Source organism: Neopsephotus bourkii, unplaced genomic scaffold (genome assembly GCF_033783945.1).
Source record: "Neopsephotus bourkii isolate Nb327-2 ecotype Australia unplaced genomic scaffold, CSIRO-AGI_Nbou_v1 NB_318, whole genome shotgun sequence".
Classification (NCBI taxonomy): Eukaryota; Metazoa; Chordata; class Aves; order Psittaciformes; family Psittacidae; genus Neopsephotus; species Neopsephotus bourkii.
Window position 1 is genome coordinate 20577 of NW_026900826.1, and position 72089 is coordinate 92665.

At 37.8% G+C, this 72089-nt stretch overlaps 1 long non-coding RNA gene across 1 annotated transcript; it reads right to left on the reverse strand.

Annotated features, from left to right (window-relative positions):
• Window positions 1-31668: 31668 nt before the first annotated feature.
• Window positions 31669-53506, reverse strand: LOC133208977 (uncharacterized). The gene is made up of 4 exons (XR_009724538.1): window positions 53268-53506; window positions 52922-53006; window positions 33307-33540; window positions 31669-31872 (listed from the first exon to the last, which is right to left on the reverse strand). It is a non-coding gene; the product is annotated as an uncharacterized LOC133208977 (long non-coding RNA).
• Between the last annotated feature and the right edge of the window lie 18583 nt (window positions 53507-72089).

The following is a 72089-nucleotide window of genomic DNA, read 5'->3' on the forward strand; positions in this document are numbered from 1 at the left end:
TCCTTTGCACAGTTTGACTTCTACCCCTTCAAAGCCCCTCAGTAGGAATTGTCATCAGGCAGATGCTAGCATAAGGTTCTTACCTTTCTATCCTTAAGTTATTTCTCCCATATATAACAAATTTAGAAACGTGCTGTTCAATCCCAATAATACAAATTCCTGTAAAGCAAAATATTATTTAGCATAAAGTTTTATTCTTCTACTGTTAACTCTTACTAGAAGTTAACATTAACAGAAAACTTTTCTATACACTCTTCAAATTACTTCCACCAGAATTGCTGTGTATTTATACTGCTTTTAATTTACAGCTGTCTTCTTTCACTCAAGTCCAGCCTCTGCCTTGCTTGCTATCTATATGCAAGTCACCTTACACAGTTCTGTAAAGCATTATCTCATTATTCTGTCTCTCACTGTTGAGCATTTTTAGACCCTCTACGTGAAACATGAGATATAAGAATAAATTGAATTGGAAGCCATGATGCTAAAACCTGAACTTAAACAGACTACACTTGCAGTGCATATGTAATTAGACAACTACAGGCTACACTTTTACGACATACATCAAAAGGATTAAGGCAAGAAAATGAAAGTTCTAACCATTCTGGGTAGTGTGACCTAGACATTAGACTCATGGCCCTGCAATCCTGGATTGTTTCTAACCAATCTGACAAAAACTGGGGTTGATTATTACAATGATTAGTAGTTACACTGTATGGCAGAGCCAACCTTCAAAGTTCAATGCTTCTGTAAGTGTTCCTGTCTTCTGTCCACCATGTCCAGGTAGCATCCAGGCAGCTGACTTCATGGACTGACTGATGGCTTGGCTTCGCGAACGAGGATTTGGGAAGGGCTTTACCCACACTTACTACAAGCAAGATGACTAAGGGCAATGTGGGATAGGCAAACACTAAAAAACACTTGTGAGTTTATAGATTTAAGTCAGGAAAAAAAAAAAAAACCAACAAAAAACCAACAAACCCAAAACCAAACCCGAAACACACCAAATAAACAAAAAAATAAAAAAGAAACAAAACAAAACACAAAGAAAACCCAGTACAACAGGATGTTTTAGAACAATTCTCAGTTGTCAAGCTATGTACTATGGAGTTTTGGGTGTCAACTTTGATAAAGTTGAACTGAAAAAGGAGAAACTGTTAGCTAAAATTTTCATTCTAAAGAGAGACATTTGTTTTTTGTAATTTGACATAAGGAAAAGAGAAGACTCCTTCTGACTTTGTGGGTCTTAAAACATCCACAGGTTTTTCTGCTTGTTGCCAATTGGTATTTCAACTCACTTAAAGTAGGGAGGACAGATATAAGAAACTTCATGAATCAACTCCTATAAATATGATTACTTGAACATTAGAAGAGCAGAAATTATTGCATCCCATATCAATGTTTACAGACTTAAGATTTAGAATTGTTTCACTTTGAGGCAAAGCAATAAAAGAATACACCATAGAATTGATAGAAGTTATTTCAATCACTCTAACTTCAGTTAACTCTTTCTGTGCAAAAACTCTGGCTTTGAAACTGCATTCTTCCATGTGGTCTTTAATCACAAAAATAAAGTAGTACCAAACTGATGATGATGATAATGAACTTTTAAAATTACAAATTAGGGAATTGTTGTGTTCTGAATCCACCTAATCCAAATTAAAACTGAAATGGTTACTGTAGATTTAATTTTTTTAAATTAAACAAAGTTAAAACTGATTAGATTTTAAACTGTGGGCATACAGGACACTCATACTCTAAGGCCTTTATGAATGTTCAGTTTCACAGTGCACCTTTTCCTGCACTGGTTGTAATAAGATTTAAACTTGCACACTTGCTTATTAGTCTGCTAAAAATTAAAACCCTGAGATCTACATTCATTCTTGAGTACAGGAAAATTAATTTCGATGCAATGAAGCTCAGAAATGTAACTGCAAGAATTTTTAAAACACTGTGGAAAAAGCAATGTTAAGAAAGCCTTTGTGTGTTCCTTTGTAGTGCCGAGGCACGTATTGTATTTCCCCAAACCAAACAGCTTTATGAGTCTAATGACATTGCACACAAGCTGGTCCATCATTTCGTGTAGATCAAAAAGCATGGCTGGGAGTTATTAGGATTTAGATTGCAAAATATTGATGTTTCTCAGGCAAAAAACCCCACCTGTTTCCCCTTTTTTTCTTACTCAACACAGTATCAGAAAGTGATGTTTTATTTTTGGTTTGTTTTTTTCTGCCTCTGGACTCCCGTAACATAACACTGGTAAAACTGTCTAATAAGGTAGGAGGAATTTAGCTAAGAGCAACAGCCTTTTGGAAGTGGATTCAATTCTTTTGTTGAATCTCCATTAAAAATAATTTAACTTGGGTAAAACTTGACATTTTACCTCAAGCCTTCATTTAAAAATTAGTTACCCACAATCTGAAATAGAATGTATGTTTTTAAAGAGAAAGAAAGGAAGGTTATGTACAGGCAGGATAGTAAAAACATTGTAGGAATATTTATTGTAATTATCAGCCATTTTATATTTTAATGATCTAGCTTCAACTTAGAAATGTAAAACACATGCTATAAAGCTGCAATTCCATTTATTCCACTAATAAGTTGCGACCTGCTTCCATTTTACAAGCGTGCTCATAAATGCATTCAGTTACCATGAATTATGTATTCATGCCTGAAAGTTCATGTACCATTCCTAATGACTTCAGGTTTTTGCAAATCTGATATCCCAAATGTAAGTTACGGATAAGTATGTATGGAAGCACCAAACTCAGCCCTGTGTCACTTTTGTCTATTTCTGCTGAAAAGTGCCAAGGAAAAGCAATTTGAAACTTCAATTCTGGTGCTGCAAATGGGTGGCCTTTTAGTTTGCCCAAGGGTTGCTCTAAGCAAGATGGGATCCTGTCTTCAGAGTCATGAGTGCCACTGAAAAGAATTGTCCTGCCTGCTGGATTTACATAACCATTTGACAGTTTCCCATAGAGAGATAAAAGAATCTGAGGACATTTAGATAAGGAAAGATAGTCTGTGGAAGGAACGCGACAGAAGAGCACTGTACTGCTTGGACAAAGTATGTTAAAATATGCTTGGGATTTGTAAATAATGAAGTAAAACCAGAATTAGTATCTAGACACAAAGCGTTACTATTATTAATATCCTTATCATCTCCCTTTCTAAAATTCAGTCTCGTTTATTTTGTAACCTGAGTGCTGAAAAGAGAAAGTTTAAGAATTTGATCTCTGAAATGAGCATTCAAGACAATTTATACTTAATTTCTGTTTTTCTATAATGCCTTGGCAGAAAACCCTAGCCGTAGATTTCCTTTGTGCTGCATACATCTTTTTCTCATCCACAGAGCTGCTTTATGTGCAGCTTGTGGATTTCAATCTGCAGCAGATGTAGATTGACAAGACATATTCACAGACAGTATAAACCAGAGGAATACTATTTAAGAACAATATTACTAACAAAAGGAAAATTAACCTAGATGATTTGGAGAAGCTGTATCTGGATGAATGCAACAAATTACTTGGATTTAAACACAATCTGAGGTCAAGGCATCCCTTCCTTGGAGTAACACCTAACCTTACGCCCTGATTCAGGAGGAAGAGGGGAAGCCCCAGCTCCCCATCTCTCCTTGAAGCCTAGAAACACTTACTGGTACTGATCAGCAATCAATTACTATTCCCATACGCAAGGCTGAAGGAGTGCAAGGGACATTTCTGTGGCTGTAAGTACTTCTGGACCTTGACATAAAGTCATTGCCCCCCTCTTTGTGCTTATGATTTCACACTGATGGGACGAATAGTGCAGTGTTTTCTCAAAGCTAAGAAACACCTACTCAAAAACAAACACCAAACACACAATTCCCATTGCAATCTTCCTTGCATTCGCAAAAGCTATGGGCATGGGGATTGTCCCACTCCTAGAACTTTGTTCTACAAGAGAGTTGTTTCCTTATGGCTTGTCCACATCTATCAACTTTTATCACTATTAAAGAAAAGGAATAACAGTACAGAATAGACTACTGGAGATACTATTGTAACCATTGTCCTTCTTTTAAAACACAAAACTCAAACTCCATCAGATATATTTTTAAAATTAAAAACAAACAAAAACCAACCAACCAAACAACAAAAGAGCCTTGATCCTAATACACAGCTTGTCACAGGCCAAAACACAAACATAAAAGAATGGTCAGGAATTTAAATTATGCAAAAATTATTTGACTGGTGTGTGGGTATGAGAAAAAGGACAACAGAAACACCCCAGACAGGCAGAATTTGAGAAAGAAAATCCAGATGCAGGCTGGACAAATGAGGGATGTGGCACTGAGAAAATCCTAGACAGAGATTTTGAGTCTGAGTACCAGCTGAAAACAATCTCCTGTTGTTTGATCCTCCTATGCTCAAGGAAAAGGTACTTGGCACATCTCTTTAAATAAACAGGATTACATGTAAGACATTTGTCTCCAACATCAAATTCTCCTTCTAACCAGAAGAAACTTGTGAGACTGAATACTTGACTTACTCAAAACTGCATATAATGCATTCTCTTTAACAACATATGTACCCTGGCAATTAGGTGACCACTGTGTTTTAGCAGTTCAAAAAATAAACTTTCAAATTACAGTTTTACCAGGAAGCTTTAAAAATACCCATTCTGAAAGTACCCATAAAGTTTGATAATCTATTACACTAAGTTACATTTCTGGGGGCTAATCCATGCTGATGACTCAAGACATACAATCTCTTTCCTAAAAAGCTGATTTCTGGCTCTGGAAATAACTGCACAGCTGTGGGATATGCTGACTCCAGTATTAAATATCAAGAACTTCTAACACAAGATCTCAGTTCTAATCAAGCAGCCACGTATGCTTAACGTCATTCAAGCACTCTAAAGTACAATCTCTCCTTTCTTTGAGAAACTTGGATGAAGAACAGATCCAGATCTATATCCTAAGGAATAACCTGTGATATATTTGAGTAACATGATGAAGGATTCAACTAGAATTAAGAATTTATTGAACGCATTACATGATAAAAGAAAGCATATTTAAGGTCATGGACTTTTCCTGAGAAGCCAGCTAACAAGCAAGATATGCTAGAAGGTGTGTTCTACTTCACAGAGAATTTCTCCAACCACCCAGTGGTTAATCACCACATACATAATCACCATAACGTGCATATGAATGAAGACAAGTTTAAGAATTAATACCAGCAATGCTTATGCCTGAGAGAAGACTTGGCTCCATGCAATTTCGGACAACACACATGGCTAAGCAGCAGCAGCAGCAATGCCGAACTTTATCAGTTTATGAGGACAAGACAGGAACTGCCTGGCTGAATAATACCAAAGGTTTACCTAATTTATTTCCAGTCTCCAACAAGGCCCATAATCAGACACTCTGGAGGAAAGGATGAGTATCCTGGCTAACTTACTTTCATGTTAAACCTCATCTGCATGTCAAGTAATAAACAAGATAAGTGTCAATGCCCATGCCATATGTACCTTCACTGCTGGGCAGCCTGTATCCTCATTATGCTTTCCAATGGATGAGCTGGACTGCGCTTCACGCAGCTGCACAGATTCCTTCCTTTTACTTAGCTTAATATTTCTATTTGATTTTGTTGACTGTATCGAAATGAAGCCAATTTTTCTGCCAGTTTTAATGGATTTCACCCTGAAATCAACAGCAAAAAGCCTATCTATAATAGCTGCTAATTTAGTTCCTAATCTGTATTATGCCAGACAGGAAGTTTCTTTGGCTCTTACTTTGAGGGAAACAGTAAGAAACACAGAAATGAAAAAGGGCAAGATTTATCTAGGAGGTGGCAGCAGCTAAACCCTTCGGCTAATGCAGCTGCTGACATTTCCAGCCATTCACTGCATTCCTCCCTAGGGAGAATAAAGCTGAAAGAAACTACTTAGTATGAAACTACTGGATGTCCATTAAAAATCATTCTAGTGGTGAAGATGAAGAGGCTCATTGGCAAAATACTCCTTGTATAAATCTAAAAACAACATTAAAAGCCATCCAAAAAGCAGGCAGTTAAATAGATTCTTTCACTGAGAACTAGCAGTACAGGAGACTAAAATTGATTCTAGGGAAAAAAAAACCAACCTACTTTTAATTCAATGCACTGATAAAGAGATTTCCCAGTCAATGTCTGTGTAATGCTAAAGAGAATGATTTTTAGCGCAAAACCCCAAAAGATGTCAGAAAATATGATTCAAAGAAGACTTTTAGAAGTAGAATTCAAGAAAGTTGTGGGAATGGCAGATCACATTGTTATATGGCCACCTGTTATATAGGATAACAGAAAGGAAAAAAAAAAAAAAACTTTATTCTGATGCAGGATGGTATTTAACGGTTCTGTATTCAAGTAGTATGGAAATTATGGAGTCGGGGATAGTAGCAACCTCTGATGCAAATTAATTTATTAAGAAATTAATGGAGCTACAGTGATTTAAACTAATCCAGAATGAAGGTTCCTCAAAATACTTGGAAAATAATTAACCCATGAAGGTAGTTTTAAATAAGGAAGCTTTGTGGGGTAGCTGCCAACAACTGTATCTTACTGCAATGAATAGGAATATACCAGACATCGTTCTGGGCATGACACTACCTGGAAGCATTTAGTAGTAATTCCATAATCCTATTCTTTTATATACAAAATACTCCTGTACAGTAACCACTAAGAATCCAAAGCCAACACTCCACTGCCCCAGGCTCTGTACAAACCAGCAACAAATCCTGTCCCCAGAACTCCAAACTTGCAAGCATACCTATGTATTTGTCTTGTTTCCAGTTTAGCTCTGGGGATGGGTAAAGACCACATGAAATAGTAATAGACAAATATCCCACAGAAGTCCTATTTTATCTTCCAAGCAGATACTTAAGTCAAGTGTATAACTGATATATTTTCTACCCTCTAGATACTACAGACACAAGCGAGGCAATGAATTCCCTCATTTAACCAGATTTTCTGAGGGCATGGTTTTATGTGGTGCTCACTGACCTCCCTTTTCACTTGAGTCTGCTGCATATAGTGAGGTTATATGAGCTTCCCTGTTAGATTTAACACTTTTGTTTCAGATTCATCTCTGTTCACCACCTCCATAGCTGGAGAGAAAGTCAAGACTTTCACTTCATTATAAAAGCTGGAAAGAAAGAGAAGTCTTTTACTTTGTTATATAAGCCTAAAGTGAAAAGCCAAAAGATAGAGACATAAAAACTACCAGGGAATCTTAGTCAACTCCTGTGAATGCCAGTTAAGAAGACTAAACAGAAATTAGATGTATGTGGAGAAGAAGGCTAAGGAAAATATTTAAATTTATTTTCAGCAAATCTGGTATTCTACTTTTCTGTTGAAATGAAAGTACAAGTGGCAACAACTCCATGCCTACGCTTGTTATTGCCTACTCAAGAATCAAGTGCTCTTTCAGTCAAGACTTGATTGTTGGAAAGAAAATAAACCGTCAACTGGTGAGGCTTGTTATCAAACTAGAAAGTGAGAAAGGGTTGCTTGCTGCTGCTACTTTTGGGATTTCATCAGAATGGCTTTTAGAAGCACATTCTTTTGCTCTAATCCTTGAAGTAGTTCTCCTGAAGGAATAGCATGCAATGAGGTTGGAGTCAAAGAGCAACCCAGGCTTGCTTTTCTTAGTGTTCTTACTTCTGTAATTGAGACAACATGGTCCTAGAGAGTAAAAAGTGGGATTCCAGAAGCTTCAGTTCTTCTCTTAGCTCTGTCAGTGCTCTGTTCTTACACCACAGGAAAGTCAATCTTTCTGTTCTTCCATCTGTAAGACATGACTGATACTCCCTTTTTAGTGACACACTAGGAGGTCTCTGATGATGTCTATTTACACAAGCTAATTTGCAATAAATTAATTTGGCATTTGATCAAACTTCATGTTCTTCATCCCCTGCAAATTACCTTCTCAGAGGTGTAACCCGCTTCCGTTCTCTGGGCAGAAGTTGCTCTCTCCATGCTTTTCACAGCACCTATCTCTAAAATATGAAAAATGAAGAGAGTTTGGTTTTTTTTTTTCACATATCACCATATATGTAGTATCACACAAACATTTCAAATGCCCCCCATTTTTCTGACACTTGGCAGCTTAAAAAGTCTGTAAGGTTTCCCTTCATGTTCAGAAAATATTGCAGAATGTAAGTGCATTATGTGGCTTGGCAGCCTTCCAAGGCTTTTCAAAAACAAATCTAAATGTGGGTATTAAATAATAGTTAGGCAAGACCCGTCCAAACCTCCAGAGGTGATGGGGGAAGGGCAATGCACACCCTAAAAGCAAAACAACAAAAATGAAGAAAAATCCCAATTTCCACACTTAAAGCACACTCTTGATCCTGCAAAGTGGGCTTGTATAAGTGGCTGTCCCCATGTTAGCAGAATTAAAGGACTAAGAAAGAAACACAAATACAGGCAGCTTCTGCAGTCACTTATGAAACTACGTGTAACAAGAGTAATTATTCTTGGTCAACATCTGAGATACCTTTTAAAAGCTGAATTTCTTCAATCACTGCAGTTTCGACTGTAACAAAACAGATCAAAGCAGCACAGAAAAAGACATCAGAACCAGTACCTTTCTGTAGCATCAGTTCAGAGCATCTACTTTCAGAGGAAATAAGTTAAAAAGAAAAGGAAATGGAAGGAAAAGGAGAAGAGAGTGAAATGGTAATAATCCCAGAATGAGGAAACATATTATACATCTTTGATGTCTGAATTAGAGCTGGTTGGGGAATTCTAACAGAACATGTTTTTGTTGGGAAGTGCCAATTTGTTGAAATAAGAGTATGCCATGGAAACTTCTATTTCAAGACAGCTCTACTGAACAGCAAGCACACACAGTGGAAGATTGCCTGATTTCCTGCCAGGCTACCTCTCTGGATGCTGCAAAGCCTTGAGTTTCCATGGTGTTAAAGTCTAGGATTGCCCTATTCTGCAAATGGTACTATATTTATAGATCTTATAGCTTTTGAGCCTAACACCAGGAAGGTGGGCATTGTGGGTGTTTCAGCTAAATATGGAATTCACTTATGCAAAACAATGATTGAATATTACCTTGATTCTTCAAGGATTCTCATGCTTTACAGACTCCTGAGTGACACAGTGCCCAAGAAGTCAGGAGAGAAAATTGTTACTTTTAAAGAAAATAAAATATTTTTATTTCATTTCTTGTGTTTTCAAGACATTGGAATCCCCATCCCCCTTAACAGGAATGTAAAGTTCTGCATATTTTAATTGATTTGTTTGCAAACAACCCATTAAATGTCACTAATGCATTTAATACACTTGTATTACTCCAGATTTGTATGAGCAATTCTCCAAAAGGAGTCACATTAGAAATAAAAACTGAAGAGGCTATTGACAGGGCTAGTTTACTTCACACCAGTGGGACTGCTAACCCATGCGTACTAAACATACATGAGAAGGGCAGATAGTCCCCAACAAATAACATTCAAAGGAAATACCACCCAAACTTTAAGCTAAACATCAGTTTGCATGCTGAATGCTAAAAGTTGACTTTAAACAAAAACTTCTTAGACTGCTAGTGACTGTCACACAGGTATGAAAATCTTGGGGCAAACTCAGATAATGCTACAGATGCATAGAGCACCCTAATGTGCTTACAACTTACTTTTGGCTCTCTTGGCAGTACTTCAGCAGGAGACTGCAAATATTGCTAATCTAAGGAAAGCAGACAAATGGAGACTGGAACAGAAACTATTTTGAGTGATGTGACTAATAACTTAAAAAAATAGTAGCAGTTCCATTGTATTTCACTTATTCGTTGCTTGTGGAACAGCCTTCAGTGAAACCTATACATAAGGATAATTATATTTAGCCCAATAGATTGGTATTTATGCATGCGATAAAACAATATTGTAAATGAAAGAAGTTAGAATTCTCAGCGTTAAATTGCATCTGGTCTACAGTGTAGATACTTAGTGCAGACCTTTATTGTGTGGTTTGGCAAGAAGAAAGCTACATGGCAGGTTATACCAAAGATTCATTCAGCCTGGTATCCTGTCTTTGATAACAGCCAAAACAGATGCTTAAGGAAAGGGTATGAACACAGGACAAGCATAGGCTATGCTCCGCCAATTCTCAGCAAACCTGCAGTTTAGAAACTTCCTGAGCTGGAGACTGGCCCTAAATCAGTATCTTTAATGGCTCTTCAGGAACTATTTTTCCAAGAGTCTATCTAATCACTTTAATAAACCATTTTATTTTGGCATCTCCAACATCCTGTAGCAATAGCTTCCTCAATTTTATTATGTGTTACCTGATCATTTCACTTGGAGTTGGTTTTATTTTTTGGTCAAGTGAGAAATAATAAATAATTATTATCTTTCCACTTTCTTCATGTCACTTCTGGAGAGACCTAAGGTTACTGAATCCTCCCTTGCAGACAAGCTGCCGCATCGCTCTGACCACATGGTCACATTGATTTTTTTTGTACCTCTGCAACTTCCATCATATTCTTGAGATGGGAAAGATGGAATTGCACAAAGAATTCAATATGAGGTTGCACCATTGATTTTATTCTAAATGTGGTAAACATTGAGAACATAATTCATAAATCTTTAATGCATTTTATAACATGCCTCAACCTCCCCCCCCATTCAACTGTCACAGTGTGTCTCTGTTCTTCATGCATTTGTCCTCAGCACAGCTCTATGCTATCATCCCTTCACTTATGCTCTGCCAACACCACATCTTTCTCATTTTCTCCAATTTCTTCTGACCTCAAATACTAGACAGCAAGTTACCTGACTCATATCTCTGCAAAACTGGAAGATTTATGGTGTCTCTCCCCCTATCCAACCTTCATGCACTTCCCAGACTTACATGCTGCATAGTATCCACTGCTGCTTTTCTTTATCCTGCTCCCCTCTGCCTTAGCTTAGCAGCTGGAGCTAGAATTTTAGCTTCAGAAAGCCTCTTTGCACATTTTTCAGATGGCCTAATGTGAGGTTTTGTGTATCACAATACCACAAGGCATTTTGCCTAAAGAAGAAAAGCTAAGCAAAACATGCTTGTGCAGGTACAATCCTAAACATAACTACATAAATTAGGCATGAAAATTGTAAGTCTAGCCATAAGCACTTCTTACAGCCACATGGACAAAGAAAAGTTACCCTCAGGAAAGTTTCAGCTCATGCAGAGGTCAAATTACCCTTTGGAGATGCTTAGATCTCATTGACTATATTGAGAATCTAGGGCACATATGATCCTAAATTAAACATCTCAGTTAAGTGAGATGACTCTGGGATTTTGCATTTCTAGGGCAAAATAACCTGGGGTTATATGAAAACAGAACAGCATTTAAGAATCCAAACCAGACTCCCTTCATGCCAATACTCTAAACCCTACAAGCAACAGATAAAGTTTTAAACGCACTTTTTGCTAGGTAGGTTTTGCACACCTAAAGACAGGCCATACAAAAATTGTAGTGGTGTCTGCCAAGCAAAATTCCCAGGGTGTTGGTTTCTTTTGCGAATAATTGCCAAATGGGGCAATTCTTTGAAACTTCAGCTATTAGGTTTCCTGATTTCCCTATAAACTTCTTCAAAAATGGTCTAATTCATATAAAAGAAATGCTTCTTCATGGCAGGTATTTGTTTTTAGCAACACACAGTTGGAGCTCCAGGAATAAGCAGCAGCAAAGCCACAGCATCTACAAGCTCTCCTTTTCTGAATGTTTTTCAGTCTTTACATTTGAATTTAGTTTCTTTTCTTGGTTTCTTAAGTCTTCTAGCGTTACTTAAATCCGGTTACCTAGCTGTTAGCAGAACACATTGCCAAACATCTCCTTGAAACAGCCTCATGCTTTAAATTGACGCAATAAAACCAAAACTCAAGACTCTCACATACAACAGTGCACAGACCAATTCGCTCTGGTTTGTGCTTGTTTCATTTTTATTCTCATTTCAACTTCATTTTTTCATCATGACTGTAAACCAAAATAAACCAAAGGGGGTTAAACCATGAACTTTTAATGTACACATAAGGCTTCAGCTGATGTCTACAAGATGCAAAAGTACTCACTTTCTCGGGGGAGCCTGATCTTTCACCCATACCTCTATAATCCAGGAGGGCAGAGAGTACATTTATCTGCAGAATTTTATTTTTGGATCTACAGTATTAGTTCTTGTATAAGGGTGAGGCTCCACAGGAAAATTAAGACAAAATGAAAAAAGGAAAATAAGACAAATCCTGCCCTGTAAACAGGGAATGACAGGAAAAGGATTAAAAAAAAAAAAAGGGGGGGGGGGGGGTAGAAAAAAAGAAGCCTAAACTGGCCAAAGCAGGAGTCATCGAGCTTAGCACTGCAGTACTCTATTTTGGAGCAAAACAGTTTTCAACAGAACTTAAAATCAATTGTATTGATCATCCAAAATGCTTCCAGGCAAATGCTATATGAGAATGTTTACTTTTCTTGTATTTTGGATTAGGATGGGCAATTAATTTCTTTCACTAGCTACTCTAGGACTACCCTTATCCATCTGCTACTTATTTAATTTGTAGATCATCTTGCCATTACCATGTGCTACACTTGATTTACTCAGAGATAACTACCATACATCCTAAACCTTAATTCAGAAAAATCTCTTAATGTTTATCCATGTTCCTTTCCCAAATGCATTTAGTTAATTTTTTACTCTACTATTGCTTTTTGCCAAAGGAAATTTCTACTCAAAAGCTGTATAGAAAAGAGGTTGAATTATTCAGTTTATGCATGGAGTAAGCAGTTGCAACGCAAGCTTACCCACTACACCAATCCTATGAAGATATTTCTTTCAGTGCTTCTTCAACTGCCCTGATTGCTGTGACAAAAATGGTGGTTCCTGTGACAGATGCAAAGGTTTACTAGAATTTAGTTCAAGCACATAACATCATGTTGCATATTAAAGAGCAAGAAAGGCAACACTGCTGGAAAGCACTACCCGAAACTAGTATGTATTTATTAACATTGCTGTGTCATCAGACATAAAAAGTTTTTCACTCATTTGAAAAGCCATTATTTGCTTTGCTAACTAAACCACTGCCACAGTGGCATTTATATTAGAATAACAAATATGATCAGAAGAGAGACATGAAAGTGTGATTCCAGATTTTCTCAACATTAGTCAGAATGGTGAACATAGAGACCAAATGGCAGAGAAACAAAGCACTACAGGCTCAAAATAAAGGCCAACTATAGGATATCACTAAGTATGTCAGTGCTTTGTTGTAAAGCTTGTGTGAGGTAATCAAACTATATATACAATCAAGCCAAAAGTGCCTCAGTACATTGGGACAGGTATCCCTGTGTCCTGTACTCAGAGATGCAGGCAATGAGAAGAACTTGCTCTGGGCATTGAGGAGATGTATGGTCCCCATTAGTAACAGCAGAGAAGCCAAGATTGTCTCTAGACAGAAGTATTTCCTGAAGTGGCTCTTCTTTTAACAGCTGAAGAAGAATACTTCACACTATAATTGTCAGCACATATTCTTCCTAAGTAATATCTGTATATGATCTCACCTCTTGGACTCTTGCCTTCACACTGAACAAGAGGGCAATGGGACTATGAAACTAAAGCGAATGGTTTGTTGCCCTTTTGTGAAGAGGTTTTTTCCCCTTCACCACTTCCCTTGATAAGTAAATAAGTAATAATAGAAGCAAAACCCCTTCATTCTTGCCTGGATGATTTGAAGACATGCCAGAGCTTCCCTAAGTTGCAAAGTGTGCTCTTTTATGGGTCTGTCTTCCTGTCCTATACCATCACTGATAGCCTCTCTATTTTAAGATATTCTTTCTCACTTAGTTGTTTGAAGCCAAAAGAACTCTTCTTCCTTGCTATTCCCTGAGTCCCCATGTCCCATTATATCCAATCTTGGGAAGATGTTTTCTTTCCCCTCAACTTTTCTTGACAGGTTGGCAATACTTTAGTCTGTTTAGCTTCTGACAAACAAAACATATTCTTCCTGTTTGCCACTTTGGAAAAGGGTGTTTATGTGAAGGAATAGTGCCAGAGATGGTATTTTATAAAATGGCTGCTCATGTAGCTGTGGTATAAATGGTTCCTTCCTTTATTTATGGACTTCCCACAATCACGGCATAACTGGCTAAACACATTTGGACATGGCTTGATAGGTCTTTGCATTAGTGCTGCTCAGCATTACGTAAGTCTCACTCCTCCCAAAACAAGCCAAGCAAAATAATTTCTCCATACATCAAGCCCTTCCTGGGAGAAAAACTACAGTGTAGGCTGAAAACACAGACTTTGACATGCAGCCTGATGTGTTGCTCTCACAAATTCAGTCATCTCTCATTACCACACATCACTAGACAAAAACTAGATTTTTGACTGAAAACAGAAATATATTTTCAACTCCCTTCACATCTACCTCATCTATACTGACTCAACTACCTAAATTTAGATCTGAAAAAGCTTCTCTTAAAGAACTAATGAAAATCATGTGACTTTTTACGTGATATATTAATTTGCTCTCTTTTTATTATGAGGCTGTTTCAAAAGTGCCTAGGGCTAAATACCAAGAAGTATAAAATCCTACACTAGAAGATACATGAGAGCACAAGACATCTTCTATAAGAATATTTATAATTGGGAAGGTAAAAGTGTCCATTTACCAAACAGACTAAGCTTTCAGATGAAAGAGCATAACTAAAACAACTGAAAATGTAAGCAGTGTGATAGAGTTTGGAGCAGAGCTTTGGACACACACTCTTTGCAATGATTACAGCCGTGGAACTGTGCCCATCATAACAATAACTGAAGTCAGATGAGGGATGCATGTAGACAGGCCTCCTCATACAGTCTGGCTCTTGCACACTGCACTAGATATTCATTCTGATCTCAGCGGGAAAGCATGTGTTTGCAGAGCTGGCTTGGGCTGCACAAAGTTAAACTCTTTATTAAATTTTCTAGTTGGCAGTAGTCAGCAACAACTTTCAAGCATGCTAAAAAAGTTTATTTTTGAAATCCAGATTTATACAGTGGAGTGCAGCACATGTTTTCTGAATCATTGTTTCCCCCTCCTTCCCTGCGGAGATCAGGGCTGCAATTTTTCCAGAGCTGTTTAAGTCTCTAACCCCACTTTCAGAAATTCCAGTTTTTAACTGGCTATGATTCCTGCAGCGTAACCATTTACTACTGTTGGCACTATTCTTAATCTAAGGTTTTGGTTTAGATCAGTTCATGGTCAAGTGATAATTTTAATTCTGGATGAAGAGGTGCTACTTCAGAAAGAAAAGGTACAAGCAAAGATTTGAGGCTAAAGCTACTGAAATACAGACTGTTAGAAATAATTATATCTACAGAAATATTAATTGCTTCACATCCCAAGTTATTTTACATCAGAAAATTATCTAACTTAATTTCATTATAAAGGGGTATTTGCATGGCAGAGACACTGAAGTTACAATGCTTGGCCCACGGACTATTGGAAACTGCTATGCTGAGCAAGGGAGTGCCTTTGTGGAAGCAGCAAGGCTGCTCTGCACAGGCACTGTCTCTCCCTGATACTTACCGATTTCTGTATCAGTTAGGTATCAATGGACTATAGCTAAGAGAAGATCTGGCTGGTAACACGTTACTGCAGCTATTTGCTTTATCAACATTATGCTTGAAAAAACTTACTCCATGAGACAGAAGACACTGAAACCCCCAGACAGTGGCTAAGAAATGAGGAGCCAGAGTGCAGGGAGGCTTCAATTCTGTCTCTTCACTCCTTCTGCTCCCTGAGGACCTGCACAGCACATAATGCCACATTTGGTATAGTTCACATGGCTTGAAGGCATGGGAACCAATCACAGCCTCAATATGTTACTTCTTCAGCTCAGATTTAGATGAATTTATTTTGTAATTTTAAAAACCATGTAAATTTAATCTTATTTGGAAACCACCAGAACTTTTACAATAATTTTGCCTAACCTGAAACAGCTCTTTTTGTAATACCTGAAGCCCATAGATTTTTGAAAGTGTAAGCTCACTCTTACAACATATAAAACCACAGAATGCGTAACTTTATAAAATACAGTGGTGACTAAACTTTTGAAAGCTCAGATTTAACTACCTATTGTCTAACTTTAGCACACTACTCATCGACAAAGCCAGTTTCAAAAGTGATGGCATGCACATACAAGTTAATATGAAAAATCTTTGGCAGCAGAGCGTTTTAAAAAACACTGCCATGTAATTTTTAAACAGGCTGAATTAAAAATAAATCTCAGAAAACTTGTCAGCACCTATAAACATAGACAAATTGACCTCTCCACCACCCCCTGCACACATCCTTGCCAAAAGAAAATTACACACAAAAATGAAACAACTTTCAAACCTGTCTGCCAAACCCACAAGGGGAATTCAGATCACTATTTCTATCTATAAAAGCCCATTTTAGCCACTAAAGCAGGAGCTCCAAATATAGAACATTTAATGCCTGTGTCAACTTTTAAAAATCAACTCCATAATTTAAAAACTCTCTTACTCCACTGCTCAATTATAAATTGCAACTAAATCCATTTTTCAGTTAAAACTCTGTGCATGATACTGACTCATATTTGCAGGTTGGGCACCGAGACATTACCACTAAAGAAAAAGCCAGGCCTGTTGATGGAGTGGAATGAAGCACCTAAAGCAAGCAGCAAATTTAGGTTCCACACTATAATTTTGTAAGACAAAATGGTTGTTTTAAAACACACAGCTTATGTTTGCATTTCAATCAATCATGAAATGACAAAATATACTGACAATATTTTCAGGAAAACACTTTTCAGAGCTGTGCCCTACTGGGCTACACAGCATTATGACACAGTGTGAAGAGCTATAAACTTTACCACCTTTTAGGCTGAATGCTTATATTGGGTGAACACCAATATACCAGAGAACAAGCAGAATTATCCCTGCTACTTGTACAATGCTAGTGTCTCCCTCTGGAACAATCAATCTCTTCCATGTCTCCCCTTTTTTCCAATCACAAGCAGTGTGATTAGCATTATATGTAATCCTGTACCTGACAAATCTCACATTCATTGTACTTCATGCCCCTTAGGCTGAGTTTATGGCTAATCTATGCAAGAGAATGCTCTTCTCTCATGTGGAAATTACTTTATGCAATAGACAGACCTTACTGATGCACTGAAAAGTAAATGAAGAGTGGGACCCTTGATAGGACACTTCATCACCCTCCCAAGCACCATGGAAAGAACAATTTACTGGTTTCTTAGTGCTGATACATTTCCTGCTCAGAATAACACAAACCAAGGGCCCAGCCTCTTACTTTCAATCAGGACATCTTTTAGTTTGCATTAAGGAAGGAAAAAAAAGAAAGGTCATGTATAAATTATGAACCATATTAAATCAGTTCACAGTTGAAATTTGTTTGTGGTTACATAAACAGTGCAAATGGGAGAAACTAGCAAGCTGCTGAGAGAGCAATTCAACAACCTTCATTTGAAGAAAAAATTACAGACTTGGAAACCTCCTCCAAATTATTCCAACTGTACACATTTTAACATTCTACATGGGAAAAAAAAAATAAATAACCAGACAAATCATTCCAAAGGAATTCTTCCAATAAGAGGAAAATTTAAAAATAAAGTACAATTAAGTATCTACTGATTCCAAATACAATTGCAGCAATAAATCAAGGGAAAGAAGAGCAAGAGGGTTTACATCCTAAAATTTGCTTGATTTAAACCAATGTAACACTCATGTACTTACAATGGAATGCTACTCCCACTGGATTTCCATTGCACTTCTGCAAACTCACATGTATAGATATACAAACTAGGAAATATTCTTGGAGAGAAAGTATAGTTTTTTCTGTTAAAGAAACTTAGTTCCTAAAATTAAAGAGCTTCAATGTAAAAGGTTTATGTAGCACGAAAACATGAAGCTGAACTTAAAATTCTGAGGACCATCCATAAATTTCAAATTTACACACCAAAAAGAATTCAGTCACTTACGGCATTTTCAATAAAAAGAGAAAGACTTGCAATAAGTACAGGGACTAAAGGAGAAGGACAAAATAGGAAGTCTTTCAAAACATGTAGCATCATTATCTTAAAATCTTTCTTGCTGCATGGGAGATGTCTGTGGGTTTAACTTTGAGGAACACCCTGAGATTCACAGCTCATTCATCTTTTTTGCCTCACATCATACTTGAGAATGAGGAATTTTTCCATTTGCAATGTCGTCGCTTGAGATCATCTGTCTGCGGATACCCCTGCAACGCAGCTCTATCCAGAAGCTGCCAGCACTGTCCACAGTCAACTCTTTTCAGATTAAGCTGATTTTTGCCTTGTAGTCTATCTCACCCTTTCAAATAATTTATCAACCTTTATGGGGAAAAAAAGCGCACAGTGCACTGTATGCAGACAGACTGCAATTAAGCCAGTGGGTGCAGATAAGGGCAATAAACAATGATACAAAGTATCCAGGCACCAGGTTCCGTATTTTCCCCTGAAAGAAGGAAGGGGAGAGGTTTAAAAGAAAACACACCTGAACCATTACTCAAACACACATTATGCCTGCACGTTTATCCTAGTATGAGTAACTCCTCAAGGAGATACAAATACAGTAATATTTAAGCAAGTTTTCTTCCATGGCACAGGTGGCTGCTGAAAACTAATCAAGTATTTAAATGTTCCAAGCTCTGCCACCATTCTGGTGGTTTAATTGTTTAATTTTTCCTTCATTTTTAATACAAAAAAAAATTAATTCAACAATTTTGAGCTAAAACACATCTACAGAACAATCTCTGCTGGCTCATAAGTAAATCACTCCAATTATCCCTGTAAAATAAGTAGTTGAATTTCTCTTTTCACCTTCGAAATAGAATAAGAACATTTTTCTCTAAGAACACACAGCTCCCTACTTCAAAGAAAGAGAGGAAGGCTGTTCTAGGAAACAGATTTTTGTTGGTTGTACATGGGGAGATGCATCAGAAGCCAAAGAGAGTCCTGAACACGGGATTTTGTCTGCTTCTTACAGAGGCACTTTTGGGATGAAGGCAAACAGAGACACAGGGCAAAAGTGTAACACACCAGCAAAGACACAGCTGATCAGAGGCACAAATCTCATTAGCAACACACCAAAGCAATTGGACTGTGAACTTTGTCTCAAGTAAATCAGTGTGACCTAGACATTTCAGAATCAGAGGTGAGTTAAGACCATTCTGGAAGCTGAACTACTTCTGAGTAGGGAAACATCGTGTTTAGGTCCAGGTACAGCACCATTGCTTGGAAAACAAGCTGTAAACTTCCTTTAAACTGTTCAAGTTTCTTCCAATTGCCGAGTTTAAGTAAGTTTTACAAGGAAAGAATTTCCAACATTGTTGCAATATTGCCTTCTTCAATGCTGAAACAGGGTGATGATGAGCAGACTATAAAATGTGAGAAAGGATTAGATAGGCCAGTCTTGCATGACTAATAACAAACCTTCCTTTAATTCAGTGCCAAAATGAAGAGAATCTGAGTATCAACACACTCGGAATATCATGAGAAAAAAACCCAAACCATTTCCAAAAGGACAATAGACCTGCTACTTGTCATTAAAAACTAGCATATACTAAAAGATGCACTACAGCATTATTTCCTAAAAGAGCACCATGTAAAAGCATGTCATTTGCTTTTACACGGTTTTCTCTCTAAGTCCTCTGGGGCTTCCAGACATATTGATAAACGAAACTGGTCTGACTACTCTGGCATCTTGGCATATAGTCATTTAAAACAGAGACACTTCCTAACTTGTGCAAAATTGAAGCATTTGTTTGAGAATAATTATTGCCTTAGCCCAACAATGCTTGGCAGACTTTTCTAATTAGTTGAGAAAAATGATTGAGGCAGGCAGGCAAGCAAGCAGACTTTGTCAGGCATTCTGTGAAAATAATTTGGACCACACACTTGGCTGCTGAGCCAGATAACTTATGTCATTCTTTGCTATCTTAACAGGTAGGATTAGAAAAAATGCAACAAGAACAAGAAAAAACCATCTGGCACATGAAAAGTGAACTGAGAGGACTTTTCACATCTCCTGCTTCAGCTCTCCTGTGTTCTCTGTGCGAGCCACAGTGATCAAGTCATACTGTGTTAGGCCCCAGCAAATTACTTATTTTCTTTTGTATTTCCTATTGTATAGTCAGAACCAGAGCTGAAAATACTCATTGTGAGTCAGAGCCTGTGCAGGTCCCAGAACAATATTTGTAGAGTATTCATGCTGGGATAGCCAACTGTGCTTTCCTTCTCCAGGGATGTTTTAACGCACAGAGCATGTTCAAGACAAACGGGGATCAGGAGAATATCAAATCACCACATGCTTTAGTAGGCTGTACAACTTCCAAACTTGTTTCCTTTCTGTGGTCTTTCCAGAAATTAGCATACTAACACATGAAGACAAAAATCAAGGTGCCATGTAACTTAACTAGACTAAGTTTCACAGAATTAATTCAATAAATAAACCACAACTATTTGCTATTTCAAGTCAAGCACTCACACATCAATGAAACTAAATTAGGTACATGATAAAATTAAAAGTTTTTTTATACCCAGGCATTTTAAGAACTTCTCATCTGTGTATTTTACATTATTTCAGTTTAGGGAGCAAACAAGAAAGTAAATTTCAAGTTTTAACATGAATCTATAAAGCAAATCAGCTGGTCAAACCATTAGATGCAAATGGATATGTCGCAATATATAAACTTAGATTTATGAAATAATTACATTTGCTAGCAACATTTACATATTTCCCATGTCTGCAGCCTTTAAGTGGTAGCTATTTGGCCTATTATGCTTAGATAACCACCTGGAACTCCTTCCTGGGAAAGTTCCCAAGTCTAGACACTAAAACTCATATGTTTCCAATTATAAGAAACTATTACTATAAGGCCAACGTAAATCTCCTACATCAACAACCAGTTGCCAATTATATCACATTCCACAATAAGCCTTCTTACGATAACTAATTTATGAAATGTTTGGCTTAGAAAAAAATCAATAAAATTAAGAGAAATGAGAGGTAAAAATATCAGACCTTGACATCAGAGTGAACATTTGAACCCAAACATTAGTTTGGTGAGACAAAAAAGCCACAATGAACTGGATCAACAGAACTATTAATTGTACAACATAAAAAGCTTCACTGTGCAAACAATGATGTCTCTGTTATCCACAGTATTCATCACACTCATTCCTGCATCATGCATAAAAGATTCTGTGAAAACAAAGGTATTAGTAAGTGTTTTTTTCTCTTGCTATGCTACACATCCACTACACAAGAGTGTACTGTTGCCAAAACTGCAATGAGGCTTTTTCAGCAATGCAACAAAATCCAGTGGGATGTGTTCCACTTTCTGTCGATCACTTTTTAATGTTTTTGCCATATGGTTGGAAACAGCTACTATCTAAAAATCAGCTGATTTTTAGTAAATTCTAGAAAACAAATATGATTAAAAATTAGATTAGTGGTAAAACAGCCTTTATCAAAAACATCTATCATACAGGAAAAAACACACTTAAAAAGACTACTGAAAACACTTGAAAGTCACCTAAACTAGTAAACCATTTATCCTTTGCCTTTCCCACTGAGTAGGCTGATTGTGTTCATCTGCTTTCTATAACAGATCAGTGTTAGCTTAATGCTTATGGATATCACTATATTAAACACAACAGAATTCTCGACAGCAAATTAACTGTTTAAGTCAAAACACTATAATTTGCAGGTTTAAATTTTGAATTTATTCTGAAAATTATAATTTTCTGCAGTTTACAGATGTGGAAATATATCCAGTAATATAAGAATTAAAGTCTTTGTTTCCAGGGCTAGTGACTTCTGAAGATTACAGCCCCCCTTTACAGGCAAATCAATGAACTTTTTCAGGTTATTGGTTTTCGAAGTTGTTGATCTGTTTTGTGGGCAATATCTCCTAAAGAAAGTATGAAATGCAAGCAACAAACCATTGCTTTTTTTTCTACATATCATTTGACATTGCTTTTTTCTGACTAGTAGGTAAAGTTGAACGGGATTTTTTGTGTAGTCTATCAATTCTGAAAGGAAATTCTTAAGACATTTTTATGACAACATGAATTTCAGCACGAAGTCCAGTAGAGGTTATGTTTACACAGAAAAAAAGAGTCCCTTCAAGTCCATGCTTTTCTGGACTTATATTCTTTTGGTTGAGATTTGTGCAATGTTTTCTACTGGAATGTTCCCCTTTGCAGAAATAGCCAATATTCAGTAATGGAAAAATAGCTGTAACTCCATAAACCAGGGAACTAACACAGTCACCTTGGGTGTGGAAGCCAAGGCTAAACTCCTGACTAAATTGAAATTTGCAGAGTGGAACATCCTTGCAGAAATACAGAAAGAGGTTCAGAGCCCATCAACAAACATGTAGGATGCTAAAGCTACCTGCCTGTTCAGCAGAAGTCCAAGTCTCGAATCTGACCATGGAAGAGATTCCAAAGCCATGCAAGAACCCTGGTCAACAGGACTCTAGCTAACCCAAAAGCATCCTCCCATCTTCCAATTTAAACACTTTTGCAAGACTTCTTTACTACTGAAGTATAGAACAAATTAATTTATGATATTTAGAAACCTGCAGAACATGAACACAGTTCATCTCTCAGTGCTTTCCTAGTACTAGATACACACAAATTTTGGCATATACTGAGCTCAGTAATTTGTGATTTGTCATACTATTTTAGAATCACCTCCACAGTACAATTACAAAGAGATAAATGACAGTATTCTGACCTGTAATTGAAGGAAAAACATGACAAAAGTTAAAAAATTGAAAGTCATTTAAAATATAAATAAGACTATTCCTGTGTGTTCCCTGCTGCTGCAGTACCTCAGCATTCGCTATTGTCATCACTTGTGTAAAAATAAAATAATAAGAGCAAAACTTTATAAATCTGTCTCCTAAAATTAAGAAAGAAGAGTTTAATATGTGGCTGCATTTAAGTTCAACAAATTCCTGTCATTCCTATGACTGCACAACAGTCTAGGAGAAAATTTGTACTTGCTAAAGTATTTTTCCTTAAGTAACATGAATTAAAATGAAAGTTGGTCAGAATCTGAATTCCAGCAACAACTGAGAATCAGAAATACTTTCGATAGATGGAACATATAGCATTAGGACTGAAGCTTTCCTCCTTCCCACTCATTAGAAGTAGTTTGTTTCTTGGAACAAATGTGTGACCGCAATAACATATTAGCTGGGAATTACCTGGCACAGAATTTAAGGAATATTATCTTTCATTATAGGATTTTACACAAGTTAATATATGCTATGAAACACACTAGTGAGAGAAAAAGAGAATTTTAGCACAAGAGACTCAAAACAGAGTCTCTGTTTTTCTGTATTTGAGGTCTTTAATATTCAGAGCATAAGGGTGTCAGCACATACATTTAATGTGACAGGTCCACCAACAGTAAAACAAGAGCAATCCTTTCATACCTCATAACTGATCTACATTCCAAAGAATTCTGTGCACTTTTCACAGCAAATGAATTCTGTGCACTTTTCACAGCAAATGTCGCTGAAACTACGATAAAAGTGCAGTTAGACACACTATGTAATCATTAACTTTGGAACAGCCCTCCTTCAACTTGGTCCTCCAATCTTCCATTTGAAATGGAGTATCTTATCTTGTGTGTTAATGTGTCTGGTTGCCTAAGTCAGCGGCTTATTTAAAGTTTAGCAAAAAAATGGTAGAAAAGCATAGATGCAAGTGAATAGTGTCAAACAAATTAAGAGTCAAACAAAGGACAGTTTAAAAAGCCACAGCTTCATGAGAATTACTGTTATATAACTACATATAACTAAAAACCAATTATCAGAATGAACAGTAATTTAATGGACAGCACATTGATTCATCTTTCTTCTCATTTCTTAATTATTCACCTTATAACACTGAGTTATATTACTGCTTACCTTTAAACAATTCCCAAAAATAACATTGTATGAGGCAGAGGTACTTTGAGGTGGTTTTAATGACATCTTCAAAGAGTAAAGACTTGGCATGGTACTGAAAAAGAGGAAAATTTATGCTTAGCCTGAAAAAAAAATAAAAAAATTGGATTCAGATTAATCATTCAAAGGCAAAAAACACCTGTTTTTTATGTTCTAAGAACTTTGTATGTCTGATAGTTTTGCATTAATGCCTCACTTCCATGAAGAACTTAAAACTTTATATGTTCGAGTCACTCCAATTAACTTTCATCAGGTTTTTGTTCTACAGAAAATCCCCTAAACATCTAAATATACGACAGTTTACTGAGAAGTGCCCTCGTACTTCAGAACGATTTTAATACAGGTAGAATCATAGAACGGTTTGGGTTGGAAAGGACCTTCAGATCATCTAGTTCTAACCCTCTCCCCACCATGGGCAGGAGCACCTCACACGAGACCATATCACCCAAGGCTCTGTCCATCCTGGCCTTGAACACTGCCAGGGATGGAGCATTTACCACTTCTTTGGGAAACCCATTCCAGTGCCTCACCACCCTCACAGTAAAGGACTTCTTTCTTACATCTAACCTAAACTTCCCCTGTTCAGGTTTGAACACATTTCCCCTGTGTCCTATCACTACAGTCCCTAATGAAGAGTCTCTCCCCAGCATCTTGTAGGCCCCTTTAGATACCGCAAGGTTGCTATGAAGTCCCCATGCAACCGTCTATTCTCCATGGTGAACAATCACTAATGGCTAAATCCCATTGACTTCCAGTTAAATACAGGCTTCCCACCCACCATAGTTACTTTCAAACGTATACAGATATCCAAAACCATACATCAGTACCTGGCTGGTTTTTCAAAGCACACTATGGTTTAGGCCCTGGCTTTGATACATTTCAACAGAAGCTAGACACTTTACCTGGTTAGACCCTTCTGAAAATCCTAGATTCCTTTCTGCATATAGGAATTTTCATCCTGATGCTTCCTACCGACCCATGATTTCTTATGTTTGCATGCATTAGCCTTCGAGCACCATTACTCATTTTTAAGCATTTATATTTGTGAGTCTACAGTACTGTATGTGACTGTGAGTCTGCATATACTGTATCACTGCTGTACTATGCGCATGCAGCTGTTCATCTTTTAATGTGTACAAAGAATTAGGTCATGACATACAAATAAAGCAGCAAAATCTCAAAAGCTTTCAGTGACATGACACAACTGTTGAAGGCAATCAGACTGACAATCCTTAAATTAAAATTCACAGATAGGCCATGACAATATATATGCTATTAACTGAATAAGGCAATCCACTCAATTGGGTCAAATAGTGCATGAATTAAGGATCCCTAGACACTGTACATTATAATGACAGGCAGAAACAATGCGAAGCACAGCTATCACTGCAGTAACATTTCCTAACACACAACGGTATATTTAACTGGCCATAACTACAGGGCACTTTTCCTTTTTTCCCATGATGTCAGAGACAGGTTTAATTATAAAGCTGTAGTGAAATCAACAACAGAAAAATCCCAAATAAATAGACTATCTAAATATAATACAAGCATATTGGGTAGTATTTGACATCTCAGTGCATTACACATGGAGGGTACTACAGCTGGTAATTTAATTGAGATCAGGTTGTCTGATATATTGACGACTCACACAAGCAATCCCATAATTTAGTCTTTGAGATGCTAGGGTAGTGACAAGGACTATTGTTACAACTCAGACACATATCAACAATGAAAGCTTGTGATCTAAGCATGTTACATCCATACAAATTCCATGAGTTCTCATTTACGAATGCAAGCAATAGGAAAGAAGATCTGAGAGTAAGAGATTGTGACAACCTGGTCACTACGTGCTACTCAAGGAACAGGTAGCTCCTGACTGCACAGTGAAATTCCATAAAGTAGCAAGGTATTTACTGTGAAATACAGGATCATTTCTCTTTTCCTGAAGTAGGGTCCATCTGCATTACATCTGTTATTGAACAGTTTCATTTTTTGCTTTGCTCTCAGGGATAGAGCCCATAATATTACTGAAAAAAAAATAATAATACAATAAAAAAATAAAAATAGGGTGGGGAAAGAATGAATGAGAATTCTTTTAGCTCTGGGCCTTCAAGAGCAGCAAAGGAAAACAACCTTTTCAGCATGTCAAGTGCTTTTTAAAATAATATTCCTAGAATCATAGAATGGTTTGGATTGGAAGGGACCTTAAAGACAGTTTAGTTCCAACACCCTGCCATGAGCAGGAACACCTTCCACTATACCAAGTTGTTCAAAGCCCTGTCGCACCTATCCTTGAACATTTCCAGGGATGGGGCATCCACAACTTCTCTGGGCAACTTGTTCCAGTGTATTATGTGTTAGCTGTATTATGTAACCCCAAATATGCTACCAAAACTGCACAAACCCAAAGGCAGACTGTTGTGCTTTAAAACTTCAGACATCCTTCACTCATTCAATAACACCATAAAGTACCAGTAACTTCATTCAACATATTAATTATTGCCTACCGTAACTTGAAAAGGAATTTTTCACTTAGCTTTTTAATAAAAATAATTAAAGCATTTCCTCAGTGTAGTATTCACAGAGCAAACAGTGATTCTCACCATATACAACTGTAAAGCATACCTTAACCTACAACGGAGGTTTGTTTGCCTGATTATGAAGTCAAGCAGTGAAATACACAGAAACTGGGAAGCCATTTAAAGAGGTTAAAAGCTAGAGTCAAGGAAGACAGCCACACAGATCTGATAAAAGATAATAATAATAAAAGAAATCTACAATAAACAATTGCAATTTTACAATTTTTCTACAATAAAAAAAACAGAGAAGGAGACATATGCATTGTGGAACTTTTTGCAGACTTGAACTACTTTTGGCTTTCATTGTATTTTTATGCTATGCCTTAAAAGGAGGCATTGATGTGATTTCTATAGCTAACTCATATTGGAAGACTTGGGGAAGCTGGCTGTTTTGATTTTCTGAACCCACAGAAATGTAATATTTAGTAACAGCATGTGACAATTGCCTTGGCAGCATTTCCAGAAACTGCAAACATGATCATACCCCACCCATTGTGTCGTACAACACACACAGCCCTCCGATCCCAAGCGGGGAGAAAAAGCAGCTCAGAGAGAACTGTAAGGATTGATCCTGTGCCCAGTGGAGGCAGCGAGGATTTTGCCACTGAATGACATGAAATAGAACCATTAATTGGGTTACCTGCAAGAAAGAGGATGAGAGTTGTTAAGAAGAAAGGTGGGATGAAATAAAAAACACAGCACTGATGAACCAGTAACCATAATACAATCACAGATAATTTGTGCCCTAAATGAGAAACAGAGGCAGGGACATAAATCTTCAAAGCGCTGTGCGAAACATTAGATGTGCACCTTATTAAAGATGAGGGGATTTGTGTCTCTAATTTGGCCTGAAGTGCACAGTCCTATCCTCAAATATTTCTGCAAGTACGTTTTTCAAGTTCTCAGCAAGGGAAAAAGAGGAGTACTGATTATGTGGCCTGGGGTGAAATGAGTCATTTATCAATAAATACAGCAGCAGCAGGAAAAGCAATAAGGTTAGCCAAAACAGGGCATCACCAGCAAATAAAAAGATCGAAAAAGGCAAAAAAGGTGATAGTAAGGACACAGAGTTAACCCAAGACAATATGAAAGATAAATAGGGGGAGGCACAGACTGTGAAAAAGCAAAGTGCCATCCTCAGCAGTGACACACTAACACATATTTTCAGGATGGATGGACTCAGGGATCAGATGAAACCAAAGGAGCAGCTGTATGTGTATGCTCCTGACCAAACAGACAGGCTTTGTAGAGATGTCAAATTAATATTATGTCCCAGTATCAACAGGGGTGGACAGATGACTGATTCTTAAAACAGGACTATCTTCTTCCAGGAGAAGAAACTGAAATGCTGTGGGAACTTCAACTCATACAGTTGCAGATGCTGTTTTATTCTAAAAAGTTATACAAAATCCTAAATTCTCAACAAGAAAGAAATTACATTCCAAACTTGTCATAAATTAAGCTGGAGAAGCAAATAGATATTTAGATTGCTGATTAGACATGGACACACCTAAAAAGAGAGTAGTAGTGAAGTATGAAGAAGCTCCTTTTATCCTTGAGCCATATCCTAGATTAAGACAGACATATCCTGCTTACTTCAGAGACCTGCCTTTGACCAAGCAAGGAAAATAGATCAACCCCTACCTTACTGAAGAAAGTAAGGTTCTAATGAAAAGCCAAGTTCAAATCTTCTAGTTTTTTCATGACTCACCAGTAAACCTCAACATCTAGACTACCAAAACAGACAGCCCCCAACTTGTTAACATGGCAGGGATAAGAGAAGGGGACTTTGAACAACTCCCACTTGATGTAATCAGCATCTGGAAACCACCATCACCCAAGGACTGGATTCAGTGCTGATTTGAAGAAGTGGCATGTAGGTTTCCAAGAAACATCTATTAACTTCCATGTAAAATAAAGAGGCAGGCAGACCCTTTTTTAACTGGCACAGTTGGAGTCTGGCAGCGGGTGAACAGGCTACACACTTCAAGAAAGGGGAAGGGGGAAACTAAAGGCCCCAGCAAACCACTGAGAACAAACCGTGCTTACATACTAACAGTAAGAAAAGGATCTCCAGAGCTGGATTGATTTTCACCTGTTGTACAGCTGGAAGAAAAGCAGCTCTTCGAATGGGAAAGCACCACCAGTGTGGGTGTCACTTGGTAAAAGAGAAGCTAGGAAACTAATATGTCTGACCTTTGTTAACAAGTGAGGTCAGACAGAGTTTAATAAAGGATGAGGTCATAAACCTGCTGGAGAAATGGCCTGATAAAAATAGCTTCGAATGGTTTAAGAAAGCAAATTTTCTCACAAATGTAATGAATTTTGTTTTTAAACTAGACAACTGCTTGAACATGTAAAAGTAAAGCCATGAGCACAATGCTCAGTTTCAAAAGATACATGAATTTACTGTAAAGATAAGAACTGGGAGAGAAGAAGGATTCCATCTCTGGAGCTGGTGGAATGAAATAAAGCCGTTTCCAACTGCTAAATGTACTAGACAGTTCAAAAGGAAAATTAAATGTGCGTTCAGTATGAAAGCATGAAAGGACCACATCAGAGAGCTCGTCAAATAAAATTCTCCTGTTGCTGAGGAAATTTGAGGTGGGGTCTCGTAGTTACATACAGCTAACCCCTCCTGGGCACACCGACCTCTCCGCTTCCCCAAGGATCAGCTGGAACAGCTGCCTCACTTTCTGACCGAAAAGACTGAACTTGGGAGACAGACACTAAAGTCCCCCCAGAGCTTCTCTAAGTCACTGATCTCTCAGGTGACGTTCTGAAAATGAAGGGCAATCCACACACTTACATGAAAAGCAGAAGTATAGGAATATATTTAGGACACAGTAAGGAATATCGAGTAGGAAAAACAGAAATTCATGGGGGAAAAAATGGGTTTCGTTAGGTTTAGCTGATGTCAAAACACATACTTGCATTTTCATCACCAATTCAATGTACAAGTTTGAGAGAAATGTAAGCAAATAGATTTTACAGCATAGCATATCTTACAACGCCTTTTTCAATTGTTTTCATTGTAGTGAAGAATATTCCCCAGGCTCTGATGGAGAACAGGTTCACCTCTCAGGTTACTGTAAATGAGAAAAAAAAAGAAAAAGTCACTGTTTCAAACACTCTGTAGTCCAAGAAAGAAGACAAACAGGCAAGCATCAGGAGCTCAAACAGATGCACCAAGCAGAATTACTTCCCCACAGTAATGAAGCAGGTCGCACCTCTCCCCTTCCAGAGTTAAAGACCAAAAACTCCTAACTTCCACCTCAGGAACCTGCCACTTCCATTAGAACAAAGAGACATTCTTGACATGCTCTGTATTATTCATAATGTCAGATTAGAAAGCTTCTGGTAAAAGACATGCATACTATTTGTCTGAAAGCTCCCTCGGAGACTTCAGTGATGAGTAGAGGATATCCCTGCACAGAGCACTCAGCATCGGCACATACCTGGCAGACTAAAATGGGTGGAAAAGCAAACAACACAGAAAAGGACCCCACTCAAATGTGCTTTGTCTGGTTAAGGCTCAGATGTGAATTCATGCAGTTCTGAGACAGGAGTGCAAACATCTGTTAGACACAACAGGCTTGACTGATTGACAGGAGGCAGCTTCTTTAAACTGTTCCAACAGTGCAAAACAGTTCTGAGACAGGATGCAACTCTTCAGGGAGAATTCCCCAAGGGTGGAGAAACTATCACATGACATGTCACAGTGTCAGATCAGCAACTCACTAGTCCTTGTCTGGCTATTGGTACAGGAGGGTTATAGCAACAGGCAGGACTTCAATCTGTGAACAGTATCTCAGCTAGGAATACATTACACCAGCTTTTAATCAGCTTTGTTCTTATACCAGGATGAGGCTTAGCCTTTATTTAGTTGAGTATAAAATGGCTTACAGCAACTTTTTCCTTCTATACTCACTTGTGCCAGGGAGCCTGAACTGAAGCTAGAGTAGATATTAATGCAGAACAGTGTAAGCATGATCTTTAGACAGGGTGCACCTATTATTAACAAGAATTTGTGAACATTTTGAAGCTTGAGATGTGCCCTGTAAGAACTCTCGACATCTGGATTTGTCTGAGTCCCAACATCACCAAGGTCTCAGCCACTGGGATTTTCACAAAGCAGCTGTAAAATGCTCTCTGCCTGCCCTCCAGCTACTGCGACTCTGAGGACTGGGTCTGGCAGCACAGAAGAGGCAATGTGTCCTCACAAAAATGTGCTGTAATTATGAGAAATCACTCACAAGGTAGCAACACAGGAGAAACAGAAGGAGACATGTAGGACAACAGCGAGTTTCAGGACCACATGTAGACATTCATCAGGATAAGGAGTAAGCTTCAAGGTAGTAAAGACAAAAAATCAAAGTAGTCAGTTTATAGCGGGAAGAGAGTTCAGCTCCTATAATGAACTTCAAATAACAGGTTTCAGGTTATAGTCATTAAGAATGGGTGAACAGCCTTTGATATTGGCCATTACACACATCTTGCCGTATGAAGAATTTCTCATCTCACATGTTCCTGTTTCAGGGATACATGCCAATAAGTTGTGGCACATATTTTCATAATCCATCTTGCTTTTAAGCACACCTGAAAGGCCAGTAAAGCTAAAATTAAACCTAAAGAATACAGAATCAGCCATTCTTAGTTCAAATTTTGCCTGCCAAATCTGTGTCTAAAGCTAATGTGTCCACCAACATCTGTTAAATCTCTGGCATTAAAAACGCTTCTGCAATTTTTATGACTAACATTTGAAAAATCAGTGACAGGGAACCAGACGCTTTAATTTACCCATGAATACAAGTAATGGCCAACAACATGAAGTTAATTCAAGCTTAATCTTAAGGGAGACATTTATATGAAAAAGAACAAAAAATTTAAATGTTAAATTACTTACACTTGCCAGGGAGGGGATACAGTTTAAAAATGGTTAAAAATGAGACTGAAAAATATTCTGAATACTATGAGGCATTCAAAACACATTTTTTTTTTTCAAAGAAACACAAAAAAAAACAACGAACAACTGGCTGAACAAGGAAACTAGTAAAATATATAAGATAACTTACCTTGTCAGCCATGCTGTAAAACACGAAGGTGGCTCCTAGCTTTCAACCAAGGGGGAAGGCCAGAAAGCTGCTGCACATGTAGCATGGTTTGCCCTAGCAGACAGTACTGTCAGATGTGGCACAAGTCCCCACACAGCTGCCGAAGGCTGAACTTCCAGAGGAGATTAACATCATGCCACAATAAAGGCCCCACATCTTTTCAGTGCCCACCTGCAAGAAAGTATTTTGAAAATGAAGGCAACAGTATTTGCCATTAGGATCAGAATTAAATATAAGATGAAGCTGGTGCTGCCCAGTCTATTTGCTTTAAAAATCACCAATAGTGACCCACAGCAAGAGCAGGTTTGCACACTTAGCTCCATTTAATTTCATGTTTCCTTACCTGTTCTTTTCTTCTATGACTATTACTAATTACCTCCTTGAGCATATTCTTGGCAGGATAATGTTTTTGTCTTATTGCTCATCTTCTTTTGGCGAGGAAATACCATATTAAATTCTTTACACTATTACAGCCTTTCTTGAGACATCTCCCCACTATCAACAGATTCCTGCCATCTTTCAGTCTAAGCAGACTTCCTTGCAAGCCTTAGGAAGAAAAGGCAAAGCAGGATAATGAAGAGAAACAGAAATAAAACATTTTCAACAGAAGCAGAAGAAAACTTGACAAGATGAAGTGAACTCCTTTTATGTGTGGGGTAAAATGCTCCTACAAAACAAGCAAATCCACTTCTCCTTAAATAAGCCCTGGTAAATGCATAATATGAGATACATTTTAGAAACACAGACCACCTGAAAGATAAGTATTTAAGTCACCAGGACCTATTGATTTCTTGCTAGAGTCTCAGTTCTGCAGGTGTAATGCAACTTAAACTACATTTCCTCAACATGCCAATGCTAAAAAGTAGATTCTTTCATGACGATCTGGACTTAATCAAACCCTGCAACACCTGGCATGGCTGAAATAATTAATGCTGATTGCTTGGTTGTTTTTTGCCACAATGATGCAACATGAGTGTTTTCTAAGCATAGCTTAGTGTGCTATTTCCAAAAGACACTTTGTTTTAATGAAAATGCAGAACAAGTTAAAATAAAGTAGAAAAATAATTTCCTATGCCATTTGAAAGTTATTCTGATCCTTGCTATTTACCTCAACAGTTAAGGCAGCTGTTCTAATAGTCTGGGAGAGGACACTTTTGGGTGTGTTTTACTCTGTGTGAGGTTTTAGGTTTTGAGGATTTTGTTTGTTTCCAAACAACTTTTTCCTTAAAAGCTGATCTGGTTGGTTCATTGTGCCAGAAAGATACAGCTCAAGACAGAACTATTAATCACAAGGCACCACAGTTTCATCCTGTTTTAGGGTGAAGACAAGAAACGTCATAACAATCCTCAGAGTCAATTTATCAAAGGACCATTTATTCTAACGTACATTTTAACATCAACTACTGAACATAAATTCATCCTAATTTCAACTTCATTTGAATCATAATGCAAAAGCCAGCTCCTCTACCTTGCTCTGGGCCTTCTAGCTGCAGAATGAAAGCTGCAGGTAAGTAAGTTTGATTAAACAAACACACCACAAAAGAACAAATATAAAAGGTCCTACGTGGGTAATTCCCTGCTGAAGATGGCAAGGGCTGTAATTACCTGGCAGATGATGAAATTTGGCTCAATGGACGATCCCTCCAAGTTTTTGCATATAGCTGTGTAGACAGTTTCCAGGTTACTGGAGTCAGGATTAAAGCAAACTGGAACACCTTCATCTGATATGGTCACATTACAACTTTCTTGGTGTTTTTTTCTGATTCAGTGTGGAGTGAGGGCAGCTCATCAAGGTCAGTTCACACAACTGGATTTCAAAGGAACAGATTCTAACATAACCTGGTGGTAATAAAAAATGAACAGTGATTCATAATTCATTTAAGTAAACATTAGTTTAGAAATAAAAATACATTTAACATCCCAATCTAATTACAAAACTGATTAAATGCATGAAGTTTATTATTAAAATCAAGCGAAGTTCCAAATGTATTTCTTAGATTTTGTATTAACACTCACACCCAGGGAAGCCAAAGATATTGCACATAACAGGTTAAAAGTGGCTGAAAGAGGTAAATATTAATTTAGTATAAATTAAGTACCACAGGGAAACATCAAATTCAATATACCCTCTTATACAAACAAGCCAAAAAGAAAAGACACTAAAACTGCATCACTGAACAGTATAATCTGGAGGCATTGCACAAGTCAGTAGGCAGTAATATCAGACCTATATTAATAATAAATTATAATAATAGGCAGGAGCTGACCTATCAGGATTCACTTTAGAAAAATTCACATCAACCGAAACTAGACTTTCACCCCTAGCTATGTGTCAATAGTCTGTCCCGCAGGCACAGTGAGCTACAACAGTGAGCTGACCTCCTGCCACATATGACAACTAAAACCTCTGACAGAGAAAGCTCAAACAATCCTGAGGAATTTCCAGGCACGCTTGCAAAAGCTTCAGTGATCAGGCCTTTGGCCTGTTGGTGGTGGTGACTTGTGATTTTAATGCCCAAGAGTTATGGCAAATCATTGCATTTGCTACCTGGCACAAGTGCTTATTTACGTCCCACTCCAAATCAGTGAAAATCACAGAGCATTACACTGAGTGCTGTCTGAAAGAGTAGGAATGCAAAGATAAAATGAAGTACACTTTACGGTGCATTAATATCTATAATCCTGTAGTTAATCCCTTATAACACAGTCATGCATTAGACACTGCTTTCCGGTATACTTGCCAATGAAATTAAGTGTTAATAATAGGCTATTTCACTACTGCCTCTGGTTTAAACCATTGCTGGGAGGCAGAAGGAAGCTTCTGGTTGGTTATTTTTTTCATGAATTATAAAATCTTCAAATTATTAGAGTGCAAATTAACAAGTTTCTACTATGTCTAGTTTATGTACATTTAAATCCTGTTTTATTGGCTCTTAATTAAATACATATAAGGAACTTCAGTCTGAAACACTATCACACTCTCCCTTCATTATTTTCTCTTCACAGTCCTTTTCTGATTTCCCATTTCAAATTGTTTCCTCTGTAATAATTTTAAAACTAGATTTTACTATTCCCACTTAAAACAAGTAAAGGATTTTTCTTATTGCAAGCACTTTAAGATATTAATTTATCCTAATAGAGCTCCTGCTTTGTAAGTATTGTTTTTAAGTACATGACCTGAGGTGAAAGGCATACAGAGCTTGTTGTAAACTGTTAAAGGAACTTGCATCAGAAGCAGGAAAGAGCTCAGATGAGAAGGGAATTGATGGACTTTTTCACTTGGAGAAGGAAATGAGTTTTTTAGCTATAAAAAACCATTGTCAAATTAGTTATATACTTTGGATATAGTTTTATTCAAATTCAACAGATACCTTTGGTTGAAGAAAAGCAATGAAGAGAAAGTCTCAGAAATACCATAATCATTATATCTGAAACACCTGCACTCTTTCAGGCTAGATTGACAAATAGATATTGGTCTCTTTCCTATAACAGAAGGCCTTCCTACAAGCTGTCCAAATTTCCCAGACACCCCAAGGACACCTCTAAAACCTCTAAGTAGGGCTAAACTATGTGCCAGGATGCACATCCTAGCATTTCTCCTCTTACTGATTATTTACTTGGCATGACAATACTTAACCTATTCACTGGACCAGAGACAGTGCAAGGTGATGAGCACCCATCATTTTCTTATTCAAGTTGTAAGTCTCCAGATCTGCTAATGAAACTGCTCATGTACATAATAACTTCCTAAACAACTTGAATAACATGTTTTTACCAATCTGATTACTTCCTTGAAGATGAACTGAGAATTGGCTGCAGGAAGGAGCTCCTGCAGCAGCTCTAAAAAGGCAGTAATGTCCAGGCAGGGAAAAGGGACAAGCAGCTGGAAGCAATAACATTTTCAACCGGCAGAGTTGCATCTGCAGGAGAATGTTCAAGGATGTTCACCTGCAGTATAGGCATCACTCCACCCATGAGCAGCTAAACGGAGAGCACTTGGATATACATACTCTATTTGCAGGCCTTGTCCTATTTAATGCATACTTTATTTTCTGAAATAGCAATGGCTAAATAGGGAAAATCTGTACATCACAGCTGTTTTTTTTCTTGCATTTCATGGAATTGTTTTTTTAGGCTGGAGAAGATAAGTCATTTTATGAATTAAAGCATTCTTCTATTCCTAAATTATCTATAAACAGACTGGTTTTTATAAACTCATGGATTATTCATGGATAAAAATCCTGTATTCAAATATATTACTGCCTACAGTCTGTTTGTTTACTACATGCTGCTTTTACAGCTTCAACTATTTATGTCATATACGATTGCAAATCACATGGTATTGTTTCCGATCCAGGGCTGGATGAATGAAAACTTTGTAATGGAGAAGAAAAATGAGAGGCTTGACAATGAAGATGAAGCCTTTTCGGAACCCACCTTTCAGAGAAACTATACACTTGAAGTCTCATATATGCAAATATAACTCAAGAGAACACTAAGGTAGAGTAAGAAATCCTCAGTCATTCAGACAGCAAATTATTTACATTTTTTCAGTATTCAAGTCCAACTATTTTGCTTCTTTCTATCCGGGAACACGTATGTTGAAGCAAGCATAGTAAAACCTAGGTCCCTAGAGCTCAAATTTAAACAACAAAAATAAAATGGAGACTGAAATGGGAAAACTGCAATCTGTTCTTGGTTTGTAGAAGCTTCTGTTCAATTCATTTACTGAACAGTGAATCTTTTGCAGTACAGCATTAATGAGAATAGATACAAAAAGCTTTCAAACTTAAACAAAGAAATGGCTGCTACTTTAGGGTATTTTCAAGCATTTTCCAGAGATTAACGTATAAGGCAGATGCTAGAATAGCAGCACACAATACTTTAATTTAGTTCAGTATCTCTGCAGGCAGTGGCTTCTCTATTACAGCTAGTTCCCAGAACACAAGAGAATGTTATTGCAGGGCACTTTTAGATTAAAATCCCCAAATAAGCTGTTCGACTTTACACACATCAATCTTTTGTAAGTACAATAAGGCAGACTTAATTGGTTTTACTTTCATTTTCTAACAAATGTTATTATAAAAAAAAAAAGCTATTTAAAAAAAATAGACCCATGAAAAGGATTAGAAAGCAATTCCATAAGCGATAAAATAGGGGCAGAGAGTTATTATGGAGGAATATCAGCAAGTGCATAGCTAAGGTTGTTTACTCAATGCCAAATAATCATCTTTGGAAGCTGAAATAATAAACTTACAGTTTCAAATTAAGGACTGCAAGAAATTGAGGAGTTATTGAGGCAGCAGAGGAAATTGAAAATAAACCCCAAAAAAACCCCAAACCAAATATGAAATAAACCTACATAACAAATATCAACATGATGACGAATGCTTTCTCTAAGCCAGTGAGAACGAATAATGCCTGGCGAATAACTTGGCTAGCCTGATCTGCAAAGCTTAGACTGGAACCCAGCTTCACAGTAACTGAAGCACATGGTGCCAGTCTGAACCCCAGTCAAGCCTGAAAAAAACATTTACAAGCTGGTCTTCTGCTGGTTTTCTATGAACACTTTATTCTAGAATTTCTAAAGTTGAATTTCTAGAGTTAGAAAGGATGCATGACAATGTGGATGGAGTGAGCATGGAGAACATTCAGTGTTATTTAAAGCTGTGTAATTATTCAAGGCTATTTTACACAGAGCTTTATCCTGTTGTACTGCTAATGCTCAGTATGGTCTCTATTTGTAATAATACTCACACATCTACATACAAAAATACTTCAGTTCAAAGCCTTAACTACTTCAACTAAGAAAGAAGGTCTGTCCCCTCTCAGTGACCTGTCCTTTCCCCCAAAACACCAAACAGTACATAGGCAGATATATTCATGCAGACCGAGCTAGGCTGCAGTTCTGTTAGAACTGTTTTACCCTTTTTCTGCGTTTCACTGTCAGTTACAACTTCTGAGAACATTTTCAAATGGAAAAATATTAATTAAAAAAAAAAAAACCCCAAAAAAAAAACCAGAAAACATCAAAACAACCAACCAGCAACAGAAATCCAACCAAAGCCACCAAACTGTGTTAAAAATGAAACCATAAAATATCTATTTCAACATCTTTGTACCAGAACGTTTCCAAGCTCTCTGGCAGGACTGCTGGTCAGGTCCAGGAAGTGCACGCAGGACCTGAAAATCTGAGCTTTTACTTTAGTAAAAAGTTACCATAAATCCTGTTCCACCTAATTGTAGACTTAAGGCTCAATGTGGAACAAATTAACATAGCTCTGTAACTTATTGGACAGCTGAACTCCCAGTGACCTGTTGTGTCAAAAGTGAAATTTTCTGCACTCAGAAAACAGAAGTTAAATTCAGAGTGCTTCATTTGCCTGTGTCCACTCTGTATCTGAAACTCGCTCGGTATTTTATTTTGCACCTTACAAGGGCTAACATAACTCTTTCTCACAGACTTGTGTGTCCCTGGCATGGTCCTCTCCCCAGCCCAAGTGGGTTGCCGCCTCCTCCTCCTCCTCCTCACAGAGCATACAAAGATGTCTGAGCACACTCTTCCTCCCCCTTTGGCAGTTTTGCTGGCTCTAATTTCCATAGCAGGAAACTCACCTCACTAATAAATCAAAGAGCTCTGGAAGAGGTGACTCATCACCTTCCTGTAAGTGGTTAAAATAAAAGTGGACTGTGGTCATTTCTGTGGGCTCCACAGCTCTTTTCTTTAAGCTTGACTTCCCCACCCCCATGATGTAGATTTTGTCATCTCCCTGAGCTATTTTTGGCTTTTAGTACAGCTTATTAAATCTTTTCTGCTTGCCTCTGTCATGTCATTTGATCCTTCTCTCCTCCCTCCCCACGTGCTGCATTCACTGCTCATCTGTGTCATTAGAGCCTCTTCCTTTATTACTATCTTAACAGGGGTCACATCACAGAATAGAATGTCACCTGGAAAAACCCTCTATTCAGCTGACCAGATTTGAATGTTTTACACAATAAAACCCAAACATCCCCAAAATATAATGATTTTTTTCCCAACCTTGTGACAGAAATACAGATGCTTCCAAATGTGTACCTGTCACCTCCAAAGTGCATTTTGATCATATGAAAGATATCTATAGCAAACTGTCAGGCCTGTATCATTACGTATATGTGCATATGCATTTTAGGACCAAACTGTAATTCAGCTACAGGAACAGAACTGCTTTTTGGTCACGTTATAGGCGCAGGGCTGTAGCATCCCACCCTTGAGGGCTTCCAAAAAAGGCTGTATAGCAGGCGAGAGGGCCTGTTTCTGCTTTACAGAAACAACAAAAGAGCTCTGAAAATGCAGTTATGTTTATGAAAATATAATTTCCAGATTTAAAATAGCGACTTTTTTTTTTTTTGGTACAACAAACCAGCGCATTTAACAAACCATCACGATCCTTTATTGACAATGCAGACTCCTGAGCTGCTTCACTGTTTAATGGCCAAATTCTTTCAGAGCTAAGCTCTGCTACTACAATACCATCTGCTAGTGAAGATATACCACACAAATTCCCCAGCAGCTTAGCAGAGCTATGTCCAAGCACAAAGTCCTGCACTGGTGGGTTCCCAAGCAGAGTGCAGTTGAAGTTTGCATCAAGCTGCATACAGGAACATGAACGCATTTTCTCATGGCCAGACTTGGAAGAGGAACAGCATTAGTTTATTTCCAGAATCTAGAACCTATGTTGAAGGATAACCAAACAAGACTCCAGCATATAAAAAGGGAAATTTACAACAGCACAGCAGAGATTTTCTGTTTATTTGCTTTTACTGAACAGAGATCAGTATTTTGAAGTTGAAACACTTTTTCAGTGAGTGAAAGCCAAGCCAGGCAGATGACATGCTCTTAGCAATAGAAATTATGGGCCAAATTCTTAACTCTCTTGGTCTGTAGCATCCAGGAAAGTGAAAGATCCATCCAGGGCTTCAGCCTCACCTTACTCAGTTTAGCCAGCACACTGTTGTCACCCTTAAGACACCCTTAGTTGTCTCTGTTACCAAACAGAAAGCATGACTGCACGGCACATAATGGTCTCAACAGATCTGGTGGTTTCCAGAAGCCACAAGACATCAGCTAAAGGAGCCCAGGAACTGTACGAGCTGCCATGGGAATGACTTCTGTCCCCAGAGTCAAGAACATAGAAAAGCAATATGAAAGTACACCTGTGCCCTTCATCACACAGTGCCAACTCCCTGTTCAACTCAGAATCTGTCTCTTGGCCTCCAATCCTGACACTGTTGCTCCATTCAGGTTTACTCTGCTTTAGGGATTTAGCAAGCCCTCTAACATTTCTTTGATTTCGGATTTTAAAGCAATTCCTTCACATTGCCTTCCATCTTTCCTGATTTGTAGGGTTTATATTATTTATCTTTTCCATTTGATTAACTAGCTGAAAAATCAATACCAGTGCATTTTATCATCTTCTCAGAGGAGCCCTCTGTTGTATTGTGCTGCTATTTTAGGAACTAAGGCAGTTTGTGAATCTATACAAGTAGTTTGGCAACCTGCTCTTTCCCCCTTTGCCTTCTCCTTTGTTTTGGACACAACACAGGAATCTTTTCTGTGGCTCTGCATGGTGAAAATTGATATAAAACAGCTTTGGTCAATTTTATATACTTTTTTTCTGTTAAGAAAGTTAATACCATGGAAAAAACTGGTCAGGAGGATCAAATGTTTATGCAGGACGTCATGCTGCTTTAGTGTGCCAACTCTCCAAGAGTCTACAAGGAAGCCAGCCAGACGGGCTCTGAAGCCTGCACCCTGACCCCAGTGACCTCTTAATTTTTTAACGTTTATCTAGCCCCATCCCAGCAGTACTTGCATTGAAACTGATCCCCCTGCTCCTGGATTTTTGGCAGAAGGGGACTTCCTTCATATGGAAAAGTGTTTAATACCAATTTAATGGTCTGTCTAGCCACTGTAAACCCCCAACCCCCTCCCCGAGTCTCCCACTGGCAAGAAACAGTGAAATAATATGCTTGAAATAGCCCTAATTCTTCTCCTCAGCATGGTAGTTGTTTTTCTAATAAGCAATTTTTTGAGAAAGCCATAGAATAGAAACTAACAGCTACAGAGCTGAATGACATCTTTAATACATTCCTTTTTCTTTTTCATTAAATTATTTTTTTCATTATCTTCTCATTTATACATTTGCCTGGTCAGAAATGGGTACCCACATAACTAAAAAAGGTTTCCATTTTAAGTCATCAGATTTGTTAGCACCAGAAAAACAAATCAGATTAATGCAAATCCACTTTTCATGTAAAAAAAAAAAAAAAGTCTAACTTGTAAAAAAAGAGCTTCTTGGTACAATGCCAACAAAAATCCTAACAAAGAAGTTAATAAAAAGGAAACTGAAAGATGGCATAGTTTTCCTAAGGCAATCTGGTTTGCTGCTGTAAGGAACGTGTGGGTTCAAAGGAAGCTGGGACTACCCTTTGAGATAAGGAAAGATTTGAACCTTTGCAGCAGGGATGGCTGTGTCAGGGACAAAGCATAGTCTCATGCATCCCCTAGTGTCGGGATGCGGAAAATTTCAGCTGTGGAGCAAAATGGCAGGCCAGAACCAAGTAACAGATGCAGCAAGCTTGGCACCACACAGATCTTTTAAGCGCTCTAACATCCTTTTAGTTAAGTCACCACATTAGGACAACACATCCTTGGGAACTTTGTGGAGTCAGTAACAAAACTTGTTACAATAGTGATTTGATTTGCTTTCTGTCTTTAAAGAAAATAAAATTATTCCTCCAAACCTATACTTCAGAGATGAAAAGCCTGTGAGTATCCGCCACTTCCCATGCCTTAAGAAGAAATGCCAGAAAAGTCCATCTGAGAAAACATGAAGAAATGTTACAGTCTGCAGCCTACACATACTCCCATTTGGATTTAAACCACTCTATTTTCCAGGAAGAAGGAGGCACATTACATAAGAATATTGAACAAAACCCCATAGTTCAATGGCGACAAGATTCACTGTGTTGTGATGAAATGCCACAGGGCAACAATTCGCACAGCACTGTGAAGGATTCAATGTCCTGCACTGCTGCAGAGGGTAATCTCCTTTACATCTATGCAGCAATACAACATATGGAAAACAATGGAAGTCATTCATATGTATTCTATTCATAACATTATTCAAGTTAACATTTTCTTGAGTGAATAAAAATGCTCAAAAATCTTATCTAGTGACTGCTGTTTTTATACATACAAGTATATTCCAACATCTTTAAAAGCCATAGAATCTCATGCTGCCAGTCAAATAACAGCTAGGGAGGTACTAGGCAGGATCTCAGACAAAGGCTTACAATTCCCAGCACCTCCTGTATTGCCACTCCACTAACAGCTACAGCACCTCCCTGCAGCTGAAAGAAAACCAAACCAAAAAACATCAGTTGACAAGACCAAATGGTTGCACTCCAAAAATCTCATCATATTGTGCCACTTTTTCAGCTCTTTGGGAGTAGGCAAGAAGGAAAAGTACTATATCAGCCTGTTCCATAGCAGTACTAGGGCAGATGTCCAGCCCACTGTACTTCAGTCTCAGACAGCGATCAAAAGAAATGTTATTCACTTTCATATGGCTGCCAGAAAGGTGAACATTTTCAAAAGCAGAGAAATCAGAGAGATAGGAAAGGGAACAGAGCATAAAGAAGCATAAGTACAAGTACAGATGGAGCTTTCCTGGACTTTCTGATGTCTCCAGAGGACACATTGTGCACTGCCCTGGGGAAGGCCCATTTCACTGCAAGATCCACTGCTCTGTCTCATGGTTTTAAGCTCTCAAAGAGTGCCAACACATTACGAACTTTCAGGAAGGAATTCTGACTTTATTTCTTTGGCAACAAACAATATGCTCATCCCCAATTCCCTTTCTACATATCACATGGTGGCACAGTCCTGGAATTATGTCTCAACACACCATATGTGCTGTTAAACATGGCCCAGCTCCCACACTCTGTAACCACAAAGGATCTAAGATGAGTGAGGGACCTTTTCTGAAAAATGGCTCCAAATGATCAAAGAAAATAAAAAATAAACAAGTTATGATACATCATGATGGAAATTATCTAAGGCTATGAAAATACCCAACCAACTCTAGTTGTGCAACTGTGCTTTTTGGAATTTCTCTAAATCCATTGAATTAGGCAACTAATGAAATAGGAGGAAGGGGGTGAAACATTATGCTTGAGGGTGGTTTGGAAGTTTATGGAGAAAAAATGTGTAATTACTTATTCTATGTTTAATACTTCTGAAATGTGGTTATGGTACTATGTAGTCATAACTACTACGCTTGCTTCTTTGGGGTCCTACAATTTAGCTTATAAATTGTTCAGCTGGACAGTTTTCCCCACTCCCATCCTTTCACTGTTAAGTGCTCTTTTCTTACCCCCAGAGATCAAAGAGATGTTTTTGTGGTTTGCTGTTCCATCCACATTCCCTCTCCCTCCTCTCTTCCTTCCTTCCTCTGCCCTCACTGCAGCACATCACCCAGCAGCCTCAGGCATGAATCAGTCACAGAACACACACAATCACATACACACACACAAACACACACACAAAACCCCTCAGCTGTGACAGTGTTCGGATAAACTCATGGAGCCTGTGTCCTGCTCTGGACATTACGTTGTGTTTCAACAGCTCCCTGGATCTCACTTTTGGTGCACTGAGTTCACTACTAGCTTGGCAATTGGTGCCTGCATGTTCATCTAATTTAAAGGTTCGACTTTGATCCTGAGTCAAATAAAGTATCTTTGAATACTTGATAAAATGGGTAAGAATGAGCCTAGCAGGTAAATGATAATTTAGGGGAAAGACTCCAGATTCCTTTTCTCCTGGACTCCACCAACACCTCATTTCCACACTACCTGGGCAAGGCTGAAGCTACTTGTTTGATCAGGGCAACAGTTTTGTTTTCCAAACCAGAGGATTCTGGTGCAGCTGGGCAATAAGAGAACAGACTTAATTTTGCAGGGGCACCAAATACAAAAAACACTTCTCAAAGTGGAATATCCTCCCGTTAGGCTAATTCAGGGAAAGTTTTACCAAACACTTTAAAATAAATGAGTTATAGCTTACTTGCTGGCATGTTACCGGATAATGGTCAGTTGAAAGCTTGAATGAAGATCAGCTACAGCAGATCATGACTGATGTCACCTATTGCTTGTTTTTCTTTATCCCATCACACAGGCCAGTCTTTCACAGTTAGAAGTTTCCAACAAAACAGATTTGCACACTTAGAGGTTTCCTCACAGGCGTTTGTTTTTCTTATATTAATATCTTCTCTACTGTTCTGCCTATGAAGATAGCCAGTCAAAAAATAACTTACCCTCTAAGCAAAACCTGCATTGATATTAGTCTGCTTTTTTCAGGCAAGATGAATGATTTTGTGAACCATTCTGTAAATAATCCTTGCACACAGTGCATTGCTGTATTGAATATTCAGATTCCTAGCTATTCTGGCTGGACTCTCAGGTACATGGCATGTTATGGGCTTCCCCAGAGGACAAGCAGAACCTTCATCTCCACTGTGAATATTCACAGCTCTATATTTCAAATTCACTGTCACAAGTCTGTTATATAAAACACTGCTAAATGTGCTGTCAAAGTAAACAGCCCTATCAATATCTTCCCTTGCATTTGTCTATGCAAAATAAATTTTGAGGAAGGAAACAAAGGAAGAGTTAATCTCAGATAACAGTTTAAAATACATATATTAAATCTTAATTTATTTTTTTAGCTTTGTGTTAAAAACACCAGAAAACTACAGTATGTGTGAAAACAAAGACAAATAAGTCAGATTACTGTGAATAAATCAACAACCGAGTATGTATAAACATCACCTCTCAGCCTGCGTGGAGAATACATGACTATACTCGACATGAAGAGGCATGTTGAGAATGCACTGTCACTTCCATAGGAAGTCCCCCAATTCCTGCTACAGGATTTTTCATTATACAGCATGTGTGGATGGCATTATCCTGCTTTTCAGCTTGCTGGAAATTGATTACAGCATATTATTACTTCACTGTTAATAAAGGCCACAGTACAGGAGCACTGCCAACATCTATTTTCAGTTGGGCAAAATAGGTCTTAATTACAAACACATGAGCTAAAGAAAAAATTGGGGAGAAAAAAAAATCCTGTCAAGGGACAGGTTTATTTTCCTAAAGGAACATCTGTTACTAACACATCTCATGAAAATACATACATTAAACCATAAGTCCAAAACAGAACCTGTCTTCAAACACTGCTCGATAAAAGTTTAAGATCCCTGGTAAATCTCTTTAAAACCCACAGCAACCCATAGGCTTGAAGAGAGCCATTTCCTCTGTATACAGTGCAGTTCTTCAGAACTGCAGCCATTTGGCAGCGAGTTTGCAAAGCCACAAAAGGATGGGAATTAGCCATGTCAGCATCTTCCCTGGCTGCAGAACGTAGCTCAGTCCTTCACCCTGCCAAAAACCAGTTGTAAAAGTCAGTGTGACAGCCTAGAGGAAGGTAATCCTCGCCAGCTGTTTCCAGCTGAAGCCAACCCCACTGGTAGCACAGTGAGCACCAACATGCATTGACTAAGCAGCTACCTGAGAAGTGGTAAGATGAAGTCTGATTCTCGGATCAATAAAATTCCAGGATGCTGACAATGCTTACTTCACTTCAGCTGGCTGACTCAATATAGATTGTTGCAGTGTGCTGGCCACACATGGCAGCAGGTTACTAACAACTTCATTACTGGGAATGAGAAATTCTCATCAATCCATCACCTTTAGAGAGTGAAGGAAAAGCCTAAGTATTCTTATACAGAACTGCTAACTAGAGTAGCACAGCCTAAATGGATTTCAAACCTTGATTAATAACCAGATTTTATTAATAAGTAGGCAAAAAGGTGGTGTCTTTTCCCTTCTCTTCAGAGTGTCTCAGCTAATACCTACCTACACATGTTATGAGGCACGTGCAGCCTGCAGAGAAATACTGACTGAGGCACAATTCACCAATAATTCACACCATGTTCAGTTAACTTTGGGGGAGGTGGGGGTTGAGACCAAACAACCTGTCTTGTCTTTCCAGTGCTTTGGCTGATAGCAACTATAAGAATGTCAGATCTGCTCTTACTTGTTCATCTTAATTTCTTCCTTTACACTTACTGCAACAACAAAAGAGTTCTCTAACATATGTGTAGAAATGATGAAGGCTTACAGCTGTCATCTAAATATTTTTATTGAAACTATAATTAACTGTTTCTAAGAGCTTGGCTTTACTACAAAGACAGTAAGTCAGAATAAGAGTATTAAGTTTCCTCTGTTATCAATCAGCAGTTTCTGTTCTACTGCCACAAAGTATGCCTTTAAGGCACCCTCTCCACTTACTGCTGTTTTGCTCAAGGGAAAAAGTGATGGCTTTTTCTTATGCTATACACCATTAAACAACACAGCTTAAACTACATGCTTATGGTATACTAAATGCACCATTCTGCTAATCTACAGAGATAACTACATTTAATTGCATTAATAATTGTTGTGGTTTACCATGGTGCCAAAATTTACCTCTTAGCTTGTTAGACCTACAATTTAATTAGTAGGAGTGAATACAATCTTAAATAAGTGATATTATCTGAACAATTATTTAAGGGGTTTTGCCGTTGTTTCTGTACAACCTAAATAAACTGAGTTACTTTCACTGCACTAGTGAGAACTGAAGCTGTAGCCCAGACACTTGTGGCATGAGTAGATCTCTTTGGATTCACTGACATCAGTCTTGAGGGCCAGATACAACAACATATTTCGACAACATTCAAGTTTCCTAGAAGTTTAGTTTTATCTGATTTGTGCTAAATCCACATTGGTCCTTAGATCTCAGCCTAGGACCTTATATTTACTAACAGTCTCGCCTTGATTTTTTTGTTTCAGACACAGGACAGACAGAAACCTCTATCAGGTTCTTCCTTCCCTAACATAAGCAAACCCAAATCTTCTTAATTCATTCGAATTCAAAGTAAATCCTCTTTATCTCAAACATAAAAATGCTAACTCATGCTTGTTGTCCTCTTGCAAACATTACAACCTTACCTTGCGCAAGACCAGATTTTAACTGGTAATCATTATTCATTCCTCTACATTCATTTTAACTATAGTAGCCATAGTCCATAAATGTCATTCTTATAAGCCAGGGGAAAAAGGAGAAGAGAAAAAAAAGGAAGAAAAAAAACCCAAAACAAACAAAGCCACACCCCCCAACAAAACCCCCAAACAAACAATCACCACTCTACCCCCAAAGTTCCTTAATCTCTGCAGTCACTGGTGTTTTATTGTTCCTGTTTGTGAGGTAGGTTGGTATTGGATCTTTTTGTTGTTGGTTTGTTGGTGTTTGGGGGGAAAGGAGTATCCCTATTGCAGCTTTCAGACCTCTGACTTACTTATAGTATCTTCCAGATTAAAAGAAATCTGTTCAACATGTTTACCAAGCATCCTTATGGTACTACATGCTTATGAATGTTTTCAGTTTTGCAGAGTGAATAGTCTGTAGAATCAATAAAGCAAATAACCATGAAGCTTAATTAACTCTCTCTCATAACTGCACTTACAACAACATCCATGCATCAAAAAAACAAGACTAAACAAATCAGCTTCAGATGTTCCCACCAAAATATATCGGAATGGTGAAGAACAATAAAGAACAGAAGTAGTATTCTAGATATAGGAAAAAACAGAGTATGAATTGTTTGCTATGCTTTAAAAGGAAACGTATGGGAAAACAAATAAATGTTATAAAACTAGCTATGAAACTCTCTGCTAGAATGTGTAGGTGACACATGCCTGAACCAGACCATTAAAGTCTCTCCTGTAAGCGTGCTCGTTTGATTCCTGCAGTGATAATTCAGTTTGTTTCTCAAAGTGAGACTTAATAGGAAATAAAAGGAAGCAAGAAAAATGTTCTTTGCCAGCAGAACAGTTGTGATTTCTCACTCTGCCAACATCACATTAGCTAACATTACTCCAAGTGGCTTTTCAGTTCTTTGTTGGCATTACTGGATGTCTGAGAAAAGAAAAATAACAGAAAACAAAGCCTGAAGCCCATATATGGCAACAAGTCATCTTGCTCAAGCCAAAAGAAGGAATGCTCACCAAATTAATATCTCACTCTGCCTCAGCTGCAAGGGGTATGTCATTTCTGAGGGCATTTTGAAGACTGTATGCAACATATGTGACTTGTACAATAGTTGTTGGAGAGCACAGCTCCTGCACTTTTTGAATCATACCCTGTTACAACCCATGCAGCAAAGCCATCTGGATTGCTAAATAAAATAATGAAAAGGATACTGAATATCTGGAAGACTGCAGGCCTGGCAGAGGGTTGACATACTTTACATTTCAAGGTAATGATCTGCAGTTTTACGCACTATCTTATGGCCACTACCTAATTGCTAAAGACAGAAATACACCATCACCCAATATGCCTAATCAGTTATGATTACAGGAGAATTTCTCAAGGAGAATTTCTTACAATCAAGAACATGATTTACTAACTAATTACAATAGAAAGCAGTCTCCCTGTTTTCGCATTTGAATTCAGCAATGTGTTATTTCTTAGTAGCAAACATTTAATACTAAAAATTAACTTCTGAGGTTCCACATATATCTCATTTTCAGAAACAGATCTCAGTCAGTTTTTAAATCACAACCTTTTAATGTATCTCAGAAGCAGGCCAGTCCAATACTACTAGATGATTTCAGTTTCGTATTCAAAATGATAATCAGATCTAATTCATATCTCAATGTGTAAGCAAAATGCTCATTAGTAAAATAAAATTCTCAAATCAAAACTGATCGGAAGTATTCTCATTCAAGTAAATACATCAGACTACTTATACTGTTTATGAAAAATTGACAACTTTGAGTAAAGAAAAAAAAAGGCTGAAATTTTATGCATCTGAATAATTTACATGTTAGAATCTGGGGATTTAGTTGAGCTGCATGATAAACTGAAGGAATGCAAACCCACTCAGGTACCAACTGCAGGATGAGTTTCAAACAGGTCTCTGGAAAATAACACTGTTAGAGTGAATCATTGGCTCAAACATACCACTGAGGACAAGGTAAGAGGTAACCCATAAATCAGTAAATCTCACTTTAACATCAAGTCCATGCACTTTGTGCAACTGCTAGCTACGTTGTGTTTGAAAAGGTCTATATGCAATCACAGTCGCTGTACTGTATCTCGCAGGCTTCTCCCAAAATATGTGCTTTGAGTAGATCAGACCCATTACACAATAAACGTACAACTATGGGTACTAAACCTGCTCTTTACCATAAAAGCTCAGCTTAACCAAAATGCATTAAAGAGAACTAAAAATACAAACCCAGATGTATACACTTCAATTTGATTTTTTTTTTTTTTACCCCTAATATGCTTAAAACCTGCTTGTTGAATGTTCTTGGAATCCAGATGCACAAACACGCATAGGAGATCCAAATGTTGCATTTTTGCGTGGTCCTAAGTTTATTTCCCAACATACATAATTATAAAATGTGCCTCATAGCTCTACACCTCAGTGTCAACATTAACTCCAGAAAAGTTTAGGAAAATATTCAGTATAAAATTCAGGTTAAGTAGTTACAACTCATTTAATTAAAGGAATTTCTTCAACTTGCAAAATCTAAGGTATGTGTTGTTTGGTTATATTTTCCATACCCCAGTACTGTCACATTAGAATAGCTTTCATTGTTTTAAGTGTGCCATTTACCTCATGGGGTTAAAAAAGAATATCCACCACCACAGTATTTAATTAACAAGTTTTCATTATTTGTGCCATGTCTAAATTGAAAATTGAGCCAATGTAATGAGGATCAGCTACTGCTCACTCCACTTGGTTGTTTTGTGGACACCATATTTATAGTCATTCCTACATCACACTAACACTCCGGTACATGCAGGTAATGTGCAACTGCCAATATTAACAGCATTAGTACAGTGATGAAATTGGAAATTCAAGTGTTTCTCAATAAAGGCAGAGCAAAAAGTTGATTTTGACTGTATACTGCTTAATTAGAAGTGGCTCTCCCAAGGGAAAGTACAATCCCTGACATTTCACCTGGGGCAAATTCCAGGATCCTGTACTAAAAAGCTCATCAAGGGAAATGAGGCACATCCTGTTTACTTTTCAGCTCACTTAGCTCATTAACAGCTATGCACACAGACACCTCACCAAGTTTGGGGTATTTCAGGCATTTCTGCAATACAGGTTTGTAGCCATATTTATTAATATAACTTGGGGGGTGGAGGAAGGCGCTTGGGTTTGGGGGATGTTTAGACTTTGGCGTGTCTGCTTTTCTTTTTTTTTTTAACATCTGTGCGTTTAAAATAAGTTATGGTCTCAAAAGAATATTACTCGATTCAGATTCTTATTCAGTAAAAGGTTTAAACCACAGATGAAACAAGGAACTCAGAGGAGTGGACATTGTGACACAGTCCTCTTTCTAATATCCCTCTAGATACCTAGATAAATGTCTTGCTTGTAGCAAGAGTTCCAGCTTTGTTTTTAAATAATGATCACTTTTTTTTTTGTTGTGTTTCCTGAAGAGACACTTAAGAAACTAGGATGCTTTAACATCACATTATTTAGTGCAACAAATCTGTTACTTCCCAGTGCAAAGTCAATGGCTAGCCCAAGATCTGACACACAAAAAAAAACCCAAAAAGATTATTTTGCCTTTTCTCTAAAAGCAGTAGTCCCTTTAAATACATCCTTCTTGATCTGAACGCAGGCAAAACCACACAAACAAAAATCCTTTCCAAAAGAAAAATGTAACACGTACAAAACTTAATTAGTACTACAGGCCTAATGCTCAGTATTTGAGCACCAGCATTTCAGAGAGTTTGTACTCCTGGACCATACCTCAAACCTCTCTCTTTTCCCTTCTTGTAGCCCTAGTGCTCTGATGAAACATGTACAATTACAGAAACAAACATAGTCACCATTTGATTTTATTAAACAGAAACTCATTATGCAGATGGAAATGCTACCCAGCTTCATCAGTCCAGATAACACATAGTTACATTAAAGGCAGCCAAGAGCGTTGGAGCCTTGGGGAATGCACTGCCTGCGTTAGGGTCACTGAGACAGCTGACAGCAACATGCAATGCAATGCTGTGAGTAACAGTTTTGTAAGCTGATGAATAAATCCCATTTGCTAATATGTGACTATGTAAATTTTTCTCAAAACTGAATGAAGAGATGGTTTGCTTTCCCTTCCCACTAAGTTTTATTCTGCTGAGGCCCATGGCATACTCACTAGAGACTCCTCAACAGCTGTTTTTTCTTTTAAGCTTTCCTTGTCACTTTGGGATGTGAATTTTTGCTGATAAAGTGTAATAGAAGCTGTTTCCTGCTATGCCACAATGAAGCAGATGTTGTAAAAGTTGTGTAGACCTTAATCTGGTCTTTGAGCAAAACCTCTTTCAGGCTAACTTTTTTTCTGTCACAAAAACATACATTATATTTGTTTTCCTGCTGGTCAATTGAAGTGCGCATCAAATGAACATTTTAACTGAGTGTTTTTGGCAAAGAGTCCCAGAAAGCAGCAGTGTGAAAATGAAAATAAAAACTGCATATCACAGAAAATAGAACAGGAGGGTGCTCAAGTAGTCCTTGAGTTCACCTTACTACTCCCAGGCACAGGCATGAATGCCTATGGCACTCCTGGCAGATGTTTGTCAAGCCTGCCCTTGCAAAGCTGAAGTGATTCCATAGCAGCCCTAAGCAATCTATTCCAGTGACTAATTATCCTTTCAATTATAATGTTTCCCATCCTATCTAACTTCTAATCTCCTTTGCTTTAATTTAAACTCATCAGTTCTTGTCCTGTCCCCAGTGGACATGAAAAACCAGATTATTCTGTTCCTCCAAACAGCAGCCTTTTGCCTACATCTTCTCAGCCTTCTTTACTTAACCTCTAGACTAAACAAACCAAATTCTTTCAGTTCTTTTTCATAGCTTGCATTTTCTTCTATCATCCTTATTGGTTGCCTCTGGTCTCTGTCCATCTGATGCACATCTTTCCTGCTATGTAGCATCCAGGGTTAGATATGCAGCCTAGGTGACACATGAAACACGAAGGTTTCCTCTTGCATTTGACATGCAATGCTTGTGTAACATATGTTTTTACAGCTGATGCTTATTATTGGTGTTCTCCCCCCCATTTTCATTTTGATACAGCTGGTTCAAGATTAGAAGCCAGATGAACCAGTTGGATTGATGTGCAGCTGAGTTAGAGCCTCAGTAAATATTCCTGCTCTCACTGCAGATGCAAGTAGCTTATGGACCACAATGGAAAGTAGTGAAATCTATTCTTTACACACACACGCACACATGCACAATTATTTATATATATTTCAAATCTCTAACACATTCTGCCTTCCTCAGTTCTGGCACTGGAAATAGCCTTAATGCACTCTTACAAGCTGCAAAAATAACCATAATTTCTGTATTCAGAGGCCAAGTGCTCAAAGGAGCTCAGCAGTTAACTGCTTCCTAGTATGCAACTGCACATTTATGTTCAGTATGGGCATAAATTTTTTTAACTGTGGCTTTTTACAGGCAGATACCTTCTCACACTTTGATGAGTTATGTTTACTATGTTTGCTAGCATACATTATTTTTCCTAGCTCACCCACTTTGGGATGATTCCTAAATAACTCCTCAAGATATTGCCTGTTTTCTCAACAGCTGGTAAGCTGATACTTCCAAGCTTTTCTTGCCAATGTTTTTGCTTATCTGCTCTCCTGTGTTCTCAGTACTCTCGAGTTCCTGACTTCTATTTCCAACCACCTTATTTTCCTACATAGTACTTCAGAGCAGTCAAAGAGGTTAGACTCTTGAGGCTTGACATTTCCTTATCTTTGTCATACTTCTCCCTAAATTTCTGTCTAAAATGAAAGTTTTGGAGAGGCTACCACAGACATGGCTGCACTTCCTTGCACCCTTCATGTCCTTTCCTTTGTCTTTCCCAATGTTACAGTAAGGTTGCCAGAGTCAAATGTGTTATTTAGAACATATACACAATAGAACTTTTGGGTTTCATTTTAAGAAACCATGCAAGTTCTGCATGGAAAACAAAGAAGGTACCCCACAGCAAGAGTTTTTTTCTGTACAGAAAAGGAATAGCTGCCGCCTACTCAGTGACCACATCTCCTTACCCAAGCAAAGGAACAGGAAGCATCACCATGAGGGCAACCTCCCATTTCGGGTCACTACACCAGCCAGCCAGCAGTGGATGTCTACCTGACTCACTAAAATAGAAAATTATTGAGCAGAATGGTAACAATTAATGCAATCACAGAGCCTTTCTTTTACTTTAGAAAGAGACAAACTCTCAAACTCTAAATGCTGGAGTAAGCGACCATCTGGATCTGAAATTAAGGGTAAAATTTGACTTCTCAATTCTATCTTAGTAACTTCAGGAAAAAACCCTTCAAGTTAGCTTTTAGTGATGTACACGATCAGAGGACACTAACAGGTACATGGCACATTTGATGCTTTTACCTTGTTTGCGTCACCATGAAGAAAGACCTGCACAGCAACGTGCATTTGGTATATCCTGAGTCATGAACCAGGAAGGAAAGAATTGCTCAGTTCCATCTTGAAACAAAAATGGAAACTAGTCTAACCAATCAGAAGAAATTCCTGAATTATAGTTTAGGACCTGAAATGACATCTTAATGTCTCATTGGAGACATCAGAAAGGAAGAAAAAATACAGCTTATCCTAGAACTGGAAGAGCCAGTCAATGCAGATGTCTTCAAAAGGCCCTCAAAAAAACCCCAGAATTGCATCTGTTTCGTTGTTGATGCCTCATCTATTTCTCTCTCTCCGTATTCACCATTCTCTTACCAGTGAATGCCTTAACAGCATATATGCTGTGGGACATAAAACAAAGCTGCAAATCCTTCACTCGCATATTTTCCCCTGTACTTTCTCAAACCATGCCATGAATAAGCTTCTTGCAACCATTTACCGTTAAAAGAATTCATTTGCCTTTGTAACCAAGAAAACAAAACAAGAATTATTCATTTGCTTTCACATGCCAGAAAAATGTTGCAGTACAAAATCCATCCACATGAATCAGAGACAGAGATTCTTTGAAGGCTTACTATAAAAATCTGCATCATACCATGCTACAGCTAAGTGTAAGTCCTGTAGGATATTATTACCACTTTTGAAAAAATATTTCTATTGCAAGAAGTCAGTTACCTAGTACAATGTTCCCACCAATACTTGTATTGAAACAGAAAATAAACAGTACATGAATCTGAGGATAAAGCAAATGAGTCATTAACCTAATCCAGTGACATAAAAGATAATATAAACTGAAACTACAAAATACCATGCATCTCTATACATATATGCTATATACCTCTATCTGCAAGCCTGAAATCCCATTTCCTGCAAAGTCACCAGCACTTTTCATTGACTTTTGCTGGTACAGAAGTTCACTTAATAAAACAAGCTAAAAATTATGAAGGCAAGCTCCCAATCACCTGCTGAAGAAAACAAGAGAGCAGACCAGAGGCAAAATTGAGAAAATCGCTGCATTTTAGAAGACAGATCAAGATTCAGAAAAGAAAACACATATAGGGGAGGGACCCCTGGGTTCTGCAGGTGACTGACAGCAAGCAAAAAAAAAACCCTTAAAATCAAACATACAATCAACAAACAAACTCCTCCCCCAAAAAAACCAAAAAAACCTCCAAATACAACAAACAATAAATATGCATATACTATTATTTTGCTTTAAAACATATACTTCTTGTGTAACTAAAATAGAAACAATTGACTTTTGTAACCCTGACAACTTGGAGAATCTGAATTTTCAACTCAAAGATCTTGCTCACAAAGTGCACCTTTTTCCACCTCAGGAGCAGAGGCTGGGCACAGAGATCAGCACTGGCTCAAGAAGATTATGGCAGCTGGGCAAAGAGGTCCCATTTTGTTGAAAATGAATAGACAGCCTGTGACCTGTGAGCACACTAGAGGAATCAAAGTGCTCGTCTTCCCCCCTTTTCAACAACAGGATTCATAAAACACCCAGAGGCTGTTATGGCAGGAGGCAACCAGAGCAGCCTCGTGAGCATCCAGCTGCAGGGAGTATTCCCCCAGCTGTGTGACAATATCCCTTTAGAAATGACAGCCTTCCATGAAGTAATTATAGCTAAAATCTTATAGTCTTGCTGGAACAAGCTACTACCGTTGTAAATCTCAAGTGAGATAACGAGCACTAACTCTACTTATCACTGACATTAAACCCCTGGTCTAATTGGAGCAGACAGCCTATGCAGATTAGCACAATTGGATCAAACTTATCCTGTGGAAAGCAAGGCCTTTTAGAGGTAACATGAAGTTTTCTTCCAGGGAACACCATGGAGTTAGACACAGTGTATTAAAGCTGCTATTTCTTTTTTTATTATTACAAGAGTTGTAGACTGAATATGAACCAGTTTTGACTTACACAGAAATAAAAACAGGCATTCTCAGGATATTTACTACTTCAGTTTGTGCACATCATTTCTTTCCCAGTTTATTATTTTAAATGATAATTGTATATTTCAAGGAAGTTTAAAAGGAGGCCACTTAAAAAGAAGTATTCTTTTCTTCTCTGAAATGAATCATGTTTCACTCTCTTACATACATAAACTGTTTAAAAACTATACACAGAGTGAAAAATAAGATAAAGAATATCAAATCACTTTGGTCAGACTTCTCAAGGGTAGATTTGCTGAGAAATAGGAAATCTAAAAGAATTAAAGGACTGGAACTTCGATGCAACAGTTCCTATTCACAGGTTAGTAAAGGAATTTAGCTGGTACAGTAATCAATACTGTCTGCAGGCTTCTCCACTTCTAAGATACCCTACACTTGTTTAAAGCACTTCTACAAAGCAGAGCTTAGTACTTTTGCTAGTGAACATTACCACTGGTGCCAACAAGAGGAATTCCTGCCAGCTTTTCTAGCTCTCAAGGTAAACCATACCAGTCTGTTGAAGACAGTATACATATAAAGAAGACTTTCAGCCATCTCATCAATTACCCAGGCAGTATTTGATTGTAGGTTAATGCTCAGCAACAACTCACTAGGTAAAACCTATTTCTTGTCCATATTCTCTGCAGTACCACTGACACAGCAATCATTGCAGGCACAATTTTAGATATTTCACATGAAGGAAGAATACCATAGTGCTTTCATGTTGCACAAGGAGCCTGTTTCTTTAGGTGTCTCAAAAAGAAATTGGGATTGAAGATTTCTTTCATGAGGCTACAAAGATCTGCCTTCCAGCTCTGACCAGGTGGTCCTGGAAGGATTTAAGGTCATCCTGACCTACTTTCCAATTTTCAGTTTTACTTAACAATCCACATTTATTACTAACATTATAGCTCACTTGAAATTCATTGGATTACCATCAGCCATTAACTTGGGCAAGCAGAAGAGGCTGATTAAGTATTTCAGGTTTTAAGTATTGAAGAAAACACAAGTTGTTAAATTCTGAGATCTCCACACCTACACCAAGCACTGTCATCCCGACAGAGCTTTGCACAGTGGGGAAGAGGAACAAGAGCTCTCCTAGGCACAGCCAATTCCAAGTTTGTGTCCCAAGAAATTACAAGTTTGTGAAAACTGTGATTCTGCTGTGCTTTTCTATCTTCTTGCTCACTTTAAATTACAGTTAAAATTTTAGCTCAGGTTAAACAATAAAACAAGAACCACCATTATTTCCAGTACTGTGGACAACTTCTGTCATTGTAGACGTGATACTCTTAATACAAGCAACGGCAGCCAGGCAAATCACAAGCAGGCAGGTGCTGAACAAGTTTTCTACCATAGGCAGCTTTGCCAGCATATATCTGGCATGCAGTATACTTGCTATTTCTGTCCTGGATGTCTCTAGGGGAGTGACTGCCAAATGAAAAGTACTGTACCAATTTGTGGGGTGGTTTTGTGATGTGCATAAGAGTTCTTGGATAGGTTTAAATTCATACTGACTTGTGCTTTAAGTGCAAATTTAAATTCAAGTATGTCTAAAGGGGAAAGGCTTGCACACTGCTATGCAGGTCTGCCAGCTGGCCTCCCACCATTACTTTATTCTTTTGCTTTTAAAACTAAAGCATGAAGCTTAAAACAATTTTTTTAATATTTAGCATTATAGAAGGTCATGTTCATACAAAGGCCTGCAGAGAGAAAAGCTTTTGAGCAATGGGGTCACTAAAAGTCAGTATATGTAGGAGACATCAGTTGTATTACTTTTTTTATCTCGCCTCTAATAACAATAAACTGGGAATTATCAGGTGGCCTGATAAAGAACAACTGATGTTGAAAATTAAGTTAAATATTAGATATTATGCTAACTATTCTTTGATGAAACAAGAGGAGCGAACAAGACAGTAGTGGTCCCTTCTAGCTTAAAAAATTCTAAGGTGATTTTAAGATGGAAAATTCAGTCCTGCGTGCCAAACACCTGATGCTTTTAACGATACAATTTCAGGGTCTTATTACAGATAACTAGTTGAGCCTCTAAATACAAGGTAACACATAGCTTGCAGTTACTATATTGGATACTTATCTCCTAAAACTACTCTTCCAATTTTTTCCTTCATCCATGGTCTGTCATCTACTGCTTAAAGCTGCTAATTCCATTTTCTTTGGCAGTGTTAGACCTCAGTTACTATATTTATTCTAATGTGGCTTTGTGACCACTGAAACTAGATGGAAAATTCCATCGAGGCCCATGTGGACACACATGACACCACGTACCATGTTACTATAATGCCCCAGGCAATGATCCAGCAGAAATCTAGAAATATTAGCCCTGGTTTCTCCATAAAGCTGATTTAACAGCCACCCATGAAACAAATAACAGACGCATAGCAGAATAAAATAGAAGCCAGCTGAACTCTCACTCAATCTTTCAAGATGAGTAAAGCACACAAGAATCATTACCCTGTCTGAATATTGTATACGATGTTAAAAGGCTTTAAAATCAGAAGCACTTGTTTAAAAGCACATTTAAATATTTACTGTGTTATGTTGTGACCTCTTAACTTGGTGCTTGGCTTGCAGCTCCTGTAACAGATACAGCACTCTTCTACTCTTGGCACATCTGTCGGAGCCCAGGTTCTCCACTCTTATTGAAAAGAAGTTAGAACAAAACCACTCTACTTGGACTATGTTCAGAGTCATTCACTTGGCCTATGGCTTCCATAAACTTCAATTAACTAGGAGAAACAAGCAGCAATTAACTATTTCCCACTACCAGAATTTATTTGTTCATTTATTTTGGAATTGTCTCATTTGCTCTCTCAATAAACTAGGAGCAGGTTAAATTTTTTCCCAAAGTTGCTCTTACATGAAATGCACTTTACTAATGCCAAATTAGCATGATGAGCTCTCTTGGTATAGGACATGTTAACAGAAATTGCTATATACTTGCTTAGTGAGGAAAACCTGCCATTAATGTTGTTCAAATAATCAGAAATTCCATCTTTTCAGAGCCAGCTGCCAAATTTCTTCTTTCCTTAAAATAAACAATGTCTATACTATGCTTGTTTATTATACTTCTAGATACTGCCAAAGTTCGTGTCACAAAGACCTTGTGATTTAAAAGCATTGTGGGAGACACAGCACAGTAACAAATCCAGTGGAGCAGGAAAACAGGTTTAAACATGATAATGTAACAAGCAGCTGGTTAGGAAAGGTTTGGAAGAGGATTAGGAAACACACACTGTTGCTAGAGCAAGAGCCTCTGTTGCCTTCAGCTGCAGTGGCTATTTCTGATTTGTTCACAAAGAAACACTGAAAAAAAAGCCTTGTTATTAAAATACAGATGTGTGGAGAGAGCTTAATTCCTTCTAAATATGCCAGCATAGCCTGAGCCATGCCATTTTTCTCACAGCTCTCCAGAAGGCAATCTGTACAGCATCTACATAAGACTTCTGCCCTATATACAGAGAAGCATTACAATTTTACTGAGCTGAACATAATCCACATTTATCCAGAAACCTGATAAATGTAATTGATCGCTTGAAAATGTGAAAAACATGAATTTAGCAAAGATTTATTTTCCCTCCAGATCCACTGGTAATAGCTCCAAGCAAAAATCCTCCTCCCTCAAACATAAATATGCATCAGTCTTATAAGAAAACAATCCTGTAACCACAGTTGCACAGACTGACACAGAGTGGTGGGTCATAGGTAATGGAAATATTAGTGAACAAGAAGGTAAGTTATTTCTGCACTTGCTGAACATATCCAAAACACAGTTATTTTGTCACTGCAGAGTTTTAGCATATCACACAAGGTGCAAAGAAAGAAGGCTATGATTGTAACTTTTTTTTCCACTTAAGCACAGAACATTATAGTTATTTGCAAGGCCATTTAATTTGCAGGATATTGAAGCACCTTCAAGCGTAGAAATGCTAAACACAACCGATTTACTTTTGGAAAATATTGCTGATGCTTCAGCACCACAGCACACTTCATAGCTAATTGTTTATACATGAAACAAGTAGACTGTTCAGATTATAAGCAGTCAACACTACCATACCTATTCCTGAAAGATAATGTGGAGACAGAAGAGCAAAGGCTTGCCTTCTGTTTCAGGCACTAACGCTGTCTCTGGCTCAGTTAGGTGCATATGACCCTACTCAAAATACCACGTGGCGCACCAATCATAGCCTGTCATGCAAGTGTCAAAAAGCACGTCTGATGATCCCTTACTCTACAGTACAGCCAAGGGTGGTATCAGCCATATGTAACCACTTTGACAACCCCAAGCCTAGGCTGTACTACAATTACTATCTTTTGCTGAAGCGATTCATGCACAAAAAGCAGGTCTGCATTGCTGATGTAGCCTTCTTCATATCACAACTGTTTCTTCTCCTTAGCGTGAGCCCATGCTTCAGGTATTCTCCATCAAGCAACACAACAACCAGCTGCCTCCCCTAGCAAAGGCACATGTGCAGCAACTGGTAGCTATTCCTGTTGGACTGTCCACAGCTGAAGCTGAGCAGATCTGCAAGCACTTTCTGGTGAACTGCAGAAAAATCCCCCAAAGAAGAGTAAAAGCCACCAGAGGACAATCAGCGCTCAAACAAGTAACCCTGTTGCACTGCCAACCAAATGAATTGTCAGCCTAAGTATCTCTTATTTCTTCTCCCCAGCACTTCTAAACAGGAAGGGAAAAAAAAAAAAAAGGTCAAAAAAAAAAGGTCATGAGCAAGAATTAAGGATTGTTCTGAATTAAATCTCCTGGCTGGTGTTTAAGAGCAGAAACTTAAGTTACCAACTGAATGCATGAAAAGTAATGACATACAGAGAAACACAAGGCTTAGTGAAAGTATAACACAAATAAGAAATACTTTGATTTAGTTTGGTACTTTTCTATTTCACAAATAGTTGGCGAGCCAAAAGAGCCAACAAATCAAGGCAGAAAATGATCTAAAGCCTGTAGACAACCGGAGTTACAAAAAATTACTAGCATGAAAAAGCCCCAAATCCCTTCAGAGGCCAGAGCTGTTTTTAACCTCCCTTTTAAAACACATATCTGCCTCCAGCGCTCAGGTATCAAACTCCTCTTCATTCTCTTTTTCTAACCTGTCACACACTTCTGTCTCCTACCACGCACAGTCATAACTACAAGAGTAACCACTGTGACACACTCACTGTCCCGTAAGCACAGGTCCCCTACTTCAAAACAACGCAAAAATCTGATTTATTGAATACAGAACACAGCAATGGCATTTCAGATGTCAAATATCCTCATGTTAAGACACGTATATCCTTGACAAACTAATTGTTTTTCTGTGGCATTGTGACTTAGACCAAGTCTGAACCTGCTCTGAAGTTCTGATCAGGAGGCTGACAGCAGGAAGATTGATGGATGGCAAAGGCTCTGGCTGAGCAGGCACCACCGAACTGCCCATCCATCACTCTGACAGCTAAAGAAATTCTGCACAAATTTATCTACAGGGCACTAGGCAGGCAGAAGGCAAAGCATATATCCCACCAGCTGAAAGAGTAGATAATCAGAGAGAAACATTAGGCCATTTAGTTTCCAGAAGTAAATTGGTAAATCCATTCGGCTCCACTGGCTAAGCAAGTGAGAATGCACCATGAAGAAATACTAGAATTACAACACTGAAAATGATAATGATGTAATAAATATAATAAAGTTGCTGGAAAGAGATTTTCCCCCTCCTAGCCTGCTTTTATTTAAAGAAAAAGAGCACAAGGAAAGAATAAGACAAAAAAAAAATTCAGAGGATCCTGGGCACTCTGTGTGCTGTAAAGAGGAAAAAGATGAAAGGTCATAACGTAATTGAGTCCTTGAATACCAACAGTGGGAGCTTTAAATCAGGACTTGACTGACACAGATACTTAACTGTCTCTGTCAGTTTTTCAGGCAATAAATAAAGCAATACTTGGTATTATTTTCCTGAGGGCAATGACAATATCCTCTTCTGAACACTCCTTCCCAAGCTGACAGGGCGCGTGCTTGTATCATATCTGTCACACAGCACTCTAGTTAATGCAATTCAACAGAATAAACTTTCCCTCATCTAATAATAATGTATATTAAAGTTCAGTATGGATCAAACAAAGCTGACACTTCTATTTTGTATGGAGAGGAAACTGATTTGGCTGTGGCAGGTGAAAGGATGCATTTTGAAATTCAGTTGTAGTCCAGACAGAGTTGGGCGGAAAAAATGTAGACCCCTCAACAACATCCTTTTTATTGCTTCTGCATGTCTCTTTTCCGATTTGAAAGCCAGTAGACTGCATCCTAACTGTACCACAGTATGCTACCAGGTATTTATCTTGAGGACCTCCCGCATGGGATACAATGATTGTCTTCAGATTTGAAGATTTGAGAACTAAATGCTCATATTAAGTAAAAGACTGCCTGTCAGACTTCTAAATATTTTCTTGCAATAAGGAAGAGAACCATAATTGCCCCAAATCCTTTGCTTTGCAAATGAACATCCTGTTTTAATCGATTGGCACTCTAATTAGTAAATTGGTAACCTGAACATCTTTTGCTTTGTTTTAATAAACTTCTGTACATTCTGATTACACACTCATATGTGCTGCTAAGTAAAGATTGTAAGGATGTTCTTAGGAACGTCTGATCATTTTACCACTATACAGGCATTGAGTCTCAAGTTTACCGCTCTTGAAATAAGCATAACATTGTTCCTAAGCATTTGCTTTTAGTTCCGTGAGACATATGTTGAAAAACAAATAAACAAACAAACCAACCAACCTGTTGCGTACATGCACTCTGCTGTTCTGCATTTCCACGTTGCATAAGTCCCAAACCTTTAAACATGTTTTTTTTGACGACGCAAAAGCACAGACCCTGATAAATCATCTCAAAGCCACCACTCACTAAATAGCTAAATTCTCACTGGCTTTGGAAGCATTGTTAGTAGGAGTGACCAACCCAACATTACATTAGCTACAATGATGACATGCACATGTAAAACCAAGATGCCAGTTTTACATTTGGGTACTTAAAATAACAGTGTGGGAAATTAAATACATGCAAAAAACTAAGTCTTCTGTCTGGCTAATTGCTAAATCCAGAGAGTCCCTGGTTACTTCTTCAGGAAATTAATTCACGAAGTTAAAAAAAAAGTAAAATTAACACAATTTAATTTACCCCAAGAACTTCAGGTCCTTTTATAAGCACAATTAGCATTTCTACTCCATGTGCCCTGAAAGTTCCTATCATACTGTGTTCTTACTTTTGTAATTTCCCCTGAAAAAGGAAGTAGGAAATCAGAATGTTATTAAGGCAACTGTATTAAAATTCCCTAAGTCTTTCTGGGTCAAACTTTTTAATTAATTTATTTAATTTCCATCTGTAAATTCAGTGTTATTATTTAAATAGTCTTTGCTATTATATTAATAACACCAAAGAAGTCATGCCATGTAAAAAGCATTTGCTTTAGGAAAAGGTTTTGACCGTGAAGAGGGGTAATCAAAGAATAGCAGTGGCATTCAAGAGGCAACTTAAAGAATAGATGTCTCTTTAATAGCGCTTAAACTGTCTACTCCAGATCACAAAGCTGGTGTTGTTCTTGCTTGGCTGACCATATGGAAATTAAGCTTTTCCCCTGTTCTTCACTGCTGTTTTCCTAAGGTTGGCTTCTAAGACATTTAATTACACTCTGTCATAAAACTGAGTGCTCAGCCTGACAGGAACAAGGATCACCTAACTGCTATTGTGATCACCGGAGCACTTGTATAGGCAATAGAGGTAAAAACCTTTACACTTTAGAAAGAGAAGAAAATGCATTTCATCAGTCACAACACAATGCTTCTCCTAAGCCTAAACAATTGCAAATGTACAGGCTCTTGGACATTGCCATATTCACAATAAGGGCATTCATGTAGACTTTGCTGAGGCAAGTTAGGGCAAAAGGGTCAGAGGGCTATGAACTTTGATCTATGGTTTCAAATTTGGCAGGCCTTAAAAAACCTCCTGCTTCAGTAAGTTTCTTGATTAACCTAATAAGAATTACACAAGAAGTGCTGTGATCTTCGCACTGCATCGGATTAGCTGCCTAGACGGTGTTCTGTGAAGCCTAAAAATCTCATCAAGAAGCATAATGAGAAATAGACGATGGAAGTGTTGAGAAAAAGGTCTTGAGTTTGTGTTTTAATTGTGCAGGCAAGGAACTGAAATGAAAGATACCCAAGAGCTGCATTTTCTGAAGCAGCAGAGTATTTGTCTGTAGAAACATACTTTTTTTAAACTCTGAGGAAAATATAATAAACAAAAATGAAAGCTCAGAAGTATTTTCAAGATGAACTTTCAGAAATTCAGAAAACACTTTCCTTTTGTCTCCTTCTGCAGAGAACAGAATCTATTATCAATATTCATATTCACAATAAATTCTGAAAATGTGTACAACAAAAAAATGCCACCATAAGCATTAATATCTTCAGCTACCTTATTAAAACCATGTCAAAGGAGGAAGAGCCCTGAATTGTTAGAGGCAAAGGCTTAGCAATTAATTCCTGAATTAGGCTATTAGTACATTACGAATTTTCTCCATTTAATTAACTACCACTGTTAGACTGTTTAAGATTAAAATACAATTTATTAAATTAATCAGACATAACTCATCTTTGAATTATCAGGATTATTCTTTTGCCAGGAATATGTTTTCAAAGACTTCATTGCTAGCAAAGAAATGGAAATCTGAGTAGCCACAGCAAGTCTACTCCTCAGAAATACTGAGAATTTCATTAAAAAAACTAAAAAAAAAAAAGTCTTCTAGCATATTTAGCTCATTCTTATACAAGAGAGTTGCAGACTAGAAAATCATTAAGTGATCTAGTTCTGGTGTTCTTGTTTATAGTGGCTCACACGCATTTCAGGAGCTCAGAAACTGACTAATGTGGGGTAGTTCCTCCTCACTCCCGGATCAAGCACCAGCAAAGGCAATTGGTTGTATGCCTTTTAAAGCAATTTAAGAAAGAAGTCTTCAGAAACATGATTAATAATAATAAAGCACAGCCCCCACACCACCACCTCAGTATTCTGTTTAAAAGGTTTCTGGTCCCATTTATAAGGTGCCAAGTCTGCCTTTAATAGGAAAGGGTAGCTGAGATCAGCCCTTTCCATCCCCCCGGTTTTCTACTCACTAAAGAGTGCATTTTAAACATCCAGAAATAATATCCACAGCTCCGTGGATGAACATAAAGCACTCCTAGAGAAGTCACAATGCACTGCAAAGTGACTGCGTAGCAGCAGTAGGCAGTTGCATTAATCATTATGCTAATGCTTAGCTATAAGTTTTGATATATCTTTAGTATCTTGCACTGTATGTGCACACATCAACAGCAAAATGTACCCCAGGAAACATTCCAAAATTGTTTCTTTGAAAAGTAAAGTTCATCTGAGGGTCAATGGGGTAATTATGGCAAAATGAGCCCGCTTAACTCCAACAGCAGTTTCACATTTCAGCATAGTCCCAAGCTACTAATTTCTCTTATTCCACATGCTTCTTCTCTTATGAAAATAATAACAATAAAAGAAAGCTAATCAGCACTATCAATTAGGAATCATCTCATAGAACAGGATTATATTCTGAAATTGAAAATGGAAAACATTTTAAGTTTGCATTGCCCTTGCCAATACTCATATTTGTATTTTTCTTCTAAATGCTCCTCTATCACTTCTCTGACATGAAAGAAGCAGCAAAAATGCAAACAAAAAAATGTGGTTTTGAGAGACCTTATCATTTTCCACCATCACTGAAGTTTCAGTGGAAGAATTTGGAAAAGCCCAATATGGTATCTTGTCTATATATCAAGGAGTCAGGAGAAGCAAGAGTGAAATTCATACAAGCTTTTACGATACAGTAAAATAAAAACTGGTGCAAAGTCAAATGCAGTATGTTTCATTGAGTTGCTGAACTTGCTAGGAAGCTGTTTATGTATACAAGTCGTGCTAATTGCAAGATAATTAATTTGTTTATCTTCAAGCTAAGCAAACCTCAGAATAATCCTACATGTCATTCGTGCTGTCTATCTTGAACACATTTTATTGCTGCTACAAGAACATTTTTCCAATCAAGCACATTAACAGCAAAATTAAAACATAACGTGAGCAAACTACCCTCTATAATCAATAGAGAAGAAAGCATTGGAAAAAAGTGCTAATGATAAAAAAAAAGAGCAGTACATTGAAAAGACATAAGATATGTGTGTAGTTTTATGGATGGAGCAGAGATGCCAGCTCTCCTTTGCTGTCCATAGAAACAGGAAGCTATGAGCAGTGCAAACACAACTACAGACACAAAGGGAGAGTGATGGCCCTGCATGGCAGTCCTCTTTAGTCAATTGTGACAAGCAATCAAGTCAGAGCAGAGCTTTGAAGCACACTGTAATGAACAAAGCAGCCTTAAAAAACACAAATACTTCACTGACATGGTAGCAGAAAACCCATATTCAGCGCCTCGCTCAGCACTGATGTTAGCGGTGGGGACAACAAGCTCACTCCAGCTATACGCAACCATGAAGAAAGGCCCTCATGGTGCCTGATCATCACTTCTCTCTGGGTGTTACCAGCTTTCACACTACCAGAGCTGAATTCTTCTACCCCCAACTTAGAGTCAATAAGTTTTCTGTACACCTAGGAGCATCATACTTAAAAATCCCTATAAACCTGTACAAAAGGGAGAAGGCTACAAATGTAGTAGAACAGGTCACCATCAGCTACAGGTTTAATGAAAACCAGTAGCGTTCTGCCAAATCTCTGTCTCAACGAGGGCTTAAAACCAGTTCCTTCTACCAAAAAATTATTGACACACTGTAAAATGACAGAAAGTAGATCAGCCTGTCTGGCACTCTCAGTGTTATCGATTATAAACTTTGGTTATCAATCAGAAAGGAAATTCAAAAGATGACAGTGCATCTGAAAATAGGGTTTGTCTTGCAAAACAAATACACAGCAACTAATGCAACTTTCAAACATATTTTGAAATTCAAAACTTTCTCCTTGAAAAGATTTTCTGTCTACATACTATCTTCTAACCAAAAGTGTTTGCTTAAACTCTATCAAGCAGCACTAAAAATTACTCAGAAAGGCTTAATGTTATTTAGTTGTAGAATAATCTAAAATGCCTTTAAGAAAAACTGCTGTCAAGATCTTTAACCAGAAATGCTGACCAGAATCCTCTCCTTCCATTCAGATATGAAAAAAAGAAAACATCTGTTTAGAAAAAGATAAAGCCTATATTCACTGGTTACACTTCTATTCTGACAATTCTGACAAAATCTTCCAGATTTATAACTACTGCATTGTTGACTAAAGTGCTTTTATTTCCTCCTTCACTAAATACTTTAGCCTAATCTTACAGTGCCTTCACAGAACTGACACCCTGCCTAACAGTGAAGTACAGCATCTCCTAAATCAAGATTAATCCTCAAATAAGTGAGCATAAGGAACAAATGTGTCTACAGCATCTCAGCATCCTTATTGAGAATAGTTCAAATACATTTAACACATTAGGTTAAACTGTCTTGGCCGTGGTCTGTACCATATCTCCAAGGCAGATGCATAGTCATGAAAACTAGTATGCTGTGCCTATTTACCTAGACACCCTCTAAACCTAATGGCCTATGGCAGGAGCTGTGCTGATAAATGGGCAAGCAATTTGACTCTGAAAAAGAACAAAAAACTAGTTCAGGCCTTGCTTGGCCCCTCCTTTTTTTTTTTAAAGACAGGGATTTTGCAGTGATTAAATAGTCACCTAACTTGTGAGGACTACATGATCTAACAAGATTGGTTGATTTATTGCATTGTATTGCATTATCACTAAGCTTTGCACAGGCTCCATATGAGAGTTACTAAAAAAAAGCAAAAAAAATGTTCTGTTTTGGCATGAGAAATGCAGCTCCCCTGTAAGAAAAGATGCATTTATCAACAGCTTAGCTGATCGGAAAATATTACTCTATTGGAAAAGATTATTTCTGTTGTATGTACCCAATGTATATTTCAATTTTCAGCCACATCAATATCTTACTCTATTCATGATTATTGTTGGTGATCCTATCTGTGAGCTAACAAATGCATTAATCCAGAATAGAAATTATGGCTGCTAAAGAGCTCAGATCGAAACTAGAATCAAGATCATACAGCCAACATAAAGACACATCAGCCATCAAATCAGTGTCTACTTTCTGCCAGTAGCTGGGAAAGGACAATTCCCATTTGAAATTTTAATTTAAGTCTTTGAAAATTATTGCCCATATTATATGTAAATAAAAACATTTGTTAGCATTGTAACATATTTAAATGTTACTGTGACATTGTTTAAATATAAGGGCACACTCAAACTTCCTCTTCTGCTGGATTGATATCAAGGCATTCAGAGGTACACACCTAGTGCTGTGCTGGTCAGAGAGGCTTTCTAACAGCTGAATTCAAAAAGAGGTAACAATACAAAAGCTTTATTTCAATTTTCTTCAGCGTTAAGAGGCGAGACAAAACATAATTCATAAATTCAAAAAGATCAAGCAGGGAGGAAGATCAATATGAAAAGAATTAGTGCATAAGTTTTCAGATAGATGTGCCAACATGTTGCTTGGATTTATAATTAAAAAGCAATTATTACTTAGTTCAATAATAAATTATTAGCTGCCATGGCAACTACTGAAATTTAAGGCAAGCTATTAAAGGCAACGAGTTAGTCTGCAGGAGACAAAGGAAGAAGGCAGTTTACTCATTGGACAGAATGTGCTCTTTCTCCAATTCCTCATGCTATGACATCCCACTTCGGGACTGCTAAAGGAAAAATTGCAAGATACCTGGATCCACACAGAGCCAGTCACCAGGGTTTAAGTGCAGTTACTGACTGCATTAAACCACACCAGCGATTTCTTTTTACATTAAGAATATAATTCAATTATAGAGTCAGATATTTTTCTGATGTAATCCTAGTGATATCGCACAATCATTTTTACCAAAGCAACTAGTTGAAGCAATGATACCTCTGACCTCTGGGAACTTGTGGGGAACAGACAAGGCCATTGAAAAGCAGAAAAGAATAGAGTTAATGCCTATTATCAAAAAGGATAAATTGAGGACCAAGAAAATTATAGGCTAGGCAGCTTAACTGCAGTTTCTTGGAAAAATTCTGGAACAAACAAACCATTTGTAACCACCTGGAATACGACAAGAAGATTATGAGCAGCCAAAAGGAGTTGTCCAAAACAAATTATATCAAACAAGTCTAATTTCTTTCTGTAACAAAATAAAAAAAGCTCTGACTTGAGGTATTTAATGGTGTCATGATGTCCTCATATGCAAGCCAGGGAAGTTTGCTCTATGTCAAACTACTATATGACAGAAGCAAAATTATGATTGCAGATTAGTGATCTACATGTTGCCAAAGTGCACAGACATATCAAACAGGGCTGCACAAGAGACTCTTTTAGATGCCATTGCCTTTAAAAATTGCTACTGATGACTTGCTGATGGAAAAAGAGTACTCTATTAAATGCAAGTAACAGAATAGAGAGAGCGTCTGCAACTACTTTGGAAGACAGGATTTAAATTCAGTATGCTTATAGTGGGTCCCAAGATGAACTTGAATCAATGATAGTATTCTGTAGTTAAAAAAGAAAAGGGGGACGTTGCAGGGAAAATTTGCTTGAAGCATAAACAGGCTTCAGGATACATGAAGCAGAGATTTAGGTCCATCCACTTTCTTTAGACTCCCCCTTCTTTTTTTGCCATCTGTTTTATACGCCTTACTTCAAGACAGATAGATCTGGATCAAGTAGAGAGCTATTAATCAAGCACAGGAATACATGACCTATGAAAACAGGTTAAAAGAATGGATTAAACTTAGACTTTAGGTAAAAACCTTTCTAAATTAAGGAAGTGAAATATGCAAATGAATTGCTCAGGGAAGTTCTATCTAGAGAACATTCTCCTGGAGGTCTTTCCAAACAGGTTACAAAACTCTAATTAGGAATGTCAGATGTGTAGCTGACATAATTTTCTATCAAGGAGGCATAACAGGTAACCTCTTCTGGTCTCCTGTAGTCTTATTCTTCCAAGAGTTTTCAACTTATTTTTTTTCCCCCCTTTCTAATCTCATCTGGATGAACTGTAAGGAATTTGTCTGGGGTTTCCAGATATGAGGTAGCCTTTTCCTGGCAAAAACACTAGACTGACTACAGACATGCTATACCCTCACAGGGCACACAGGCAATATACTGAACGCTTCTGCCAAGGACTGTTCTATAATCAGAAATCAACAGCACATGTACTAATCCATTCACTTTGGGGAAGAATCTGACTTTATTGAATAGGCACTGGAACAATAGTGCAATACTCAGGAAAACTGGCACAGGATTACTGGAATCCCAGAAAACCTTCTACTCCTTGAACACAACAGGAATGAAATAAGAGGAAAGATATTATTTGGTCACAACTCTAGATCTTAACTTTACCAAACACAAGTGCTCACTCTTTCAGCTGTGTTTCCCTTATAGTTTTGCTACTAGCACTTGAATGGCCGTATGTATGATTCCTTTACTTCTTAGAACCAAAAAATATCAACAATTCTGTGCTTCAACACCTCTGACTGCTAGTCTCCATTATAAATCCTCCCATCACACAGCTGAACACTTAATTATTAGCATTCAAAACAGAGCACACAGGGAAATTAAAGAAGGTTGCTGGAGCTGATTGCCACAGGACAGGAACTATGCAAATACTTGTAAGAATAAAGGAAGACTTCAAGATGGTAAAGCCGCTAAAAATTCATCCAGACCCATTCCAGAATTGTTTGGTTTAGAGCAGATAATCAAATCAGCACATTTGTTCAAATTACAGCCATACATTAGAAATGAACACATTACATGACAATTCATACCCAGACAGCAGGCAACAGTTACATCTTTGCTTTTGCTTTGCTAAGCAAAGCATGGAAAAAGTCTGACTGATTCTACCAAACAAGGTATCGTACAATTAATGTAAGCATACCCACTAGTGTTATAATACAAAAGAATTTGATAATAGGAACTCCTGAGCTCCTGAAAGAAGTTTCCAATTACGCTAACCGCATATGCAGAAATCAGCAGGCAGTTCTGCATTCCAGTCTACAGGAACTGTTGATGTATGCTTGTGCATAGCACCCCTGAATCCACCAGGGTTCCATAAATTCTCAAAACCAGGATCAGATCTAAGTTAATATAGTCTTAACATACACCTAGATCTGAACGGGTTCTTTTAAATATGTTTCCTGTCAAGGTATCTTGTCTAGTGTGAGCAATTCCTCCTAGAATTAAACCAAGCAACATTTCTATATATTTGCCAAAGGCCTTCATCCACTGCTTATAGTCAAACCCATGTTTATTTACCTGAGGTGTTGTTTTCCTCCTTTTATGCCATCCAGCTGAGTTTGAAAATGAAAACACAAAACCCAGAAACAACTCACCTTGTTGCCCTGTAACAGCAGGAATTCTCTTTGAGTGAAGTTCTACCTGCAGAGCCTCATCACAACTGTTTCCTGCTTCTCTCACAACTGAGACAGGCAATATCACTCTCCACAAATAACTCAATGCTTACCTGCATACATAGTGCAAGCTAATGCTTCAAAACAACATAAATATTTTGAAATAGGGAATCCCCAGTGCTGTGACCTCTATCCTATTCTCCTCTTATAGCTTTTTCCCCAAAGCAAATTATCAGAGTACTTTATAAGGCACAAGCACAAGGAAATCTGCTAATAAAAGGCATCAAGAGGGCTAGTCAGGGTGCTTTAGTTCAATATGGCTTGGTGCACCATGCAATTGCTTTGCCATCCAACAGCAAATATGAGCTCAGGCTGGCCACTGCTGGTAGCTCCAACCACAAAGTGACATTCACCACAGTACAAACTCACTGCAGAGTATATGACATCTTTCAACATGAAAAAAAGCATAAAGGGTGACCAAGCAGAAGAGAGATCCTTATCTTTCAGAAGTTCCTTTTTTTCCTGGTTATTAAATCAAATCTGACCATCTTCTAAATTAAATTTATCATCTTTTATTGAATTTTTATATAACATTTTCCATGGCCACGTTAATTCAAATTTTTCATTATTGTTGCCCTATTTTTAACCTCAGTCTTCCCAGAACTTGGCTCACAGATGTAACGCATAAATCACAAGGCTACTCTGGCTAATCTTGTAACAAAAATGTCATTTATTATATGTTGCATAGAAAACAACAAAATTTTCTACAATTGCTTTAGCACTGAAGCTTTAGCAAAGATGTGGAAAAAGTGTTCATTCTGTCCTGCCACTAGTTGGCTTTGTCACTTGGAAAAGACCACAGTTTCCCCAGACTCCAGGCTCTCTAGGGACAAAAAATATTTATTTCCCTCAAGGGAAGCCCTATGTAGCTTGATTCATTAACATATATATATAAGGTATATAACATATGTGAAAGTGTATAACATAGACATGTTAAGATGCAGGTACGACAGATAAAACTGAATTTAGAGATTCAATGTTGATTGGTTAGGTTAGCAGATGACCAGCCCTCATAAATCAAACAATCCTAGCAAGGAATAAGACAGCAGCACAAAGAGCCTCACTACTTCTTACTGAACTTTTTAGTTCAGATACAATTCCAGAGACTATTACTCTAACACAACCCAATTGTACAAGGTTTCAAGTTCAAGTCAGAAAGATGCCAGATGTCCACAAACTTGCTGACACAATAAACAACAAAGAAGGTGCTGAGCACTTTACCAGATCCACATGTTAGTTGTCGTCTTTCAGCTCCTACAGACATCATTTGACA